This window comes from Thamnophis elegans, chromosome 4 (assembly GCF_009769535.1).
Source record: "Thamnophis elegans isolate rThaEle1 chromosome 4, rThaEle1.pri, whole genome shotgun sequence".
Taxonomy (NCBI): domain Eukaryota; kingdom Metazoa; phylum Chordata; class Lepidosauria; order Squamata; family Colubridae; genus Thamnophis; species Thamnophis elegans.
Genome location: NC_045544.1, coordinates 67,835,241 through 67,907,329, shown reverse-complemented (window position 1 = coordinate 67,907,329; position 72,089 = coordinate 67,835,241). Strand labels below are relative to the sequence as shown.

The following is a 72,089-nucleotide window of genomic DNA, read 5'->3' as shown; positions in this document are numbered from 1 at the left end:
ATGGGCCATATGGAGACTCCTGGGAGGGGTGGGATTTGGAGGTTCTCCAAACAGGCCATAACGTTAGCTACGGGTTCTCCTGAACCCGGGCGAACCCATAGAAGCTCACCCCTGAGGAGACTCTTCTCTACTGAGAAATGTGAGGAGAGAGAAAAAGGGATGCAACAACATTGTTGAGAAGGAACACCAGAACAATCACACAGAATGTACTGTGATTTGGAAGGATGCTCCAGTCACAATATTTGGGCTATAAGCCTCATTCTCAAGACTCTGTAATCACTGCTGTCAGGCTTAGGGCACCATTCAAAATAATTGGTGTCCGTACCCTGCACTTTCACATTCCTATCCATAAAAGGAGGGGATTAAACATTTTTATTCTGTACAATGTTACTGCTATGCCTTAGATGTTATAGCCTTAAAAAAATAAAACAAAACTGAAAAACACATTCATTCATTCATACACACAAACACAAACACACCGCCACCAGGCTTGCCTCTGAGTAAAGCATTTCAACTGGCTGATGTTATAAATCAGCTCAGCTTGTTTTGGAAGTAGGTGGTTTTATCACATAGTACAGGGAAAAAACCAAACAGCTCATTTACATGCAGCTGATTCTCTCCTCATAATAGCTACAGATGACTATTTTAAATTTCTTTTAGCATTGTCTCAATGAGTTGCACATGTCTGCACTACAGGCCATTACCTCACTGATCGTGCTTATAACAGGAATAGGATATGCCTGCTGAAGAGCAAAGGGGTATATGGGGAACCTGAAAGCAAGCCAATTCATTTCTCCCCATGATAAAGAACTGGCCAAATTCCTAGCACAGGAGCAGAAGGTTTTCAAGGAAATTCCAGAATGCTGTGGAAAGAGGTGAGATGTATTGTTTTTAAAAGGAAGGGCTATTGCAGTGATGGGGAACCTTTTTTGGCTCACGTGCCAAAAGCAGGGGGAGCGCAGGGGGGGGTCATGCGTGGGCATGCCACACCCAGAATGCTATGCACACTACCCCAGCGTGCATGTGCGCATGACCGGTACACCCCCATTTTTGGTGTGCTTTTTTCCTCCTCCCCAGGCTCCAGAGGCTTTATAGGAGCATGGGGAGGGCAAAAACAGTCTCCCGCCCTTTAGAAGCTTCCCTGAAGCCTCCGGAGCATGAAAAACCAGCCCCATGGGCAAACCGAAACGGACTTCCGGTTTCCTCATAGGGCTTATTTTAGCCCTCCAGAGCCTTCATGAGGCTTCCCTAAATGCTCCGGAGGGCAAAAACCGACCCTACGAGAAAACTGGAAGTGACTTCCGGTTTGTCCGTAGGGCTGTTTTTCGTCCTCCGGAGCCTTCAGGGGCCTTCAGGAGGCTTCCATAGGACGTGTGTCATAGGTTCGCCATCATGGGGCTATTGTATCTAGACTGCAAAAACATGAACCATAGCTACAGAGATAAAATAAATTTTGATTCTTTGCTGCCATCTAGTCTTCACATGGATTTTTGCAGGACAGTTATGGCAGCCCTAATACAAATATAATTCAAGTCAGTTCTGGAGTCAAACACAATAAACAATTTGCAAATTGGCCTGTTATAGGCTAAGCAGGAAAAGGTGTCCAAGTTTTTCTTCTTGCTCAACTCTAACCTCTTGCTCAATTTTTTTTAAAAGAGCCCACCCTTTGAGACAGTGAAAAATGTCCACACGGTGGTGCTGAAGCAATGTGACTGAACAGGTGCATGGCATGATGGGTAGAAGATATCTATTATGTTGAACTGGCAAATTTGTGATCTTCAGCCCATTTTTTTTCAGAAGTGATGTTTTTCCAGGGGAGGATCAGTGGGCAAGAGAGAACTTAATCCCTTCTCAAACCTGCAGATTGTGTCCTGAAAAATGCAATTCTTCTTTATTGGACTCAACACCCGAGTAGGGAAAAATACTGCTTTTATTGGGCTAAGAGCTGAGTAGAAAAAGCAAGCAAGGAAAGGATAAAGAACCTCCTGCTTGATGTTTCTCGGCTGCTAATGTTCTGCAGTCCCACCTTCCCATTGTAAAACAAAGTTCAGATTAACAGGGATTTGCTTTCTTCCCAGTGCCTTTGTTTTTTTGCCCTGAGTGAGCCTGTTTTTAGGAAGGAAAGAAATTGATGCATATGTGGATTACTGAGCATGAAAAAAAGAAGCAAAATTAGAGAGTGGTTGTTACTGCAATCTCTTTTTTACTTAACAAAAATGAAATTTGGTATATAATTTTGAAATTTTAAATAAAAAGTGTTGCGAGTGCAAGTGGCTGTGGGCCGCTTTTCCCCTTAGCATGATACTTTGGGCATGTCACATAAAAGACAGGCCAGAGCATGTAAAATTTCTGACTGGTGAAAGCCTTCAAACATACAACTAAGTATGTGCAGATTTCCAGTCGAAGAACCATTCTATGCTATTCCTATCAATCTTTAATGATGTTTAGTGGCGAGTGTTTTATAATGGGTAAAAAGGTAAAATGGGAGACAGATACCCACCCACCCTCAGCCATAGAAACTTATTATGTGGGTGATTTGAGGTCAGCCGCTCACTTTATGGCCAACTTCATAGGGTTACTGTGAAGACAACAATATATAATATAAGGTAAACCCTTCCCTCACCCCCACATGATCTATCTTGAATTCCTAGAAGAAAGGCATAATATAAATCTAGCCAAAAATAAAACAGTTCCATCTCAAGGACAAACATGTTTTGCAACAGCAGATAAAGTCCAAACATTTCTCCCTTCAACGATACAGATTCCTACGGTCTGGCTACACAAATGCTCATACTGGCATTACTTCAACCTAATGAAGGAACCGTTAAATCTCGAATGCATTCTTGGCAGTGAAATAAAACAGCAAAAAGCAAAGCCAGTAGAAACATGAAATAATGTTTCGGTACCAACATCCCCACTGAGCGCATTACAGTTTGGTTACAACACATCGTTTACCGTGCTGCACATCAACATTGCTACGATCCCCATGCTCGGTTAAATCAATCACCACACCCAGAAACACAGCCTCTCTGCATGGCAATCACAGAGCCAGAGACTCTGGGAGAGGCCTCCGTTCAGCAGAGGCAGGAGGTAATAGAAGAACCCGTCCATTCATAAACTCCAGGATTCTTCTCAGACTGCAGGCTGCATGTGACCCAGAACATTGGCAGCACGTAATTTATTCTTCCAGTTCAGCTGATATGTCCCTTTGGGTGGAACTGAAGCTTCAAAGTGGCCTCTATAAGGCTTAAAGCAACCATTCTATTCTTTTAAATTTCCACTGATGCTCCAAAATCTGAAGAGCAGACTTGGAAGTTTTGCCCTTCCCAGTTCATTCCTTGCAGCTTTAGAAGCAGGGGGAAAAAATATTACAAAGCAAGCAGCCATCAGAGCATAGATCAGTCTAGCTGTAATAAAAAAGAAAGATAAGATAAAAATAATTTTTTCCTACCCCCAGAGCATAGCCAGATAAATAATGGGAGGGAACCACCGAAGTAGATAAAACAAAAATACTGTGCTTTGAAGACTTTTTATGTGCTATATTGAGTTATCCCCCCCCCCCAATCTGTAGATAGATTCTGCTGCTATTAATTGATTGTTAGATTACATTGTTGAATGTTATTTGCAAATTTTATTGTATATCATTCTGCGGGCTATTACCCATGGAAGAGCAATAAATACACAGACCTACTTGTCTGTAGGTTATAAAACAGAATTAGCAGAGCTAAGGTCCCAAGTGCAGCCTTTGAATGTGGTCTGGCACAGATGAGATACTGCCCAAAACGATGTCATTCACAAAGAAGTCAAGAGAATGTAAAAACTTCCCTTCCGGACTGATTATTCTTCTGTTTTTCTTTTCCTTCTGTTGTTTCTCACCAAGCCGCTTTTGTGTGATGCCAGTGTTGTTTGCTCCTTCTTGGATCAACAGTTCAAATGTATGTGTGTATGTACATAGATAAGGAGAGGGAGAAAAGGACTTGCTAAGTAACCTGAATCACACATTTACATTCAATATGCCTATAGTTAAGATTGTATGCGCTCAGCTACGTGACCAGATTTATCTGAACTTGGCTGATCTTGAAAAGCTGAGCAAAGTTGAGCCTGGTAACGATTTAAAAGGGGGGAGGGGCACCAGGATTGTGCGGTGAACTGCGCGAGTGATCGTGGGTGCACCTCGGTTCGCCCACATAACACCTATCCTCCGCGAGCTGCACTGGCTACCTGTTGACCTCCGTGTGCGCTTCAAGGTGCTTCTTACTACCTATAAAGCCCTTCATGGTAGTGGATCTGCGTACTTGGGAGACCGCCTCCTGCCAATTACCTCCTCTCGACCCATAAGATCCCACAGATTAGGCCTCCTCCGAGTGCCATCTGCCAGCCAGTGCCGGCTGGCAACTACGCGGAGGAGAGCCTTTTCTGTAGCAGCTCCGACCCTCTGGAACGATCTCCCCGTGGAGATTCGTACCCTCACCACCCTTCAGACCTTCCGCACAGCCCTCAAGATCTGGCTATCCCGCCAGGCCTGGGGGTAAAGACCATAGTTTGCCCCTGCCCGAATGTTGAATGAATGTTGTTTGATCTTAACAACATACTGTATTTTTATGTTATTGTACGTCTTCCCCTCCCATAAGTTGTTAGCCGCCCTGAGTCCCCTCAGGGAAAAGGGCGGCCTATAAATAAACGCAACTACAACTACAACTACAACTGAAAAGTTGAAAAAAAAAATCCAGAAGGTAGCAGTGGCAAACCTCTTCTCTATCGCTGACAAGAATTACATCAATGTGTCAGTGAAGTCCACCAATCTTGAAGGTGATGTTACCTTAGGGTTGAGCATGCATGTTTCACCTTACACCGAATCTCACATTCAAGAAAAAAAGAAGACATTTGAGGGTCAAAATAAATGCCTCGATTTACCATTAAAAAAATGAAGTGTTTGCTCATGTTGAGTCATCAGTTTTAACCAACTGAGTCAAGAACTGAAAGAAGGAACTCCTTGTACCACAAAAGCTGGACTTTTTCCAACTGCTGAAAATCCCCTCTTCTTTTGGGATTTCATCACAGCCATACAGAATTGGATGTTATTCTTTTTAAGCTGAGTTCCCATATGTACATCAGAGTATTTTTCAGCAATCGCCTTTTACACGTACACAGATTGATAGCCAACACATGTCTCACCTTAAACATCTGGGAAAAAAAAATAGGCTGGGTTGTAAGAGTTGATTTGATTATGTTAAGATATAAGGCCTTAAGGGAAGTAAGCACTGCGGAGTGATGGAAGGCGTTCACACTCACCTGATCACAGCAGAAACTCTATCCAGCCTCTCCTTGGGCTTTCCATTTCCTTGTGCAGTATGATTTAAAGCGTTTGCTTAACCCATGAGTTGCTAAAGCGTGTGAACAGACCTGCAAACTGGAGCTGTAAGATTTTTAGAGTAGGAATAGCAATAGCACTTAGACTTATACACTGCTTTACAGTATTTCACAGTGCTTTACAGCCCTCTGTAAGCAGTTTACAGAGTCGGTAGAATTCTGAGGATCCGGGGGCAGAACAAGGTGCCAGACACAGAAGTCCTCTGGAGAGCAGGCCTTCCATCAGTTCACACCCTGCTGATGAAAGTCCAGACACACTGGGCAGGCCATGTTGCAAGGATGCCAGACCATCACATCCCTAAATAGCTCCTCTATGGTGAGCTGTCTCAAGGAAAGCAGTCGCACGGGGGACAAAGGAAGCGATACAAAGACATGTTGAAAGCTTCCTTCAAGTCCCTGGAAATTGACGCCACCTCCTGGGAAACCCTGGCACAAGATCGATCAACATGGCACATGCTGATCCACCAAGGCTGCCAGACATCTGAGGGCAGAAGAACAACCACAGCACAAGAGAAGTGAGCCCTCCACAAAGCCAGAGCTGCAAATGCTGCAACAATGGTGCCCACACATGTCTACTCAACACGTGGCAGAACATTTCATGCCAGCATAGGTCTCAACAGCCACCTGTGGAGACATCGTGGACAGCCACAACCTGTTAGATGTCAAGGTCCTCTTCGAACATGATGGACGAACATCATAGCCTTCTGTAAGCAGCTTACAGGGTCAGCATTATTGCCCCCAACAATATGGGTCCTCATTTTACCAACCTTGGAAGGATGGAAGGCTGAGTCAACCTTGGGCCTGGTGAGACTTGAACTGCCAAACTGCTGGCAGCCAGTGATCAACAGAAGTAACCTGCAGTACTGCATTCTAACCGTTGCGCCACAGGGATGGGGCTGAACTAAAAAACAACAGCAAATCAAAACACAGCCTTCCCAGTAGTACCCATCCAGCAAGGGGATATCTTGAGGGTTATATGGAGATGTAAAAAATGTATCAGTAATTGCAGGGCAATGGTTTCTTATCAGCCACTTGAATTTAGCTGTGTGTATATGTGTCTATCTACTGGTAGTTTGCATTTTTCTGCCTTTGTAACTCATAGATGTTATTGTTCCAAAAATACTTAAGAGAGTTTGCCAGGAGTAGAAGAATGCTAGATATACTATCTTTTGTACCTGTTCCAATATCATTATTTTAGATACAACTCGAGGCTGCTCAAAGCAGTTTTGGTTCATTCTGTAGAACTGAGAATTTTAATTTCTGCCTATCTTGTACTGTTGGCAGCAATATCATCAAGGATGGATGTATCTCCTGGTATCTTGACTGCCTTTTGACCTTTTAAAATAGATTGTGTTTTGCTTATCTGCAACAGGAGGAAATGGAAAAGAAATATGGAGAGGCAATTAGACAGTAGAATTTGAGGAGTGGGTTAAGGAGGAGTTTAAAATACTGTAATGTTGTGTTACAGAACATCTGGTTTTAAAATTAGAAACAGTAGTAAAATCAGAATAAAACATCCTGATATTTACTCTCTGGCCCCATTTTTTCATCTACCGGTATATATAGGAGTTTGTAACTGGCTGACCAACTGTACTCAATGTGTAATTCTCAATGGAACTGCATCGACATGGAGGAAAGTATGTAGTGTGGGGTACCACAGGGCTCTGTTTGAGGCCCAGCACATCTTCATCAATGATTTGGATGAGGGGATAGATAGGGAACTCATCAAATTTGCAGACAACAGCAAGCTGGCAGGAATAGCCTACACTCCAGAAGATAGGTTTAAGATACAGAAGGATCTTGACAGATTTGAACATTGGGTGCTATCTAACAAAATGAAATTCAGTGGTGAAAAAAGTAAGGTTCTACATTTAGGCAAGAAAAAGTAGATGCACAGGTATTGTACAGTATAGGTGGTACTTGACTCAATAATAGTAACTGTGAAAGTGATCTTAGAGTCCTAGTGGACTCCAAATATGAGCTTAAATATGAGTTAGCAGTCTGCTGCAGCTACCAAAAAAGCCAACACAGTTCTAGGATGCATTAACAGGAGGATAGACTCAAGATCACATGAAGTGTTAATACCACATTGGAGACTCTAGAAAGAGTGCAGAGAAGAGCAACAAAGATGATTAGGAGACTGGAGGCTAAAACATATAAAGAGCGGTTGCTGGAATTGGGTGCGTCTGGTTTAATGAAAAGAAGGACTAGCGGTGACATGATAGTGGTGTTCCACTATCTCAGGGGTTGCCACAAAGAAGAGGGAATCAAGCTATTCTTCAGAGCACCTGAAGCCCGGACAAGAACCAATGGATGGCAACTAATCAAGGACAGAAGCAACCTAGAACTAAGGAGAAATTTCCTGACAGTTAGAATCAGTGGAATAACTTGCCTCCAGAAGTTGTGAATGCCCCAACACTGGAAGTTATTAAGAAGAGATTGGACAACCATGTGTCTGAAACAGCATAAAGTTTCCTGCTTGAGCAGGGGGGCTGAACTAGAAGACCTCCAAGGTCCCTTCCAACTCTGTTGTTCTGTTATCCTCACAATAATCCTTGAGGCAGGACAGGAAGTTGGAAGACCTATTTCCATTTTTTTCAAGTAAAATGATTTCCTGAGAGTGTATGTACTGAAGCACAAATGGGCAAATCATTCAAAGATTATTTCTTGCCATAAAAGCTATACAAAAATATATAACCATGGAAACAGCTTACAAAAATGTACATATTTGAGAAAGCTTTGTGTGTTTCTGTGTGTGTGTTTTTGTGTTTATTATATACAGTACAAAAACAGGGTGTCTTTTTTGCAGGGTGATACATATTTTTGATTGAATATGCTGACAATTGGGGAACACTGATATTAATTAGATATCCAAATTATGATTTATAACTGTTGCATTCTCCTGTAAAATATATGTGGTAGTAAATTAAATGAAAAAGAAATTTGGGGAAGAAAATTTGGGGATTTCATGTCTTCCATAGAATTTTTCTGGTGGTATAAAATCATTATCTGCAGCTGATAAAAGTGTTTAGTTGAGGTTTTGTACCATTTAGCTATACATTCTTGACCCCTTTGGCTATGGCTATCTTAACTTACCCTGAAGATTCTCATATAGAGTCCTTGTCTGCACAGTCCTGAGACTACAGCTGTTTTTATATTTGGCATGTTTTGATTCACTTGGTGGTCGTTTATGTACAGAGAAAAATGATTCAACAGGCTTTGAAAATGGCATCAGTCCCTTTGCAGAGAAATTCAAAGAAAGCCAGCAGAAACAAAACAAAGCTGGAAGAGATTACACGTTTGAGAGGAAGAGAAACATTCAGCTAGACATAATTGCTGGTTAGCTATATGTTAAATGTAAGGCCTGTAAGGCAATACTGCAGGAAGTGGTCCTAGTGCATTCAATAATGTAGTTTTCAGTAAATGAGTCACTGCTGACACATAGATTCCCCCAAACAAAAGATTGTGTTGTTCACTGGATTGTGTTGTTTTGTGCTTGGCCCAATCTCATAAATGAATTACCAAGGAATAACTAAATGCAGCACTAAACAGAGGTGAAAGGGAAGATGAAAACGGGAAGGTGGGCAATTGCTACAACGGCTGAGCACATGCCTGCTTTGTAATCCCTTATCAAGTGGTACAGTCTGTATTGTGTTAATTAATTACACAAAGATAATTCCTAGATCTCTTTCCTTTGTTATCCTACTGCAATGTTTAAAGATGCAACTTGGGCATTACCAATATGGCAACGTTTGCAAATGTTGGTTGCAGAAATATTGTACAGTTGCACAAGTTCCCTCTTTGTGCATTAAATTAGATCAGTGAAAAGAGGAAGTGTGACTCATTCATGGTGAAAAGTCCCAATAATTTGGGCAGGGGTAAAAGAACAAAACAAGGGTACATGTGTTTATTGATGATAAACATTTGAGTTGCAAGGCTATATTTATCTAGGTGAATGCAGCCCCTTGGAACATACTGTGGTTACACCTAAATAAATGAAGATAGGTTGTAAAGCAATATTGAACCAGGCACAGCAGTTGAACCACAATAATTCTTCCATTTGAAACAAGTAGTGATATTATAGAAATCCTGACTTTGTGTCATTGCACACATGCACACATGTATCTCATAAATTAGATACGTTATATTGTGCATAATGAAGTGCCCGGGTTGAATCTCTGCTTAAACTGATTGACAGGATGCATACAAATATTTAATGATGGAATTATTAATTTAATGATGGAACTGTTTACGTTTTTACACTTTTACAAAAATGTAATGAAGGATAAATAATGTGACAATGATGAGAAAGTTCCCCTACCACAATTCTTTCTCAGTATGTTAGGAAACATACCTATTTATTTATTTATTTACTTCTTATTTATTTATTTATTTATTTATTTATTTATTTATTTATTTATTTCATGTGGTATTTTGGAATATGCAGAAAAATGCAGGCAGCTGAATGCTACTCTGTCAGACCTTAAAACTAAAAAGAAAGCTCCCTGGTGTGAATGCAACTTTAAAGATGACATATATACAGGACCATAAACAATACCCAATATACAGAATGTTTCCTATTCAGATCCTTGGAACAAACTGTGGACTATGCTGATACAGGATTAGTTACAGTATTTATTCCAGCACCATAGGCACAAGAGAAAGTTGTTGAAATCCCCACTGAAGTTTCTGCAACAAACCTTCCAACTACCCAGGGTAATTCATTTGAGAGTTTAAGTCTATTTTTAAGATTAAGGCAAATTTTGGAAAACTCTCAAGCTTGCAAGGCAGAGAAAGTCCACTGATGGAAGTGCACTGTAACTCAGGAACTAACAGATGTCTGGACTTCATGTTTAACTTGAAAGAGATACAAGAGAAGGAACTAGTTTAGATTTGGTGCACAGCTGCAGAGATCAGATGACAGTGTCAGCTGAATTTTCCTCCTCACTGGCTCTGTATGATTTATAACAGGCAAAACTCTGACCTTTGTTTGGTCACAAAAGATTCCATCTTAGGAACTCTTAAAAAAAAAAGCTGATGGAGTCAAAGCTGACAGCGATGGTGACAATAAATCACAAAGTAGAGAAGACACAGTGGTGGGTGTAGATCATCGGAAGATTTTCAGAAATGAAACCTAGGCAGCTGAACTATTTATGGTCTGATCTCATTTTAGATTCCAGGCATGCAGGATCAAAAAAAAGGGGGCCAGGGAAGGAATAGGGCCATATCATCATGACCCATGTAGCATGCTTTCATGTTCAAAAACAAAAAGTTCACAGAAGCCAAAGCCCCATGCAAAATGGAAGAGTCATCCCTAAGACACTCAATGTCATCCGTCAACAGGAAGTAGAAGACGGTCCACCCACCATCGCACAAATACTGTGCTGAAGATGGGGAAAGGCTTTTACTCAGTATATCTCCTGGCAGAGAGTTCTAGAGCCTGTTCCAAGGCTTTAAAGAACTCCATGTGGACCTGTAAGAACAGCCTGAGTATAAGATGACTTCACGCTTTTCTCAATGTTGAATAGTGTCTGCATAAGAAAAATATAGGGACACGATGGCTCAGTGGCTAAGATTCTGAACTTGTCGATCACAAAGGTTGGCAATTCGGCAATTCAAATCCCTAGTGCCGCGTAACGGAGTGAGTGCCCATTACTTGTCCCAGCTTCTGCCAACCTAGCAGTTCGAAAGCACGTAAAAAATGCAAGTCAAAAAATAGGGACTACCTTTGGTGGGAAAATAACAGCGTTCCGTGCACCTTTGGCCTTTAGTCATGGCGGCCACATGACCATGGAGACGTTTTTCAGACAGTGCTAGCTCTTCGGCTTTGAAACGGAGATGAGCACTGCCCCCTAGAGTTGGGAACGACTACCACATATGTGCAAGGGGAACCTTTACCTTTACCTAAGAAAATTATAATGCAAAAAGAGGCTACAGACCATTGTAGCCTTTTTTTGGCATTATTTTTGACATTGTTGATGTATGACATTTTGTAATGCGTGGGAAGAGCTCACATAGCATCAAACTATATATGTTTCTATGTTTAAAATGATAGGAAATTTATATAAAACATGGAAGCAACCATTCAACAACTTATCCTGTTATAAAGATATTGTAGTTCAATTCAGTATTATTATTTGTATTTAACTATTACATTAAAATATTATAGTCTTTTTATATACATACTAATTCCTGAACAGAGAGGAATATGTATACTTCTGGCTAAATGTTTCTTTTCACACTGAATTGACTCAGCTCAATTCATTTCGTCTTCCCAACTGTACTTTGGTGGGAAAAGAGCAGGCATGATTGTTGATAGAAATAATCATTTCAGCAAAATAAAGTCATGCTTCTTCCAAGTCACTGGATGCCTAGGGTTTGCATGGACACATCTATGGAATTTCTTGGCAATAGGCCGAAGCAATTTGTGATGGCTTTTTTCTGGAATTCCTAGCTTACAGCCTTGGTATTCTTTGATGACATCCTACCAGCTGACTGCAGTTCTGCAGGCTCAGGGTTGACTCAGCCTTCCATCCTTCCGAGGTGGGTAAAATGAGGACCCGGATTGTTGTTGGGGGCAATATGCTGACTCTGTAAACTGCTTAGAGAGGGCTGAAAGCCCTATGAAGCGGTATATAAGTCTAACTGCTATTGCTACAGGTCTGACCATGCTTTGTTCTTCCAGATTAATCAAGGACATTTCAGCAAAGCAGTGCCTAAAATGTAATCCAGAGTTTCTCAACCTTGACAATTTTTAAGATGTACAGATTTCAATTCCCAGAATTCCTCAGACAGGCTATAATTTATAATCCTAGTATAGACTCACCAAGGGCTCATAAACTCCCCCTACTTCTGGAATGGAAAGCACTAAGATTTAACTGAGAATGTTCAAGATGCGATCTTTGTTCTCTTCACACCTCTAAAAGATACACTCAGAAGAACTTAATCTCTTTGATATCATCTCTTTAGTGTTGCCTTTTGATACAAATGCAACTTTTTCTTAGAAAAGATGAGCATGTGTCTTCTTCGAAGAGGTTTGCTCATCTCTTGTAGCTGTTACTCAATTTTTCTTTTCTTTTCTGTTAATCACTGTGGTTACTATACTATCATCTTCCTCATTGTGACCACTAAAGGCTGTTTATGCTGCTAAAACCGCATGTGAGATGGACAGCTGAAAAACTAAGCAAAATGAATCTTCTAGGTAAAAAGCACAACTCTTCTTTATGTTGTCCAGCCACTTGCAGGAGCTCTGAATCCAGAGTATGGATTTGTATTTTCTGAGCTTAAGGCCACCGTCTCATTTCTTATTGATGCCATACTTTAGAAGTGTAGGAAGTTAGCACCTACCCCTCTCCTAGAAGAATGAAATATTCCAGGAAATATACAAAGGGCAGAATATTATATTTCCTTGGATGAGAAATGGAGAAACATATTTTTAGGCAGGAAGCAGACTCACTCTTAACAGTCCCCACCCTCCGCAATAGCCCACAGCAGATGTCAGCACTTAAGAGATAAAGAGATCGATAGGTCTACTCATAAGCAAATACCCTCACCCAAAATCCAGCAAAGGTAGAATTAGCCCTCTACCAACAACAGAACCCACCACATGGCACCTGGGGAGATTACATCACCCAGCAAGATTCAACCAAGCTTGGGACTCAAGACACTACAAAGTTATTCCTGCATGGCCCCATGGGAGTCTGACAACCAATCAGAATACATTTCTTACACAGGAACAGGAATCTCCAAAGTGGGGTCCAAGAGGGTATAAATCTATCTCCCTCTCTCACCCATGTGCTCTTTTTGCCCAGGAACTCCCCCCCCCCAAATGTGGTCCTGTCCACCATTAAAAACCACCTTTCCAAGCAGTCTCCATTTTCCAGTGTCTTTCTTCCCCCTTGGAACTGAACCCAGATGGACATTTCTTCCAATAGAAGCAATCAGTTTGCTGCATCCCTGTTCCTCCAGGAAGACTTGAGCTGATAGACAACCGAAGACTTGATCTAGACCAGTGGATTTTTAAAAAAAGTTTCATATGGAATTGCACGTCTGTATGTCATATTATGGAATCCTGGAATTGAAAGGGCCTATTTTGGTTATAGAATTCGACCACCCATTCAATGAAAGAATCCTAGTAAAGCATCCCAAACAGATGGTTATATAATCACCCCTTGAATATATTCAAAAATGGGAGCCTGCCACTTCTTTAGTTAATTGGTTTCACAGTCAAGCTTTTCTTATTGTTGGGAGGTTTTTCTAATATTTAACCACGTACTATGTTTTTGTAATGCCTTTCAATTTAAAACTGAGCCTGCAAACCACTTGGATATCTTGGAACTTTTTCAACAGCCCATTGGATTTTATTCCACATTTCATAGGTTTACTAGATCAGGAGTGTAAGAACTTTAACCCTTTGCAGCTGCCTAGTGATCATCCAGATTTCTGCAGCTCAAAGTTGGTAGCTGGTCCAAACATTTGCTGTCCAATAGCAAAAGTTCTTTAAAAGGATTGCTAGACCTAAAGGGAACCAACATTCTCAACCAGTAAGCCAAGACAAACTTGCTCCAAATCTTTTTGCCAAAAGAGTTATAGGCAAGGGAGGAGTCTCTTATAAACTAAAAATGGAGCTACATCTAAGTACTGTATGAGGTTATCTTGGCCACAGGAAAAAGTACTTTCTTAGTCATAACATTAATCACTTCACTGGCAAAAATATATGTACTGTTAATTCCAAAAGTTTCCAGCTGATTCCCACCCACCTCTGCCTTCCATGACTGTTGGAAAAAATGCTTCTTAAAAGATGTAAATCACATTATGATAACCTGTAGGCTCTTTTAAAAACAGAGGCTGTCTCCATCATAAGTGGCTGAAACTAAACCTTAAACTTTTAAAAGACTGGAAGAATGAGGCGTCCTTAGCGATATCAGTAAAAAAGCTATGTTGCGCTGACTCTGCCTTCTAGCTCCTCCATTTTGCTAGCAATTGCAGGAGATTTCAGTTCCCTTCCACCACAGAAACTTTAAATCAATAGCAGCTTAAAAGCTACCAGATTCCTTCTTTGCAAAAGTTGAAACAGAAGGGGGATTTCCATGAGTTCCTTGCCCGTGCAGGACACTATAGGCAAGAGTAAATTGATCCAGCTGCTTGCAAGGCTGGATGGAAAAATGCCCAAGGGGATCCAGGAATACATCAACAGATGGAAGAGGATTGTGTTGTCATCACGTGCTCACCCTGGTGAGCTGAGTGTGTTCCAGCTTGATCTTCCCCAGTCAGTTAGGAGCTTTTAGCTTCCCTGTCTGTGCTGACTTGCAGGATGAGGCAAAATTACCAGTAATGTTGCAACCTCTTCTCATAAACATAAAACGGATAAGTTTAGAGTAGCTGAAACTGCCTTGATGTTTCTCCCCCTCCTCCCTTTAACTCTGCTCCTTCCCCAAACATCCTGGCAACAATAACCTACTTAGCTGAATTAGACTTCCCAAAAAGCTCCCAGTGACAAAGTCTGAGAGAGAAACAGGCTATCTACGCAAATAACCTGATTTAGAAGGTTAACTTGTAACCCAAGGCTATGAAAACACTGAATCCCTTCTCCAGATGGCAAAGTTCAAAGTCCCCGTGATTTCCTAACTGCATGTGCTTAATTAATTGCTTTTCCAGCTAAAATGAGGGTAAAGGTAGAATTATAGTAACACAGGATTTGTTACATTATGTTCCTATTACTAGTCAAATTTATAGCACTATTATCCATGTTGCTTTCAATACCAAAATTTAAGCACATTATTAGAGACATGTTTTTCATTTCATAACCCTTCCTCTTTTAAGATGAATGTGAATTTATATCTGGCCTTCAAGAAAATTTTGATAAATTAGGATATATTCTGCATCCTAGAGCTACACATTTCCATTCTGGGGCCTGTTATTTTTAAAAACCAAATTCTAGTTGTCACAGAAGCAGGAGGAAGTTAGAAAATGTGATGTTGTTTATTTCATGCCTTTTCACTGCTGGGGTAAGCCTGCTTTTATATTTTCAGCATGGAGATATATCATTAGCCTCAGTTATATTTTCCCTGTCCTTTATATCTGCCTTTCTTTTTGGTTGTAACACAAAGACAAAAGGAAGTCCATTACTATAAGCCAGTGTTTCTCAACCTTGGCAACTTGAAGATGTCCGGACTTCAACTCCCAAAATTCTCCAGCCAGCATTCGCTTTCCAGCCTCCAAATGACCTCCGGAGCCTGGGGAGGCCATTTTCGCCCTCCTGGAGGCTCGAGGAAAGCCTCCGAAGGCTGGGAGGGCAAAAATGCACACCCCCCCCCCCACTGTGGTGCAGGAGGCCAACTAGGCCATGCCAACCATAGTCACGCCCACCCAGCAACCGCTTGATAAAATTTTTGAAGCCCACCCCTGCTATAGGTGGATACAGCAGAACAAACTCCCTCCAGATGTAAAGGCTGGATGAGGGTTGAAGACTGAGTTAAATAGATATTGATTATACATTTATATTTAATTTCCTCCATACAACTCCCCCTCCATTTTTTAAAAAAAATATCTATAAATTACAAATTGGGACTTTGGGAATGAAACTAGTAAGACTATTTCTCCCCCTCACCGCTAGGAACTGTAGAAAAAAGTTAGGTCAAAAGTTTGCCTGCAAGCCATTGGCAGAACCTCATGTGAGGCATCAAGACAAGTACTAACTGAAATGCAAGAGGCTGCTTTTGTTTGAACAAAATATGAATAATTTGTTCCTGTCTCTACTGTGCCCTATTTTACAGTTGCTAATGTGATCGAAACAGAGATAAACGGACGCAGAAACAGAGAAACACACACACACACATACACACACACACAAAACACACACACATTTTAAAGCATATTTGTTTGGAATTAAATAGGGATCTTTCCCTTTCTCTTTATTCTGCACTTCAGTGTATTTATAAAATAGCAAGTTCATCAAGCAGAACAGACTGGTTTCAGTTGGCGTTACCCAAACGTCATAAAAATAATGTTAAAACACAAGAGCAAATGACAACTTTAAGTCTGGCTGGTGGGCAAAGAAAGGGGAAAAACACTTTTTAATAACAATTCTTTTTAAAGAACACATGTTCTTTCCTTTCTGAGCTAAGTGTTAATTTTGCCAAAAAAAAAAAGGCTGTAAAAGTGTGAAATTTAGCTATCTGCTGTTAACTCTTGCCAAGGTTTCTTTTTTCTTTTCTTTTTTTTTTTAAAGCAAAGCGGGAGAATAAGAATAAACTGCATTTATTCAGATGTGCTTTGCCCTTATAGCCAGGGTCACGGAGGAAAACAGCCTCTAGAAAAAACAATGCTGGCAGAAAACTATGGATTGATGAACCCTCCAGGAAAACTGCAGTCTGAATCCCAACCAGTGAGTTTATGATTAATTTTGCAGGCATTTATTGTGCAATGTAAAATGGATAGTAGCCAGCTCAGGAGTTAAGCCAGGAGATGACTATCAAACAAAGCTGTTATATTTGGCAGCTTTTTCTAAAGCTGCTGTGCGAAACAGACATATTGAAACCACTTTTTGGATTTTACTAAGCACATACTTTTATTCTTGGGATTCCACCCCCACCCCCCACCCCCATTCTTCCCCTTTTCCCTCTTCTAAAGGGAGGAAAATATGACCTGAGGTGCTGATTGGTCAGTACTGTATGTGGTTTGCAAGGTCAAAATTTGAACCCAGAGAACTTTGTATCTGTAGAGGGGTTTATCAGAAGCCATCTTAACTCCCATCTCCTTACTCAAGCCTGGTGACTTTAAATGGAGTTGTATATTTCTGAAAATAAAACACTGCTCCTGTGAAGAGTGTAGCTATAGCTCTCTAAGAAAGATGAGAAGAAGCACCCAAAAGCAACTGTTTGGCCTAACAAGGAGAAATGGTGTCCTTTTCAGCTTTTCTTGGCTTAAGGCGAACAGAAAAGCATGTTTAGAAAGGGTCTGGCTGCAGTGGCAGGCTTTAGCAATAGAACTTAATGTGTAACCAGGTCTTATGTTTTCTCTATGTCAGCAGTTGGCAAGAGAGTACTGTAAATATGGGTTCCCGTGAGTAAATAGAGATACGTATGGAAAGGAAAGAGGACAACTCAAGTAGGCAGTTCTGAAATTCATGCCCTTGTTATTTTAAGCGATAAGATTTGAGTAACTAGTCAACCGTGCAGATGGTATGATTTCAAAAACAGGAAAGAGCCTTTCACTCACCCTCTTTGGTTTTTTTTTTTTTAAAGCCAACTTCTGAGGCAACAGTAAGCACTTGGAAAGAGAAACTGACTTCGTGGTTAAGCGAGTTTACTTCCTTGCTTGTATAATGATTGAAATGCTGCAAAGCACGATGGGACAGCTGCGCTGATAACCACAAACTCCAACAGTTATGATGAAAACGTTCTGAAACAAACCACGGAACTGTCGGAAGAGATGAGAAATTCCCCACCCCCTGAGCTTCAATGTGTGTGTTTATGTGTGTAGTTTAGTGATTCAGTGCAGAAGACAAGTTCTTGGAAATTTGAACTTTAAAAGATTTCAAAAACCATTTGTTCTCCCCAAGTTTTCAGGACATCTTAAATGTCTAGCAGTTAAAATTAAAATCTACATAAAAAGGCTAAGAGAAGTTCTTGCACTCTAAAGGCTAATTTTTTCCCTCCTGAGAAATGAAGCTATCTTGATAATATTGGTTTTTTTTTAAAAAAAAAAAACCTTCTGGTTATTTATTCTCTAATAGCTTTTTTAAAAGTGTTGATTGATTTTTCTTACTTTGACCAGGAACTTTTTAAATCTCTATCAGTGATTACAAGCTGCCAAAGTTTCAAGTTTTCTTGGAGATGATCCATTTTTGAGCCAAATCCTCAGGGGAAAAATGTTTGAAAACTTCCCTTGACTATTTTGTTGGGGGTTTCTTTTTCTGGAATTCACAGCTGCTGAAACTAGTCTCAGGGTTTCACGTGCTACCCTAACAGAGGGCCTTCCACATGACTGCTGACTTTCAAAAGACAAGAGAAATTTTATGCTACAGTGCACCCTTCTTGGGCTTTCGAAAAGTTTTTTTTAAAGCAGTGTTTGTCCAGGAAGTAATTAAAAACAACAACAACTTGGCAGCCACAATAGTCCTCAATTTATAACCACAATTGACCCCAAAATTTCTGTTGCTAAATGAGACAGTTGTAAAGTGAACTTTGTCCCATTTTACGGACTTTCTTGCCACAGTTGTTAAGTGAATCACTGCAGTCGTTAAGTTAATAACATGATAGTTAAGTGAATGTGACTTCCCCATTGGCTGTTTGTCAGAAGGTCACAAATGTTAATCACATGACCCGAGGACACTGCAACTGTCACAAATAAGAGTCAGTTGCCAAGTATTTTAATCACATGACCATGGGGAGGCTGCAACGGTGGTAAGTGTGCAAAATGGTCACCAGTCTTTTTTTCCCCAGTGCCATTGTAACATGGAACAGTCACTAAATGAACTGCAAGTTGTAAGTTGAGGACTACCTGTATTGTAGTGAATACAATTCTGTCCTGTCCAGAATAAAATGTCAGAATGTGGCAGGCCAACATGGTCCCTTGACTTCAGGAACTTGAAGGAGAGGAGACAAGGAAGGTGTTCCTGCCAGTGAAAAATGCAGACCCTTTTTAGGAAGTCCAGTGCAATCCCATTTTGAAGGAGTAGTTCAGCAATGAGAGTTTTGATATGGAGCTGCCTAATATGCTGCAAATTGAACATGTCTAAAACATAGATTAGCGGGACAGAGTCCCCACCCCCATTATAATTTAAGTCATGACATTTTTGGATGAATTATAGTAATCATGTAGGTATAAAATTAACATGATTGCCTTCAAGGCAAATGCATAACTTCCCTTTTGGTGATGGTCTAATGGTTCTTTGTAAGCACTGCCAAGAGGAAGAAGGAGGAGGAGGAGGAGGAGGAAGAAGAAGAGGAAAAGGTCATTGGAAGCAGCTATCTTAGAGGCCACTTGATATTGATGCAGGAACGAGAAAGTTGACTTGGCACAGCATAGGTTCAGAGGGGTTGAGAAACAATTTTTTGCAGATAGAAAAAGCATATTTCATACTGTTCCCAGAGAGCCCATACAATGCTTCCTGATTACATAAACAGGAACTGAGAGTAATGTGTATTCAGTTCAAAAATATGAACAACATTTAAATGACTTGAGAAACATCTGACGTGCATCTTCTTGGGGTGTTTATTGAACAGAGATAGATTATTTTTTCTTTTAGATGTGAATTAAAAAAGTAAAGTCTCTTTCAAATCAAGCTCAATCACCAGATTTTATGCACTTATCCTTATAATGTTGTTGAAAACAAAACTGAAGCGTTTCCTACTGACCTCTTCAAGTTATTTATTGTTTTAGTAGTTCCTGGTCTACCCCACATATCTTGGCTTTCCTGGTAGTTTCACACCCAAGAATTAATCACATCTAAGCTTGCTTAGCTTCTAAACCCAGACCTACGATTACCTGCTTAGACATTGAAATAAAACTTACATGTTAATTCTCTTTCACAAGTGACCTAGATTTGATTACATCAATGTGATATATTCCCACTATCAATAACTTGATTATTAAGTAATTGAAATCCAGACAATGCTGAAGAATCCTATTATGCCCTATTTCTGCTGCCATAGTTTCAATAACGTCAAAATTGTGCCATTTGTTCATGGACTGAAAATTCTGGAAACATTTATTCATTTTCTTCCAATATATTTTAACAAGGACTCACCAAACTGACAAAAACAATTGGCCAATCAATTCAACCATCTCTCAATCGATTGTTTTGTTCCAGCTGCTCATTGGAAGTGAGGTGGGACTGAGGTATGTGTGTGGGGTAGGGGGGTGGGGATTGTAGAACAAATTGAGATTGTAATTTGGCATGTGATTCCAATATGCTTTCAGAATTTGGGGATATTCAGAATGGCTACACCATGGAAAAGCTTGATACTTCTTTTCTTTAGAGATCATCCCTAGAGTGACCTCAATTGCTTTTAAAAAACAGTACTTTGTTTTTGCTTTGAGAATAAATAGATAATTCTTCTACAATGTATTATTTGAGAGATGCAGGACAATTACTCTAAGCACATTTCTAAGAAAATATGGTGATGAAACAGACTTGTTAAAACTATGCACTCAGTGAAACCCTATTTTTAAACCTGATCACACCGGAAGGTTTTGTTTTTTGTTTTTTGCACTGTAGTTTTAAGGAGCTTGTCTTCCGTATGTAAACACATTTGCCATTATTGCTGACCTGATACCTGGCTGGCCAATAACAGGGAAATAGTGGCCTTTTAGAAATTTGCCCACCTGGGCTTTTGTCTTACAGCAGCCACCCCACCTTGGTGGGGAAGAGGACTGGCTGTGTTCGATTTCCAAGGGTGTTTTTCCTTTCCCAACAATGAAGAAGACGGAAAAAGTAACTAATGTTATCCTTTAAGGGAGGGAAAAGGGCTCAGTTTGTGTGGGATATTTATGGTTACCCATTGGCACATCCGTGCTAGAGAAAAGATGGAATCTGGTAGGTATGTACATGTCACTTTGCTTCAGTTTGTCTCTTTGCTGATGGCTAGTTTGCTTTACTGAAACTAAGGAAGTTGTCCTCTCAAATCAGGGGTGGGATTCACTTAACTTTCCTACTGGTTTGTAAATGTGAGCATGCATGCGCCTCATCTGTGCATGCACACCATCTTCTGCGCATGCGCAGTGCTCGTGCATTACCGGTACATTGGGGTGGGTGGGCGGAGCCTCCCGCAGCCGCTGCTACCGGTTTGCCCGAACTGGAGAGAACTGACTGAATACCACCACTGTCTCAGATTCTTTGCCTAAATACTTTCTTTAAATTCTTTGAGTGAGCAGAATGCAATATTGCTGAATATTGACCTACTACAGTCTGTTTCATACAATCAGAAATGGTGCTGTGACCTCTTTTCTGGACCTATGTTATATTATATTCTTAATATGACAGTAATACACTTTTTAAGAGTATATTATTACAATACTCTTAAATGTGAATGAAGTGGAATGTACGCAGTGTTGGGTTTCAATTTTTTTTAGAACCTCTTCTGTAGGTGTGCCCTGCTTTGTGGGAGTGGCTTTCCAGCCATGTGACCAGGTGGGAGTGGCTTGCTGGCCATGTGACCAGGTGGGAGTGGCTTGCCAGCCATGTGACTGGGTGGACGTGGCCAACTTGTAAAATGTGGTGAAACTCACTTAACAATGTTCTTGCTTAGCAACCAAAATGTTGGCTCAGAAACTCTGGCATTTTAAGCACAGAAGTCTTAAAGCTGTCAAGTTACGAAGACCCTTGTACCCCTAACCCTTTAGAAAAAAACCCCAGGGGTGTTCAAAGTTGACAGCTTTAAGACTTGTGGACTTCAACTCCCAGAATTCCTCCTCCAGTCATGTTGCATCAGGAACTCTGGCATTGAAGTGCGCAAGTCTTAAAGCTGTCAAGTTACTAGACCCTTGCACCTCTAACCTTTTAGAAAAAAAACCAGTGGTGTTCAAACTTGACAGCTTTAAGACTTGTGGACTTCAACTCCCAGAATTCCTCCTCTGGCTCTTCATCTTGATGATGTGTGGACGGGCAGGGGGAGGGAGCTAGAACCAGTTCTAAACGGCACTGTAGATTTGTGAAACCTCTTCTATAGAAGAGGTTAGAACTGGCAGGAACCTACCCCTGAATGTAAGGCACCAATTTTTAAAAACTAAATCTGAAAAATCTTTTGGTCAGAGTTAAGTTCCTTTAGGCTATGAATGTTTCCTTGCACTGATGCTTAACATAGCTAGGCAATCCATTGCGTGACAATAAAAAACTGTAACACAAGCCAGACTCATCTCTGAGTGGTGTTGGCTATTTCCAGGTTTAGACGCCTCTATAAATAATAATACTGCAAATTCTGTTTTCTGTGAATGAGGCCATTGCTTACTGAACTTATTTCATCCAAGAATGGATGCTTGGATTCAGTTATTCTAACCTAACTTTTGTTTTCTAGTACTAACTTCCTGCCCAAATGCTAAAAAAATAAGAATCTTTTGGAGAATCAAAACTCTTGAACAGCCTTTTATTGTCTGGTGACCTCTAGATAGGTTGGATTACAAGTCCCAGGATTCCCAACTGAAATAGCCATCTAGAGAGTTGGGGAAGATTGGAATATAGTTGTAAATCTTCCAATCTTAAGAGAGTCAAAATCCAAATTAACATATATTATAGTTTAGAGAACTAAGTAGTCATTTCCAGAAGAGAAATGAAGTTTACATCATCATCTTGAGTGCCAATTGTGTGTCTTCTGCATGGCTCTGCAGAATGACCCAGATGAGATCATGACTCAGTCTAGGCTTGTGAACATTCAAATGTTTTGTAGTAATTCCAACATTCTTTCATCAACATCCCACATAACATTCAGAGGCAGTTATAATAGTTTTGTTTTTCTTCCAACTTTGTGTCTGTTTGGTAGGAAAGCAGGGATAAAAAATCTGTTTTGCAGATTGCTGGAAAGCCGTTGTAAATATTGTTTGCATAAATCACTTCTTCTTCCCAGAAGTTAGCAACCTTATACGGCTGAGATGGTCACTGGATTGTAGACAAAATGATTATATAGGAAAAAAGGACCATGCTATCCTAAAAGAGTCACATAACAATGAAGAAACTTATTCTTCCTCTGGAGAAGCCAACTCTGTTATTCCATTCCATCCACCTACCTTCAGAAGAACCTTCACCAATATATATGGGGATAATTTCACCATTATCTTGAACTAATTGAAAGACTGCACTAAGAAAGCTGAAGTATAGCAGCCAGTTCTCCACCTAGATCAGGGGTGTCAAACTCGCGCCATCATGGCATCATCACGTGACATATCACAACTCCCGCCCCCCTTTGCTAAACCGGGCATGGGTGTTGCCAGCATGTGACACATCTGGTGCACGGGATGCAAGTTTGACAGCTCTGACCTTAGATCTATTTGAATAACCAAGACAACATAAATAAATGAATACTTTAATTGACAGAGTCCATGTTACTGTATTTAGAAATATTTGAATATACTAGCAGGATAGCCCAGGACAGGGGATTACCTACACAGGCTTCAGGTGCCTTGTTTCTTTTGTTCTTCAAATCATGAAGAAGGCACAAATCCACCTTGTGATTGCCGTGCATAGTAACAGCCTTGCCCAATCTGGTACATTTGTCTACTGCTGAGGATATTTTTATTTATTTATTTATTTTTATTTATTTATTTTTGTCAACATGAACAGGGTGACAGGTATTAGGATAGACATGGACATTTTTGCATGAGATTGGTACAAATAGATGAATATAAATAAGTATAACATGGCCATGAACACATAAAATGACTACATATCAATAGGGACAGTAGGATAGGGATGGTAGGCATGTTGGTGCACTTATTCATGCCCCCTTAGGGACCTCTTAGGCAGTGGTTCTCAACCTTCCCAGTGCCGCAACCCTTTAATACAGTTCTTCATGTTGTGGTGACCCCCAACCATAAAATTGGTGTCTCGGTTCCTAAGACCATCGAAAATATGTTTTCCGATGGTCTTAGGCGACCCCTGTAAAAGGGTCATTCAACTCCCAAAGGGGCCCCAACCCACAGGTTGAGAACCACTGCTCTTAGGAAATGTATGAGGTCCATGGTGGACAGTTTAAAGTTAAAGATCTGGGGGATTGAGGAACTAACAATGGAATCAGGTAGAGTGTTCCACTGTATTGCTGAAGTTGTATTTTCTGCAATCCCTCTCTATTGTATTAATGTCTGATATACAGTGTGGATTCCAGGCAGGTGAGCAGTATTCAACACAGGATTGGTCTAGCAATCCTGTGTTTTACTACTGAACTGGTATACTCTTTTTTCCCCAATTGTGAAAGGTATATTGTGTACTGTCACTGTAAGATCCAGAATTCCACATTATTGGCTATACTAGCTCATAATTCCTGGAGGCCACCAAGTCGAAGATTGGTTTGATAAGCAAAGAGTCTAAACACTATATTAGGGCAAGGGATAGGATGTTCAACCAACTCATGCTTTTATTTCACCCATTCCTACTTTCAACAAACTGAAACTGCCCTTGTATTTATTTCACTGTATGAAACCACCCTTTTATGAAATAAAAGTAACAAAGGAAGAATAAGGTCAGTCAGAGCAGAGCTGCTTATGCTAACCAGAGAGACATTTCTTTGAACTAAAGCGTACATTAGCATAATGATGCAGTACTATACCAACTTTTAGAAGTCATTTGGCAGGGTGGGTGGAAATAAAAGAAGATGAATTGTAAACAATACATTCCCAGGCAGGGAGAGGTGGGCTCTTGACACGAAGTGCTGTTCCAAATCCAGATGTTGGACTCTGGTAATAACAATAAAAAATAAGGGCCATTATTGTTCTCGTTAACTGCACAGGCCAGGGCAGGAAATGATGAAATAGAATTAAGGGGTGGAAACATGTATTGAGACAGAGAAAACGAACACCAGGCTAGGTTCAGCTGAAGCTGCCAGCCTTCCCGCCCCCTCCACTCATCCCTAGACAAAGAAAACACCTCAAATAGCCTCTAGAGCTAAACAGCTTTTGCCAAAGAATCCATCAATGAGTCAGGGAAGAAGTGGAAATATCTCTTCTATGTGAACTGTGCCTGATTTGGAGCAGAGTTTTGTATGGATTAGGAAATTAATTCCTCCCTGCTGTAGCTGAAGTTTCTTCATCTTGTTCCTCAGAAAATCAGGCTGCTGCTATCTATTTAGAACAGCAATTAAATCAAGGCTCTTGAATCACAATAGAAAACACACCCCTGCTGATTTCTACTCTCTATGGTTTCTCTATTGTATTATATTTCTTTGGTAAGAAGAGAATAAATCATTCCTTTAAAAAAAGTTCATTTTTAAAAAAATTAAATCCCTTTCTCTTCTAAGTGTTTAATGGACTTACAGTTCATAAGGTAAAGGTAAAGATTCCCCACACACATATGTGCTAGTCATTCCCAACTCTAGGGGGTGGTGCTCATCTCCATTTCAAAGCTGAAGAGCCAGCGCTGTTCAGAGACGTCTCCAGGGTCATGTGTATAGCATGACTAAAGGCCAAAGATGCACGGAATGCTGTTACCTTCCCACCAAATTGGCTCCTATTTTTCTACTTGGATTTTTTACATGCTTTCGAACTGCAAGGTTGGCAGAAGCTGGGATAAGTAACAGGAGCTCACTCCATTACACAGTGCTACGGATTCGAACTGCTGACCTTTCTGATCGACAAGCTCAGTGTCTTAGCCACTGAACCACCCTTAGTCCCATAGTTAGGACTAAATCATCTTTCTCTAACATGGTGCCCAATTCCCTTAATGGAATACAATTTCTAGGTCTGGGTTCCCAACCTCCAGTCCCTGGACCAACACCGGGCCATGCCAGAGACTGGGCTGTGCAAAGCAAAGCCCCATCCATGAGATGAAAGCAGTACACAAAATCACGCCCCTTCCAGTCCACAGAAAAAACTCTCCACAGAACCGGTCCCTGATCCCCAAAAGGTTGGCAGGGAGGGGTTCGTTGTTTTAGATATATATAACTCTTTTTATTTGCTAATACATTTTTAAAACCAATATGCTATTTCTCAATGATCTTACTGTTCATAGAACTCAAATGTTTTCAGAATAGCTGTTTACTAGCATGTGAGTTTGGAGTTTGCAGAAATCATAAATCATTGCTCAGAGCAAGATGTCCATTAGTAGAGAGTAAAGAATACCAGTCAATCTGTGCTCATTTTCTGTTTCAAATTAGCCAAATGAAAAGTCTACACCTCACAGATTCCTGTTCTCCCTAAATTATAAACAGCCCTTCTCTAAACAAAAAAGAAATAAATTTATAGAATGTGGCCCCCTCCCCCTGCAATACACACAATGTATGCCTGCTTTCACTAAGTATATCTGCCTGCTACTAAGCACAATATTCTTTCAAAAGGTAGCTCTGGAGGGGGTTGGAAGGAAACATTAGTTTTTGAAACCACTAATGATTGATTTGGGAAGCTTCAAAAGCCATCTATTCAACATGGCTCCATATAAGCACTGCAGAGCAAATCCTGGGAAGCCATATCCTACCTAGTGAATCTTGTCAAGTATATTACCCCAGAAGAAAAACCTGAGAATGTTTCACGGCAGCAAAACTTATAAAAGGAACATGCCATCAAAATTGTTATCAATCTGGATGAATGAAATGCCAGGTATGAATTAGGGGTGTGGTAAGCAATGGAGAAAGATAGATTTGTAAACATAAGAAATCAAGAGAGAGAAAACCAAATGGCTTTTCTGAGAATGGTGAGCAGGCGAAGGTTAGAGAAATATATAATACATAAATCTTGGCTTACAGGAAATGTTGCACAATTGGTAAGACCATGTTCAGCCAAGAGAAAGGGGAAAAATCAATATCTGGAAATCTTTATTCTCAAAATGTTAGATCTTATATTTGTAGATTAACTTTCCTTATCCCAGTATTCCCCAGCTAGCATTGGTTTTAGCCATGATTGATGGTAATTCTGATTGTGGATGGTTGATATGGGTTATGATCAGTTCATTAGTGCTTTAGACAGCCTGACTGGTACTTTCTTACTCAAAGTGAACAGACTGAACAATTCTCAGCTGGCTTTCATAAGAAATTTTACATGAATGAAAATGCTTTGTTTATGCACATTGTTATGGATTTAGTTGTCAATCAAGATAAGCAGGATAGACAGTGTTTTAGTAGTTTAGAGCTGTATTCCAGAGTATGAGGGCTATTAGGTAATGACCTGGCTACAGGTAAGACTGATTCTGTTTTCTGGACAGGATTTTTCAAAGTGATTTAAGGCTATTCTATAATTTACATTCAAACTTTTCTTCAATAAAAGCAGTGCTGTTTTTGAATAACCACATCATCAAAATTTGGCAGCACCGTCAGATGAGACCCTGGAGGCCAGAGAAAAGACTTCTGGGTTAGGTTACTCTAGGAAACTCTTGGCATCATTTCTGCAAACTTATGCAGAATTACTGAGAAGCAAACACCATTGAAGGCAATGGGATATGCGTAAAATTTCCCATGAGATTAAAATATTAAAGCATGTGGATGGTTTTCATAACAAATTGAGTGCATTTTCTGGGAGCTGAATTTTTCTTACTTAGAAAACATGGTTGTGTGTTGAGTTTTGTACAGGCATTTTAATATTTATGTATTGCCATGTTTGGCAATTTTGCATGGACCTGGAGAATCTAAGAAAATTAGTAGAAGGAAAATCTGCCATAATAGTTTATATTGATTTATTTATTAAACAAATTTATATGATTGCCCAACTCACTGGGTGGCTTACTATATTGAAATATCACAGTGTAAAAATTCATAACATCCCCCCTCCTGCTCCATTGACAACAACCACACACTCACACCACCCACTCAATTGGCCTGCCAGTGCCCTCCAGCTCCTCTGACAAAGCCTTGTCTTCAGGGCTTTCTCGAAATGTAGCAAGCTGGGGGTCGATCTTAACTCTGGAGTAATGAGAATGCAAAGGGAGGGAGCCATCACAAAGAAGGTCCTTTTGCTTGGTCCTCCAAGAGGTATCTTCCTAATGTATGGGACGTGCAACATACCTTGCCTTCCCTGCTCTGGCAGAATTGGTAGACGTAACTGGGGAGAGGCGATCCTTCAAATAACCTGACCCCAAGCCATGTAGGGCTTTAAAGATGATAACCAACACCTTAAAATGAATTCAGAAGGAGATGAACAATCAATGCAGCAGCAGCTACTACAAAAGTGGTGACACATGCTCAAATCTTGACTTGCACTACAATAGTTTAAAGTGTCTGTAAAAAAAAAGTTTATCTCATGGCGTTAAAATAAAAGTTTCATATTTTGTTACTTGTTTAGTACATTTACAACCCAATTTTCTATCCAGAAACTGGTCATATAGCTCATAACATAAAAGAGAAGTGTGTGTGTGTGTGTGGTATTAAAATGCATGTATAGATTTTGAAATCACATTTGATCATGAAGAATATTTGAAGGAACATTGATGAAAAATATGCATTTGTTGCACCTAAATAAACAAAAACATAATACATCTGAACATAATATACATACAATTTTGACATATACTTTTGACAATCATAACCCAAGCTACCTTTCTGACTTTCTCCAAATGAATTTTACTACAACTTCTGAGGACCCTTCCCAACTCCATCAGTGTAGATTATATTTAACGACCACTTGGATGGTGAAAGTTACTATAACCATAATGTCAGCAATGCTTTACAAATATAGCTTTTGTTTATTACAGATCTGCCAGAATTTTATTCCATCATCATGACCACACTGTTCATAAAAACACAGTTTATAAACCACATCATACTACTAACCACAAATAAAAACACCAAAGCTCATGCACCCTTACTAAAAAAAATATATTCTCAGGCAAATGAGTTAAATTAACACCTGCCAGTGTTTGATTGCTTTCTTTTTCATCCTCAATATATTTCTGTTCTCTTATAGAGGCATAATTAACAGTATTAACATTTTTCAAACTAGTTATATTTCTAAGAAAATATTTTTTAATTAACATCACTCTATGAGTGTCAATCAGAGGTGGGTTCCTACTGGTTCGGAGGGGTTCAGCTGAACCAGTAGTAACTTGGCGGCATAGGTCACTGGAACTGGCAGAAACCCAGGCCTGCCACGCCCCTGAACCAGTTCTCTCAGTTGTACCGTAGGTGCCATCATCTTGTTTTTGCCTTCTGTGCATGCGCATGCAGCGCCCATCTAGCACGCAAACACACATCCCGAGCAAATCGGCAGTAGCGGTAGCCGGAACCCACTCCTGGTGTCAATGCAGGGGAGATTACAAAAGTCAAGAGGACAACCATAACCATGTGATTGAAGTGCTTCCTTTTTTAATGTGTGTAAATTAAAATAAGTGTATAAATTTTTAAAAATGTGAAGTGGTGACTGTCCTATTTTCTTCCTCTGTTCACAGCAGTTACAAAACAAAGATAAAAACAACAGAAACCAATTTCGATACAGGTAGTCCATTAGTTTAGTGACCATTTAAAGGTACAGTGGCATTGTAAAAAAGTGTCACGTGATCAAACCTTGGGTTCTTTGCAACCAGCATGTATTTACGATGGTTGTGGCAACCCACAGTCCTGAGACTGTCATTTGCAACCTTTTTAGGGAGTTTCTGACAAGCAAAGTCAATTGTGTAAGCCAGATTTGTTTAATGACCGCATGAATCACTTAACAACCACACAAAAATGTCGTAAAATAGGACATGATTGAAAACTGCCTTGCTTAGCAATGGAAATTTTGAGCTCAATTGTGGATGTAAGTCGAGGACTGCAGGTAGTGAAAACTAAGAACTCTAAAACGACTCTGCAATGAATGCCTCCAAATGCAGATTTGAGCAATGTGTTAAACCAGAGGTGTCAAATTCAAGGCCCACGGGCTGGATCTGGCCTGCAGGGTGTTTAGATCTGGCCTGTGAGGTTGCCCTGGAAACAGCAAAGGACCGCCCCTTGGTGCTTCTGCCAGTGAAAACAGAGCTCGGGAGGGCCAGACACGTCCCCCCGAGCTCCATTTTCACTGGCAGAGGGCTTCAGGAGACTGTCACAGCTGAAAACTGAGCTTAGGAGCCTGTTTTCACTGGCAGAGAACTCGGGCTACCACAAGCACCCCCTGACACGAGTGACATCAAGCTGGCCACGCCCACCCCAGCCCCCTTGAGGTCAAACACAACTCAGATGCGGTCCTCAATGAAATCAAGTTTGACACTCCTGTGCTAAACTGTCCTAAAAGTCATCTGAGATGCATTTTAGCAAATATCTTTCATTAGGTCTATGAACTACACAATCTTCCACATTCTGAAGAGTACCAGATTCGGTAAGGTGGGTCGATATATATTGAAGAAGACCAGAGGTGTTATTCAGCAGGTTCTGACCAGTTCTGGAGAACTGGTAGCGGAAATTTTGAGTAGTTCGGAGAACCGGTAAATACCACCTCTGACTGGCCCTGCCCCCATCTATTCTCTGCCTCCCGAGTCCCAACTGATCGGGAGGGAATGGAAATTTTGCAGTAACATTCCCCTGGAGTGGGGTGGGAATGGAAATTTTACAGTATCCTTCCCCTGCCATGCCCACCAAGCCATGCCTACAGAACCAGTAATAAAAAAAATTGAATCCCACTACTGAAGAAGACACCACTGAGGAATGGATGAGTATGACTGAAGAGTATAACTGAGGAGATAGAAGCTGCCTCACTGGTGATGTATGTGTGTTTGTCCAAAAATAAGGAAAAAATATTGCAAAAGAAGTTCAGGATCCACCACTGTAAATTATTCAAAGGGTCAAGACAATTCTCAGCCACCATTATGTTTCAGTGATGTTCATTGAAACATCAAACACACCAAAATGCCAGACCTAATATCCCATTTCAGACAATAATCCAGACTGTATAAGCCATCTCTCCCAGCTCTCTGAACGATTGGTAATAGGTTATTTTTTGCCTGCAGCATAGTTGGGCCTTTTTTCCCCCTTTTATGTGCCTTTATCTCAAAAAACAAACACACTTTCAAATAAAGCAAAATAAAGTCAAAGAAAGAGAGAAGAATCCCTATGTAATAATCGCTTCTAAAATATTTTTAGAGTGTTTTCTAAAGCAAACTTAACAGCACTTCAGATTTCATTCATCTACATACTTATGTCTACTTTGACAGTTTGGGTAACCTTGAAAATAATACTTTGGAGGAGTGCTACCTTTTAATTATGGGAAATGAGGAAGCTAATGCTTAGAGCACTCCCATGGCTAGATAGATAGATAGATAGATAGATAGATAGATAGATAGATAGATAGATAGATAGATAGATAGATAGATAGATAGATAGATAGATAGATAGATGATAGATAGATAGATAGATGATAGATATAGATATAGATATAGATATAGATATAGATATAGATATAGATTAGATTAGATATAGATATAGATATAGATATAGATATAGATATAGATATAGATATAGATATAGATATAGATATAGATATAGATATAGATATAGATATAGATATAGATATAGATATAGATATAGATATAGATATAGATATAGATATAGATATAGATATATGTTGTGACTCCGCAGAAGTTTGCTGTGAGTTGAGTCAGGATGCATGAATAACATTGCAGCTGGGGCTCGTTAGTGTGGTCTTCTGGAGATAAAAGGACTGATGGTGCCACACCCTGGTTGCAGAAGTCAACGTTCATTGTTCATTGGTCGTGGTTTGTTTGTGAGAGGCACTTGGATAAGTGGTTTGCTTTCTGTAACCCTGATTCAAGGAGACACTTGGAGAAGTGATTTGCTTTGTAAGAGAACTTTGTTTTGCATTCTGTTATCTTCTTGCCAGAGACTTTATTTATGTTTATTTTGGGCTCGCAGCCAGCGGAAGCCAGAACTGATAAAGTTATTTCCTTTTAAGTCTGTCTGCCTGTCATCTGTTAACGAGCGGAGAAGGGGGGTCGGAACAGATATATAGATATATATAGATATTTTGAGTTAGGATGCATAAGAATTGTATTAAAACCCTTAAAATCTGCTTAGCATAATTATTTTGTTCAAAAAATAAACACACTAAAATTCCTCTCCCAACTACAGACAATCCTGAACCCATTTACTTTTCATCATCATTTTTGAAATGCCCCCTCCCACTGCAAAGATCAGCCCGTATCACCAGCTGTTGCCTGCTTACCAACAAGCAATGTTTAATAAATGCTTACATACCTTGCCCATGAGCAGAGAGGGGATTGCTAAACACTTGGACACATGTTGATCAGGGACTCATTCCCAAATGCTATTGTTTATATGGGATTTGATTACTTATTTAAAAAACGCTTCAGTGAGTGATTACAAATATTTTCAGAGGTTGATAAGAATCCTTGACAAATGAAACAACTCTTGTGTGGTCATGAGGGACCCAATAAGAAAATTACTTGTTCAGGATTGGGTAATTGGAATGACAATGAGAAAAATGCAGAGCACATTATTGAATCTGAATGGAGAATGAAGCTTGAAATGTCCAACTGTTTCATCTCTGCTAGGATGCTTTCTTTTTATGTCACTGGGAAGGAGCGTTGGAAGTTCTGAAAGTGAACTTAGACAGCTTTTAAAAATCTTTGGTTGGTTACACTTTTATGTAGAAAAAGTTTTTTTTAAAAAAAAAATCCTAACAGAAAAGACATGTGAGCTGCATCTCTTTGAAGATTAACAGCAAAAAGAAGAGCTTTCTGTTGTCAAAGAGATGTGCTGTTTCACAATTTCACACCTCATCCATGGTTTCCTGACCCTAGCTGCTGTTTTCTCACATCTTACATGGTCCTGGACTTCTTTATCTCAGCATTTGTTTAAGATCTAAACTTGTCAAGAAATCTGGATTAATCAAACAGGGCAACTGGAATCATTTCCACAACATTAAGGTTTGTTCCCAAAATGTGTCCTAGACTGATTTTGGATATGTTTCTGTGCAGACAGAACCTATCCTATTTACCCCTCAAAGTTCAGCTGCTTGGAATATTTTTACCCCATTACCTACAGTAGAACTGATCTAGTCCTAAATAACCAGAGACTTAAAGTCATCCTACCAATCGCACTAGTGCCTGAACTTCATCTCACCTATCCTATGTCCCCTTTTGACAAATAGCCAGTTAACAACTACTGTTGTTTATTGGGATTTGTTTTCCTAAGGTGAGACCTAAAGCAGAGGAAACATTTGTGATGAAATACTAGGAAATGCTCATTCTAGGTGTGAAGCCAGTAGCTGGTAGATGTGTTTGGGGAGTGGGTGGGTGGACAGGTAGGTGCTTACATGGAAAAAGAAGAGCATTCCCAAAGAATAGATGTGCTATCCTTCTGGGCTAGATTCAGGCTGTGACCAAGAAGATACCCATCCCAGCTCTATAAGATGCATGAAAAGTGGAATGATAATTATCTGGATTCATTATGAGGAAAGTATTCAAGACAAACTAGGCACAATATAATACTCATCTCGAGCCTTGATAGACGGAATGTAGCCAGATTGCAAATATGGCATGAATAAATAACTCTTCAACCTGTCTTTCATGAGGTAATAGGAATTAACCTTGGCTCCTGCTACATGCAACTGAAATAGCCTCCTTCCTTCCATATGGTTGCTCCTTGTGGTGGATAGAAAGCTCCTATTTAGTACCATTAAAGGATTCCTTACTTTTGTGTAAAGTAGTTGGAGACTGCCTTGATTCTCTTTGAATCACAGCAGTGTTTCCTCTTCATTTCGAAATATATATCCTTTTATTGGTACGTACATGTGTACATAAGTATATACATAAGTATATACATATGTATGTATGTTTGTGCAATCTTAGATGTACAATTAAAATCCAGTTAAGGTGGAAGTGTTTTGCATACAGTCAGGGTGTTTCTGCAGTTTATAAAAGAGCAGATTTTTTTAAAATGGAGCAATCATGCTTCAGCTGAAGATCTGATTTGGCTGGGAAATGATCTTTGCTTTATGCGTGCCTATTAATGATAAGCATATACTCACATGTGCTTTTCCCCTCTGTGTCTGCAATGCTGATAGTAAGAATAATCCAAAACACTAAATGTAGTCTAAGCCTCATTTCCTCCCTTGAGTGCTAAACTGCAACAAGCTGAAATGATTAAAGTGGAATAAGGGGAAAGAAAAGCCCTTTTGGCTTTGTCTGAGCCCGCCTGTCAAGTCAGTCTACTGACTCTATGTTAGATGGAAACTATTTTCTTTCCACAAACTCTAAACTTGCAGACAAGGTTTCCTGCTTTCCTGTTAGTGCCTCCACCTAACCAGACAGCTTTGACATTTTTGAGTTAGTTATTTTCTACCACAGCTCTTCCAAAAACGTTTGTGTGCCATCATAACAGCTGACTAAGCAGCATAACCTGCCTTGTAAGTAAAGGAAACAAATGCAGAGGCCATCCTCTTGACAATTGACAACTGTTCTTCATCTCAAATGTTTCAAGGGTTACAGTTACATGTGCCAACTCTGCCAGATGGATGGGCCTCTGTTTCACCATATTTTTCATCTATCCTTGGTCTCACAACTGGATAAGAGGAACATGTGGGATACTAAGAGATTATAGTTCATATCCTCAGCAGTGCTTTTGCAGTGATTACGTCTGCTGTATATGGTCTACTCAGTGGCACAACTGAAATGCTCCAGTATGTAGTCAGACAAGGATCAGACAACCTATGGTTCTCCAGAGTTGAACCATTATTCCCAATAGACCCCATTAACATGACCAATGGTGAAGAAGGCTAGAAGATGTAATTCAGTAACAGTCAGAGGTGGTGTTCAGCAGGTTCGGACTAGTTCAGGAGAACCAGTAGCGGAAATTTTGAGTAGTTTGGAGAACTGGTAAATACCATCTCTGCTTGGCCCCATCCCAATTTATTCTCTGCCTCCTCAGGCCCAGCTGATTGGGGGGAAATGGGGATTTTACCGTATACTATCCTCTGCCATGCCGACCAAGCCATGCCCACCAAGCCATGTCACGTCCACCAAGCCATGTCCACAGAACCGGTAGTAAAAATTTTGAATCCCGCCACTGGTAACAGTTGTCCCTCATACATCATGGTTTAGCAGGACTACTGGAGAGTCTATGGCCTAGTTTCTGCCTCTCTCATATGTGAAGTGATATAAAAATGGATCAAATAAATGAATGAATGAAACTTTTATTCTCCAAAGTGTATTGGATTTGGGAAAGCATATGAGTGGACTGTTTCTTCAATTTTGAAGATACAGCATAAAGCATGCCGACAGAATAGTAATGGAAAATGCTATTCAGAATAGAGTACAGACTTTACTTGTTGAGGATTGAAGTCTTGATCCAAGCTATCTTCAGATAAGGGGCTTGTAGGGCTGGGAAGATCTGCTTTTGAAATCTCTGTCAGAAATATATGGGGAGGAATATCAGCCACTCATTCTGGATGGAGCCTGAGATTGGAACGGTCAGGTTTCTGCCTTTATTTAGACCGGAACAAATTAATCCAAAGGAAAAAGTATCTCTGATTAAGAGTATTAACTAGAAGGGAAAGTTAAAATTATAGCACAACAATTTTAGCAAATAGATTTATTTTTGACTACCAGGGAAGAAATTGTGAACTTTTTTTATTCTTCAAGTATGGTTGTTTTTCACTATCCCATTTTTTACTATTTTACTTTTAGCTGCTGCTCAAATATTATTCTGGCTTTATAGAGCAAATGGGAATACAATGTCTAAGAACCATTTCATTAATCTCTACAGTTTATGCTTGAACAGGTCATAATTTCCATCAAGCTGTACTGATGAAAACAAGCTGAAATGTGTTTATTTTAATTTTGGCAGGTTCATGCTGTTACCTATTTTTATCTGCGATAAATCTAGGGTAGGATTTTAGCAGTATCAATTAGAAGGAAAATTAAGGTTACAATACGTGAAAGTAACCTTCCCCGTCTCCCCCCATTTCTATTAACTGTGAACAAAACATTTATCCCTAAATAATGTTTGCTCTTATAACTGTGGAATCACTCAGGCATTTAATATATGAATATTGGCATACACTTGAATTTATTAATATGCTCACCTAGAATTGTCAGTCTGAAAAATATTCTGTCACAAAAGTTGGTTTTCTTAAGACAATATTCTTTATACATTAGGGATACTACTCCCAGAATACCAGTGAGCAAAGTCAACAGAAATGGTCAGCTCTGTAGCTCAGCATACGTGGAGGAAATTGATTATGGATGGCATATTAAAGATTCAATACAATTTGCATCTTTACTCCCTCTATAAAATATAGCAACATGGTGGATAAGGGAAGGAAACGTGCAGGTATCAACTTTCCACTCCTTAAATTGGTAGACTTAAAGAGACAGAGTCATTTTTTGGATTATGACCTAGCAGTTAGGAATTTAATCCAGCCCTTTTCCATTCAAGTTAGAAGCCATTATAGTAGTGTCAACAAAAGTAGGTCTCAGTTAAATGAAACCTTTGACGTTAATGCAACAAATATGTTCTGGGATAAGTATTCCAAGAGTTCTATGCCCTTTCATGTCTGGTTGGAGTGTGTCAGCCTGACCAGGTTGTAACTGAGATGTACAAATGACCCTCATATTCGAGGGTGCATAGTTAATGTCACTGTACTGGAGTAATCTGAATGTTACTGCTTCATATTTCAGTGTATGCCAAGTTATTTGAGTATCTGGTGAATTGACAAGTTCCTACAAAGGTTACTTGGCTATCATCTTCTGTGAGCAAAATGAGATCAATGCAAAGAGAAAGACAGTCCATGCAACATTCGGCTGCTATGAACTAATTACACCAGGACAAGCTATATCTTTTAATTTGTTTGTTGACCTTACTGCCTTCTGTTTGGTTTTCAGTAGAACAGGTCTCTGATACTATCTGTGAAAAAGTTTGGTACTAAAGAATATTCTTTTGCCTTAAATGAAATGTTCCTTATTGCACAGTAAATTCTGGATATAAGCAAATTCTTTGAACAACACATAACTGACATACTAAAATCCTACGCATGAACCATGAAAAGCTCTTCTTAGCTCTTCTGCTTGCTACTCATGTAAGGAATCCTAGTATAGTCACTCCTAATGTCCCTGATCTCTTAGCACCTTTTGATTCTACTCTCTATTACCTGAAGGTCCAATGGGGCTGATCATCATATTGAATACTTTATAGTTTCCCCATGATTCCTGCCAGACCGTAGGAAAATCTCCTAATTATTTCATCAAGAACTCTTCATATTTCCCATTCAAGATCAGGAATAGACTGCAAGAACATTAGGATTGATGGACAAACTCAACCCTACATATCATCTACACTAATTGAAGCAGGGTTTGATTAGGAGGCTTCAAAGAGGATTAGACAAATACCGGGAGGAGACTCCTGCCAATATCAAGATGAACTTGATGGCATTGATATGTTTAGAGGTGGTAGACATATGATTATCTAAGATTACTTGTTGCTGGAGATAAAGAAAACGAGATTACTCATCTTTTAAGCCTTGCTTGCGAATACCGAAAACAGAAAGGTGGATTGTGCAGACCTTGATTTAATTCTCCAAGGCAATTATCCCCCCCCCCCCCCCAAGTTCCTTGTTCTTTGGAGCACTTTCCTGTCCTGATTCTATGACTTCTCTGGAAACAGCTTCAGGTCAAAACAGCTAACTTTACTGAACACCCAGTTTTACGTGGCAGACACTGCAGAGACAGCAACTAAGCCTGCCTATCTAGGTCATGACAGGGTGAAGACAAACCTAGACAAAGCAGAAGTACATGCTGTCAGCTTTGCTGCTGTGTTATTTATGGGCATCTCAAACAGAAGGGGCATTCTCACACAGGAGGATTAAATAGATTGCAGTATGAATGCAAAACTTGCTTGGTCGGGCACATTCCATTTTAGAAATAGCTCTTCGCATTCATACATGTCACAACGTAGCAAGAGTCTTCAAGGTATTTTTAGTATTACAAGTATATTTCATTCCATGAGAAGAAAACATTCTTCCCCAGTATAAATAGCTACTATGAAAAATGTGCGCAAGTGTGTGTACGCATGAGAGAAGGAGAGAATGAATGCCGTGTGCACATTTTCTTGACATCTGAACTCTGAAATCTCTGAATCTGAATTCCTGTCGAAAGAGGGAGAAAACTCTTGTAATAACATTTATGAATTTGGTCATTTTCAGATGCCAACAATCTGTTTTTCAATTAGAACTAGCATTCAGGGTGCCTAATTAAATAAGAAAACACAGATAGAAAACCAACAAGAATGTAAAAAACCCAGTGATTGAGAACATGTAGAAAAATACTATGCTGAATAAAAAAATAAAATCACTCCCAAAGAGTAAGAACCATAGGGGAACAAGATTTTAAGCTGATTCAGTTCTCCCTCTCCATCACTCCCTAAAACTAAAATATTGTCATAAAGTGATGAGAAGCAAGACGTGAGAGGCTGGAAAACCTATCTTCCTTAAGTACTTGCATCCATTAAGCACCACAGCAGAGGGTAGAGGGGAAACAGAATTAGATTTGCTACAGCCATTTTGAAATGTTTACCCAGATTTTAAATATTTTTTCCCTTGACTGTCTACAAAACAAGTGTATCTCACCTAAAGGGTAGGCTCCAGACTTCCTGAGGTATGAATAGTAATAAAATATATGCGTGGTTATGAATTAAACAAGGATTCTGTTTTCTTTTTCTTGTCTTTAAAAAGGTTAGTACTATTAAAGTGATCTAACATCCTGTTGCACTGAATGATCTCAGGACTTCCAGGAAATGAGGCTAAGAGTGGGAAAAACAGTGGAAAGAACTTCACAGTGGTGGAAGCAAAATGGGATCTTTAAAAAGCAGCAAGAAAAGGAGGAAGCACCTTGCTAAAGTCCCAGAAGTCTATCAGAGAAGTCTCACCACCACCAAAAGAGCACTACATTGAGGGGTGATATTTGGGGGGTGAGGCGATGAAGATTGCAACCTATCAGTAGTAACTGTGGTGTAGCCTTCCCCATTCGCTCAAAAGTAGCTCTGGCTGGGCTGGTTTCCAGTTAAGTATAGAATTGCACCAAAGGCTTAAAGTTTATTTTTTCCTGCTCTGACGTTACTCTGGCTGTGAGTAAAAAAAAAAAAAGTTAAATGACATTTAATACAGGGATACACAACCTTTTGGTTCCTGGAAAGGGTGAGGGGTGAAAATCTTTGTGAGTAGGGTACAGATGCAAAATAGGCAGGGAGCATTACACGTATATCAGTAGATTGACATTTTCTGAAATCCTTTTTTCTTACTGGGAGAACTGTCACACAACAAGCCTATTTTAAGACTCACACTACGTACTTTCAGATTCAAAAGGCTGGAAAAAATGTACAATTTTGGTACTCTTGGTTATTCGGGGATCTGAATATCCACAAGGAAGTATAGATTGCCTACTTGTGCTTGAAATGGCCGGATCACTCTCAAAGGTTTGTTATTTTCTTGAAAAAGCAGCTGTGACAGTTTAAGTATAATGACATATTGCTTATTGTTACACACAGTGATTTTTGGGGGAACTATTTAAGCCAAAATAGCAATTCCTCCAAGGGCCTTTTTCCACACCATGGCTATCTTGCTTTGCAAATTGCAGAACCATTTTCAGTCTGACCTTGAAATGCAAAGAGCACCAAATAAGGGTGACCTCAAATCTGCACACCCTTTGGCTGACCAGTAGGAGCGTGCCGTGCCTTGCTCTGTCCCATACATGGTCTGTTTAGCTTGGCATTTAAAACATCTGGGCCTTTGCAATCAGGGAGCTGTAAACCACCAAGGTTTCTTTGTGTGATTTATGAAAACCACAGAGACATGAGAATGTGGAGTTGTAGCAGGGGGAGGCAACTTAGGAAGCCCTTGCTAATAGGAAAACAGCCTGCCTCTAAATTCCGTAGCTATCACATTGAGTCACTTAAGTAGAATCATGTGAGTACAGAGCTGTCAGGAAGCTGCATGCTTTGCTGAGGTCCCATAATAGTTTACATCTTCTTTCAAAAGCTATTTGCCATTCCAAAACATTTGAGCAAAATAAGATTAGATTCTCAGCCAGAATGTAATCAACAACTGAAAGCAAGAATTCTCTGTTACCGTGTTTCTCAACCTTGGCAACTTTAAGATAGGTGGACTTCAACTCCCAGAATTCCCCAGCCAGCATAGAATTCTGGGAGTTGAAGTTTGCCTATCTTAAAGTTGCCATGGTTGAGAAATGCTTCTTTGGTAAAGCCTTTACTAACTTAATGCTCATAGATGTCTTCACTAAGCACAGTTTTCGAACATAGGGACTTTAGCTCTAAGCCTTCTGAGGATGAAAAATCGATTCTAATCTGAAGCTGTGAATACTTATCTGAACAGAAAAGAGAGAATAAGAGAAGTTTATTGAAAACAGTATGAGCTCAGTTGGCTCTTTATTACTATTTCTCCTTTTAAAGGAAAAAATAGAGTTGGAAAAGAAATATTTAACCCAAGGCGGCAAAAATGTAAAGGCAATCCATTTCCATGCAAGATTTGACTGATTCTGGAATGGGGAAGCCTGATAAAAGGGGACAGATAAGTTTGAATTGGTAGGAGAAGGGTTGTGATGAATGCATGTAATGAAGTCTAGGGGAGACATTTTTGTTATTTTAAATGAAAAACGATTTTAGGTGGAAAGAGGATAGAAAGAAATGTTTCTTTTTCCTCCCATTTTGTTCAAAATTACGCTCCTTTCCCCAGGGACTTCACAAGCGGCTTTCCAGTTATGTTTAAGCATTGCCTTGAGATCCCAGGGGAAGAGGGGCCTTGACATTTTATACATTATAACTTAAAACAATAGTGCAAACAGTGCTTATTAGAAAGCAAATGGGAGATTTGTATTTCCCCTATAAAGCAAACAATTGATACTCCTACAGCCCTGCAGTTTAGGCATTCCTTTAAGCTGGTAAAAAAAACCTACCACAAAAGCAATGAGAGGGTTTTCCTTGAAGAAAAAAAATGATCATGCAACAACTAAAGCAGTGGAATGATTCTGTCGTTGCTCTCTTTTGATCATACTTTGCTAATTATCTCATTCCACAGAAGAAAAAGGAAAGAAAGAAATAGCCCATGAGAGTAATACTGTAGAATTCCTTGCACCTAGGCCAATGATGGTGAATCTTTTCCAGACCCAGTGGCCAAAGCACACACATGTGCCCCCAAACCCCTAAAATGCAATGCTTGCACATCCCTCCCAAATATGCCCCCCCCAAAATGCATGTGCAACCCCTGCATATGCCCACTCTCCATGTGCATGTGCTTCCCACATGCCCCCTGTTCCCCCCCCACATGTGCAGCAGAGACCTGTAGACCAGCTGGCTGGTGGGAAGCATGCACGCATGCGTGGTGGAGCTCAGCTAGGGCGACGGTTCACGTGCCTACAGAGAGGGTGCTGCATGCCATCTCTGGCATGCGTGCTATAGGTTTGCCATCATGGTTCTAGGCAAAGATGATTAACCAGCATCCCAATGTAGATTAGGTTTCATACTAGTATCCCAGCTTTGTCATTCAAGTTTGTAAGTATTCTTAGCTTGTGCTGTATATGTAGTTTGTGCTGAACATACATTGCTTCCTCCTGGAGACACCCATGGTTTTTGCTGGTTTTGTAAGAGTTCTCAGAGTTTAAGGCAAATATACAGTAAAATAACATCCAGAGAAAACAAAAAATGGCAGCCAATGCAACCCTTTTTAATATATACGTACAATGCTGTTTTTTGGAAAGAAAAAACAACAACCAGCAACTTCTCTCCAAGATAATCAAAATTGTCCCATAAAGCAATACTCAGAATGATACTCATTTTAGAGGAAGTACAGTGTGATATTTGGATTGCAAAGAAAATCCAAGGAAAATAGTAACCGTTGTTTTCCTGCCAAAAATGAACAAGACCGAAGGAAATGAAGAACGTGCATACTCTGAATGACAAAGCCTTGGACTGCATTCCAGAAGAGTTTGTAAACCTTCAGTAAGGTTCATGTAAAATAGAAATGGTCTCTTGAAACTGAATCCCACGGTAGAAGAATTGTATGCTAAGGGTGGTTTGAAGAATCAACTAGCATGTTTTTTATAGTACCAAGTATTGTTTGTGTGCAGAACCATGCCAGGGCAAAAACCGGCTGTTTCCAGATGCTACTGAACCCGTAATCTGCCTACCCACACAATACAGGAGAATTGTGGTGTTTGATTTCTTTAATTTAAAATAAGAACTAGTCACAATGTATTTTAGCTATAACTAAACATTCCATTTTAAAAAGTGGAGCTATGACACCTATCCCTTCATGAAAGGCTATAATGAGTATGTTCTTAGCTGTACTAAGCGTAATGTCCTGATACATGAACACTTACATAAAATTACATAAAATCCCACCCAATATATTGTATCCTGCCCAGGCCCCTTCTCTCAGGGAGATGGGTGGTTAAGAAATAAGAAATATAAACAAACAAACAAATAAATGAAACTAAAGAGAAGAAAGGGAACTAAAGAGTTCTGTTGTTGTTAGTTGCGAAGTCGTGTCTGACCCATCGCGTCCCCATGGACAACGTTCCTCCAGGCCTTCCTACCACCCCCCAGAGTCCATTTAGCTCACACCTACTGCTTTGGTGACTCCATCCAGCCACCTCATTCTCTGTTGTTCCCTTCTTCTTTTGCCCTCAATCTTTCTCAGCATTAGGCTCTACTCCAGTGAATCCTTTCTTCTCATTAGGTGGCCAAAGTATTTGAATTTCATCTTCAGGATCTGGCCTTCTAAAGAGCAGCCAGGGTTTATCTCCTGTAGGACTGGCCAGTTTGATTGCCTTGCAGTGCAAGGGACTCGTAGAAGTCTCCTCCAGCATCACGGTTCAAAGGCCTCAATTCTTTGGCACTCAGCCTTCCTTATGGTCCAACTTTCACAGCCATACATTGCAACTATACACACTTTTGTTGGTTCTACATCTGTTGAAATTCTACATCTGTTGAAATTGGGCTGATCATCTCTTTTTGCAAGAACACATCTATATTGTTACTGTGATTAAATTGTACACTGTGTCTTTAAATTAACAGGAGGCCTTCCTTTGAGAACAGACTTGGGCAGATATTGATAATACTTTAAATATACCAACAAATATGGCTGCCAAACATGTCATAAATGAAACAGAAGTTCTTGGAAACTTAGCAGGCAGAAGTCAGCCAGAGGTGGGCTGCTAAAATCAATGTATGTATTTTGTGCCAAGGTTTATACTGACACAGTATACTGATGCTACACCCCTGAAAATGTATGACCATCTGCTATACATAACCTTCTGTCAGCAGTATTTTTAAAAAAATTCAGTGGAATATAGAAGCTCTGATACTCTTATACACCAGTTTATGCGGATCTTTCAGACACCTGCAAGGAAATAAAATAATTGAATTTATCCAATTACATTGTAGGCTATTTAAAAATGTGTGGGTTAACAGAAGGAAGAAGAATTTTTAAAAGACATCAAGACCATTTTTTAAAAGTGCAATACAGTTATGTTCCACATCTCTGTTCTTTTACTTTTGATGTGAAATTGTGTGTGTGTTTTTAACTGGATAACCCAAATGGTGAAGTAATTGAATAATGCTATAGTGAATATTATGTCTGCATAAGCAAGGATTATTAACTAGGCACTCCCTATTATAATTTTTGGAGAAGATATACTTTATGTGTATTAAAAATGTTCTCTATCTGTACCTCCAGTAACTGAAACAAGACCAAACAACAAACAGAAGGTGAGATGATATTGATTGATTAGCGTTTTTTTTAAATGATTATTAGTAGGACAGAATGGAGATAGTGCAATTTTTCTGACTCTTCTTGATATTTTGGTAGCTTTGGCATTATGGCATTACCATCCATTATGGTATTCTTCTGGAACATCTGTGGAGATCAAGAATGCCATGAGCGATGTTGCAGTGGTTTTTCTCTTCCTGACCAGGCCATCTCTAATTGATAACCATAGAGTAGAAGAGATTTAGATAAAGCCCCCTGGTTCCCAAGTGTTTCTGATAGTCATCTTCCACTTTGCAATCGCCCCTTGATACGTTGGATTTCAGATCTTAGAAGTTTGTCTATGCAAATATGCTTTGTAAAATAAAGTGAAAACAGTGAGAAATATAAACATTTGCATAAAAAAGAAGGAATGTTGATGAAACAGACTTCTTATTTGTGATTCTATGAAGTGCCATCTGCTCTTTCATGTCTCGTCTTTGTTTTTTTTATGTATGAAAGTTGTAATTTGTGCAAATAGAAAATATACTAAAGTGATGGCAATTTTTCTTAATGGGTAAACATCAAATTATGGTTGAAGAAAATATGTTAAATGTTCACACTTACCTTGACTGCAACCCAATTTTTGCTGGAAAATTTATTTTCTCAGAAGCATATCTCTCATACAAAGTTAAACCAACTTCTTATTTGGTTTCTTACAAAGTCGCTGTTCATAGTAGAAGTATGCTGAGAAAATGTTAGAGCTTTTACATTATGCCTCCCAGACTTCTCTAGCACAGTGGTTCCCAAACTTGGCAACTTTAAGACTTGTGGACTTCAACTCCCAGAAGCAGAGCTGGCTGGAGAATTCTGGGAGTTGAAGTCCACAAGTCTTAAAGTTGCCAAGTTTGGGAACCACTGCTCTAGCATAATACTTTGAAGAGTAAACAATTCAAATTGTTTTAAATGTGCAGTATCTATGTACCGTCTGGGCTGCTTATCATCTCATTCTTGAAATAGTTACCTATTATTTTTCCTAATGACAGATAAACATGAGATCTTCCTCATGAAAAGTAAGCAGGGCCACATCATTTCAAGAATAGATTTAGGCAGGGTGAATATGGGTGCATAAAGAAACAAAAACAATAGAAGTCAGTAGCCCCCATCTATTGGGCACCAGTGACTGGTTCCATGGAGAAAGGTTTTTCCGTGGACCAGAAGTGGGTGTGGTTTCATGTGCTGCCTGTAGCCCATGGATGGGACTTCACTTGTTTGCATGGACCAGTTTCTGGCATGTGGTAGACCAATGCCAGTCCATAGACCAGGGGTTGGGGATCCCTGGAGTAAATCACCTTTATGTAAATTAGTGCTGACCTTTTAAAAAAGAAAAGAAGCTTATAATAGGAAGTTATATTAAGAAAAGGAATCTGATTTAGATATATTCTGAGTAAAAGAGTAAAACAAGGGAGAAAAATATGAATGATTGATAGAAATATCAAAAGTGAAAGACTGTAGTGCTCAAGGAAAAATGAAGTTCTCTATCTGCATTGTTTATTAACTAAATAAGTTTTCTTGACAATGTAGATTAAGGTTGCTCCAGAAGATTGTCAATGCTAATACTTGATAGTTCAGTTGACTGAAGTTTATGTTAAAAACTAACTATGACTATGAATTTCATCATATCCGGTTCAATGAAGATATGATTAGGTATTCTAAGTTGACTGCCAAATCCAAAAACCTGATCCCCCTCCAACTTATGCTAGTATTTTTGTAGTATTTTGTTCTGCAAAGTCTGTGGTTTGTAACCTCCTAATTGAAGAGTACAGCTATTTCAAATCAAAAGTTTAGAGGAAACACCTTTTAAAACCTGGCTATCTTTTTCAGTTTTATGTACAGCTTTATTCTATCAAGTCTCCAAAAGTAGATAACTGAAACTGTACTGAATTGTGTAGCACACACACACACCGCAAACAACAAACCTCAAGGTTGGTTCTACATTGTACCATTTTCCGCACTACCCCTGTTGTTTTCAGAGTCATACAATCTCTTTACACCATCCTAGAAGTAATTTGATGCTGAGTAAATGAAATTACTTCTTGTAATTTTGTTTCTTTTGCAAATCGTAGTGCCTACCTTCTGGAATGAGGTTCTTTCTGAGATTCAGATGGCATCATCCTGGTATTTCAAAGGTCCCTGAAGATTCTGGCTCTTCAACTAGGCCTTTTTCCCCCCTTTTCCTTGTTCTCATTAGGGTTTGTTTCCTACAGTAGAAAGGTAAAGTAACAAATTAATCATAATAATTAAAAAATACTGTGCTTGGCAACCAAACTTTCAAAATTTAGAACAAAAAAAGTTATTCATTTTGAGCTAATCTTATATATTGATCATTTAGTAATGGGCAATTGTTTTCATTTATCAGTACTGATTTTGTAAAATGTTCTTAATTACCATTTCATTCCACTGTTTCACATTCATGTAGGAATAAACTCTATTGAACTTAGTGGGGCTCATTTTGAGTAAACATTCATATATTTGAGAAGGACAGCTATACAAATTGAGAAAGAAAGAAAGAAAGAAAGAAAGAAAGAAAGAAAGAAAGAAAGAAAGAAAAACATATCTGATAGGAAAAACCTGGCTGCCCTTAGCAGTTAAGATGTAAAATTTGGATCTTCCTAAAAATAACTTCAGTCTGTCATTAAATTGCTCATGTCTGAGAATTTCATCATCTTGTCACAAATTTCCAAACAGGCAGGAAGGACACTTGCTTGTGTGTAATGTGCTAGAACAGGGTCAGCTCCAGACCCCAGAGACTGCCTTTCAAAAACATTAAATAAATTGTCCATATCCCACTGACAGGCCTCGTAAGTGGCAGAGCAGCAATTTTGCTCAAGATTGGTTGACAAAATAAGTATCACTTTATGACTACCAGATGCCGGAAATAGCCAAGTTAGATTTTGTGAATAGCTTTGACACTTCATCTTTCCCAGTGAAACTGGATTCGGAAACATGCATTTAAAAAACAGTTACAGGTGAAATAATCTTGTGCATTAATATGTAAGATTGTGATTGGTTTTGCATTTATTTATTTATTTATTTATTTATTTATTTATTTATTTATTATTTTAGAAAATCGGTAAGCAAAATTCTTTAATGCAGAGAAGGCTGGAGAGGAAAATCACAGTTTCTTCTATTTTAAGATATTAAATGTATTTATGCTTTGAAACAAAAACAAAAAAAAACCCCACCAGACTGCTTGTGCTAATAGTGGATTTTTGTTAAGCTTTAAGCTGGCTTTTATGATAGCAGCAGTTGTGGCATTTTGCAAGACCTTATCTAGCTCTGTGAAGATACATGTAAAATAAGAGGCTGGTCACTTGACCTTTTGGGCTCTTGACTGAGCTTGTCGGTGCATTTGCTTGTTGTTGACAGATTTGTCTTTCTTCATCTGCCAGCTATATCAGCTGTGTGTCGGGCTTTTCTTTGCATATGTTAACATATATCAGTTGGGAGAGGAACCTATTTCTGGAATGACTTTGCAAGCTTACACTATCAGGGAAGGGCATCTGGGAAAGTACTAGCTACACACTTTTAAAGGGACACACTGGTTATCCATTAGCTACACGTTTTTAATGGAACACACTGTTTACTCTTTAGCTACACACTTTTATTGCGACAAGGGCCCCCTGGGATGTGCTGTATTTTGAAGGCCAGATCATTGGCCAAAGTTGATTACAGAGATTATGGAGTTTCCTTGTTAAAACCATACCTCTATTGCTCCATATGCTCTTGGGCCAGGCAGTCTGAAAGCTGAATTCTGCCTTATGAGTTTGCCCATGTCTCTTGACTGAATTATTTTTCTGCTCCTTCTTTCTCAAAGGGACATCTGGTGAAAAGACAGGAGAGAATTTCTTCATTACTCTTCACAGAATATCTATCTATCTATCTATCTATCTATCTATCTATCTATCTATCTATCTATCTATCTATCTATCTATCTATCTATCACCCATTTAATCTATTCAGATACCAACTAAATCCAACATTTGTTAGTTCCCAAGCTGGGTGAGATCACTACCTAAACTAGATAGCATGATGATGTTATCTAGTTTGGGTAATGAAATGTCTACAAGAAAACAACTAAACCCAAGAGTGCACCAAGAAACCCTCATTTTAACCTTGAGCTACAAATATTCTCCTTTATTAGATAAAATCGGTGAGGCATTGACCTGTTAACATACTTGTTTATATCAAGTCGTGGAAGCTACCAATGAGTTATTTTCTGCAAAAGGTCAGAACTAATCAGAGTGGTCAGAAAATTCTCTTGACCTAGCCTCATATTCAATGCAGCCTTTGACTTTGATCCTGGCCTTTTGGATTTTTAAAAGACTATTCAAATCATGGTGTATCATTTTGGGGGGGAGGGGTGGCTTGTTTATTTGGAATTGGAATTTAATAAAATTTGTATGCCGCCCACTCCCATTGGGACTCTGGGCGCCTCTGGGTTTAGTTTTCCAGTGACATCATTTTAACTAGGGTGTCCTCAAACTTGGGAATTGCCAAGGTCTTTGTACACTTCTGGGAGGTCTGTTTAAAGTAAACAAACAATTGCCTGTAATAATCAATACGCAACCATTTCTCATCGTATTCCTTTAGATAGTCATGTTAGCTGTTGTAGTACAAAATATCATATTCCCATTATGAATGTATGATGGTTTATACCATTGAATTACAGTTTATTCCAACATTTATATCTGAGGGCCCATTTCACAGGGTTGTTGTCATGGGAAAAATGGGAGGAGAAAAGTGTGTTGGACCTGTTCTCTACCTTTCATTATTTGTATAAATACTACAGGTGGGATACAAACAAATGAAAATATTAAAAAAACAATTCTTGTTTATTTCAGCCATGTCAGATATTTCATCCAAATCAATCTGAGGAATATCCACCAATATTCCCCCTAACGTATATTCAGTTATCACAATAAGGAAATTATTAATGACATAAGAGGAAAAAAATCTGGTGAGCCCTATGAGGCTTAAAAAGTAACCTGGGTGACTTAGTAAGAGGTGATCTGAAAGCAATTTAACTGCTTTCCTCTTTCTGATCACGACCTCATAATCATGTGCATAATGTACATTAAACTTCTGGTTTACTGCATCTTGAATCCTGGAAATTATTCTGTGTTTTTTAAATAAAGGAAACCTATATTGTATGTTCTCCTCTATTCTATGACCAAACTTAAAAAGAGAGAGAGAGAGAGAGAGAGAGAGAGAGAGAGAGAGAGAGAGAGAGAGAGAGAGAGAGAGAGGGGGAGAGGGGGAGAGGAGGAGAGGGGGAGAGGGGGAGAGGGAGAGAGAGAGAGAGAGAGAGAGAGAGAGAGAGAGAGAGAGAGAGAGAGAGAGAGGGGTTTGATGCCTTCTGCAATAATTATAATAGAAAATTCCTAACTACAAGCACCTCCACCAGTGTGACTCCCATGTTACAGAAGAGGGGAAACTGAGTTTAATCAATTGGTCCATTAAATCTATGAATCTTTAGATACAAACAATCTGGGCGGGGGGGGGGATTCTCCTTTGCTGTGTGTATGTTCATTTACTGGGTTGATTTAAGTTTTTTCCCCAAGTCTCAGTCAGAAGCCCCAAAGTGACAGATATAACACTCCCTCTTCCTGGGCAGGTAAGTGTACTGCAAGAGAGGAAATGGCCCTAATGAGCTTCCATGCAAGACAAGGACTTAAAGCCGGGTCTGCACTATGCCAGTTCAAAACCTTAATCACTACAATCCACTGGCAAGTTTTAAAAGATGAATGTAATATGTTCATTAATGTACTTGAAGAGTATTTGGAATGCATGAGCAGTTATAAGGGTGCCACTTACTTGGAACATGTGAAACCTCCACTCTGTGAGCTGCAATAGCAATAGCAATAGCAGTTAGACTTATATACTGCTTCATAGGGCTTTCAGCCCTCTCTAAGCGGTTTACAGAGTCAGCATATCGCCCCCACAGTCTGGGTCCTCATTTCACCCACCTCGGAAGGATGGAAGGCTGAGTCAACCTTGAGCCGGTGAGATTTGAACCGCTGAACTGCAGATAACAGTCAGCTGAAGTGGCTGCAGTACTGCACCCTAACCACTGCGCCACCTCGCCATTGGCTAAGGATGTGCATCTGGGTGCATTTCAGGGTGCTGATGTTTACCTTTAAAGCCTTTTGTGGCTTGAAGCTAGATTAGCTACAGCGGAAGTCCCCAACTCCCGGTCTATCCGCGGCATGCCAGAAACCAGGTCGCGCAAACAAACGAAACCCCATCTGTGGGATGCAGGCAGCATGCAAAACTACGCCCCCTCTTCTCTGTGGAAAAAACTCCCTCCATGGAACTGATCTCTGATGCCCAAAAGATTGGGGGCTACAGGACCATCTTTTCCCAGTGGTACCTGCCCATCCCATGAGATGGCAGAAGAGGTATGCTCTGGCTCCTTCCTGCAAGAGAGCACCATCTGGTGGCAGCCAGGAAGAGTACTTTTTCTGCTTCCCTTCTAAAACATCATTCTCCCAGAAAGCAGATTTGCCTTGATTCTGCTGGCCTTTCTCAAAGTATTAAAACCCAAGTTTTACCATTAAGTTGGGGCCTGATATGCCTTTGAGCCCATTTCTTTGTCATCATTATACTAAAGGTGTGATGTCAGAAATGTTCTTGGCTGCTATTTCATGGGTTTTTTTTCTTGTTCAAATTTTGTTTATTTTTTCCTGTTTGTATTCTATTTTAACTGAGCCACCCAAGGCCAAATATATGCAAGCCATATAAAAGTAATTAATTAATTAATTAATTAATTAATTAAAATGATTGAATAAATATGTTTTCAACTTACATAGCTCTTCAGAGAAATTATTCTTGTACTTCTATTTGGTTGAAAATGTTCTGAGAAATTTCCTTAGTCTCTGAAGATCAGGAACAGTGACATACTGGGTACAGGAAAATATGCTAGATTGGTGCTGAAAACTGACCCCAAGCCACAAAGTTCAAATTCATCTTAAAACTCTATTAAAGTTCATGACTTTTATGGTTTGGATAGAACTATTTTCCACAAAGAACCACAATAGCCCTTATTTTCACTTTTTATCAAACCCGTTCATTATCATCTATTGAGCAAAGAAAACCATCACTATTCCATGAAACTTCAGTCTGAAAGAATAGCAAAATCCTCCCCAGCTGCATCAACATTTTCTGTAAAAAAAAAAAAAAAAAATGACATGACACAACTTGAAGCATTGGCAATACAGCCCAATTCTGAAGCCAGCCGAGTTCTGGAAGGAGGCTATTTCCGAATTCTCATGTCAAATGTTGCTGCCATCTTGCTTACTTTCCACTGAGGTTGGCCACAAATTAACAGCTGTACCAGAGCCTTGGAAAACACGAGCTCTTTCCAAGCCTTTTTTCTTTCAAGTATGTGTTTTTCTTAATTTCACTTTGTTCCATATGGAGAAGAAGAAGGAAAATTAAATTGAACCATACATGAGAAAGAGAATCTGGGAAAAAAAAGATTGGGAACAAATTTCATGTCTGCTTCTATGTTGGAAGGAAGGAAGGAAAGTCAATGAATGCACATACAGGAAAATTGGTCTTTTTAGCATTATTGGTTAAGGCACCAGGCTAGAAAGAAGGAGACAATAAGTTTTAGTCTTGTCTTAGCCTTGAAAGCCGGTTCACAGACCTTGATCCAATTAGTTCTCTCAATCCATTCCAACTCACAGGGTTGTTGTGGGGAAAAGAGGAGGAGGAAGGTGTGTTGGACATGTTCGCTGCTTTGAATTATTTGTAGAAATAACAAAGGCTGAATGCAAATAAATATAACAAACAAACAATTTTTTAAGTTGAAAACATTGAAGAAATGATTTTGAAAAAGTGCTTCAAACCTCATGTGAATGCATTTCCTTTGCCTTTTTTAATACATAGAGGTAGTGATGCCCATGAGCTTCCATCTTACCATCGATAAATATGAAGTGCTGCTAGTATTAAAGTTCACCCAATATTATTTTTGAGGTAGCCCTTGAGGATAAGACAGGGAGTAATTCTGTTTGCTCAGGAGGACTGCCTGGAGTAATTCTAAAGCAAGGTTGGAGCCATTTTGGAAGAATTGTGTCTCAAAACATCTAAGAAAACAAAACATCATGTTTCTCAACCTTGGTCACTTTAAGATCTGTGGACTTCAAAAGCTGGCTGAGGAATTCTGGGAGTTGAAGTTCTCAGGTCTTAAAGTAGCCAAGGTTGAGAAACATTAAACTGAACAACCAAGGAAGGAGAAATTGCAGACTAGGATTAATTCTCCAGCCAGTCACAACCTTCTCAGTAGCTCACTAGGAGTCTAGCAAGACTCTTGTCAAGGTGTGCAATATGGGGCCATATTGATAGAGACACTGCTGAAAAGCAGTTTCACAGAGAAGAAGAAGAAATTATTTAAAATTATTCTTATTTGAAGAAATAAATAAAGCTAACAACAAAAGTTCATATAAATGGGCCTTTGTTAATCTCATGTCTGTTGCACAGGGATGCTTGTAGAGTGGGAAACACTGCAATGTCTCTGAGGCTCATACTGCCCTTTGTTTTAGAGGGATTTAGAGTTGTGGACTATGGTGCATATCTTATGTCAGCATAATTGTGGTCTGGCAGCTGCTGGCAGTGCAGTAGGGCCTGAATGGAATGTAAAGAATGCAATCCCAGCACATTTGGACTTTTCTAGTTTCCCCACCAATGTAACTAGGGATGAGGAGATCACCACACAAATGAGAAGCAACCTCATTCTGAAACCAGTGGGAGGACGAGAGCAAGTTAGATAAAGTACTGGTATTCTCCCTTCTTCTTTGCAATGAGGAGAATCTCTGTAAAACTTATTTTTGAGAAAATCCTCTACTAAATCCTATGCTTTTTCCCCAGCCCCTTTTAATGATGTCACTCCCGTATTTTCAGTTCAATGAGGAGCAGATTTGGGGAATGTTTACAAGATTCGTTTTCTGAGATCATATCATATCATATCGTATTGCTGTTGAAAATTAACTGAAGATTTTGGCAGTGTGTTGCTTGACAGAGCACTGGATCAAAACATCAGTGCTATCTGCATTTCAATGTATTATGTCACCCTCTATGGAATAGGCTGTACAATGTGCTCACATCCTTTCCAACAGTCCTCCTGGGAAATAACTTAATCTATAACGTTACACATCTGGTGTGTGACTACATGAAGCTCACTGATCTAAACTTGGATGCTGGCTTTGGTTCCCATGCTAGTGCATTAATTATCTGTGTCATTTGAAGACATTATGGATAAGACATATTGGAAGGCAACAATCTCATCATTCTATAATTATTAGCTAATGAGAAATTCAAAACACATAACTGACGGAGCCACTGATCGTCCCTGGTATGTAGACAGATATAAGCTACAAATTGGAATCCCAATACCTGAACCTATTAAGAACAGGAAAATGGCTGTCAAGCAACCTTGTCTCTCCTGGATCACTGGTATATTTTAGGCCCGAACTTGCTGACTGCTTTAGGCACCATTTCTGGGCTCCAAAACTCTGGACTGCCACTAGGTAACAGCAAAGTGTTACTGAAAACATGCTGCCATGTGGTGGCTGACTGGATGTTTTGCAGCCCACATACAAATGTATCTCCCTTTTCACCCACTGCATCACTGGCAGAGTAAATAGGAAGAGAAGCAATCAAGCCAACCACACTATCCAACAGAAGCTGCATTTTCATCATGTTGCTTAGTTCAAGTAGTGTTCACTGGCAGCACCATCACAAGTTTGCAATGTTTGTTTGATTTGGTAGCAAATATATATGCCTGGCAGCAGGGAAGTATTGGAAGACAGCTGAGTGTAGACAGTGTTCCCTCCCTAAACAAGCCATTATCCACAGGTGCTGTAAAGAACCTTGTCTGGTTGCCAGCTCTGAAGTCATACTTAATTTCCCATCTGGTGAACTTCAGTTCATGGAACTAAAATGGAAGCATAATTTGGTTACTGAAAGCGATATACACCTGAGCTAGCCCTGATTTGAAATTCAAGACAGCTCTCTTCTGGTTTGCCGAAATTTGCTGCTGTTTGGTGACCAATGATAATTTCTATGATGATTGATGTGAATGGATATGGAGACAATTGATTACATACACAAAAAATATCTAAGAAACTAATGTCTGAAATATTGGCTGAGTTCAGTGGGAGAGTGTGTATCAGTGGTGGGATTCAAAAATATTTACTACTGGTTCTGCGGGCGTGGCTTGATGGGTGTGGCTTGGTGGGTGTGGCAGGGGAAGGATACTGTAAAATCTCCATTCCCTTCCTATCAGCTGGGACTCGAGAGGCAGAGAATAGATGGGGGCGGGGCAGGCAGAGGTGGTATTTACCAGTTCTTTGAACTACTCAAAATTTCCGCTACCGGTTCTCCAGAACTGGTCAGAACCAACTGAATACCACCTCTGGTGTGTATGTTGAATAACAGCAGGGAATTTTCCAGGCTTTGAGTAAATATATACTAGTCTACCAGTGGATCAGGAAAACTGACACAATAAAGAAAAAAAACCTATGTAAGTGGTAAAAAATGTGTTTGTGTACAGCAAAGAAAACAAATCAATATATGAAAGCTGGGTAGGGTTGGTTTTTCTTTCTACATTTCTCCACTTCTGCCCAAATTCTACCATTAGAATTTGAAAGAGGAATTTCTTTCTCAGGGCTTCTTAAAAACTGAGTTCAGGTAATCCTTGACTTATGACCACAGTTAAGCCCAAAATTTTATATTGTTAAGCAAGACAGAATGTGCCCCATTTTACGACCCATTTTTCCACGGTAAGTTAATCACATGCTGTCGTTAAGTGAATCAGGCTTCCTCTGTTGACTTTGCTTGTTGGAAGCCAACTGGAAAAGTTATAAATGGTGATCACGGTCTCACAGGACAGTCATAAATGCATCCCAGTGGTCAAATGCCCAAATTTTGATCATGTGACCATGGGAATGGTGCAACAGTAGTAAATGTGAAAACTGGTCATAATTCACTTTTGTCAGCACCACTGTAACTTTCAAGATATTGTGAAGAAAAATTAAAATAGGCATATTAAGTAGCCTTTTTAATCCTAAGGGAGATTATATTTATCTATCTATCTATCATCGATCTACCTGTCATCTCCATATCTCTCTATCTCTTTATCTATCATCTGTCTGCCTGTCTGTCTGCCTGTCTGTCTATGTATCTATCTATCCTTTTTTATCATGATTTATATGCCACTTACTCAAAATCCAGTGGAGTAAATCTATTAATTAAAAACAGGCAACAGAAGAACAAAAATTTAAGAAACAGTAATAAGGCTGTCTGTAAAAAATTAAAGAGCATATGCAGCTTCAGGAATATGAATTTTACCTTACATTGTCTTTTAAAAAGATGGCATTCTCAGCCCATTCTTCTAGAGTCCAAATAAGAAGTAAAATGAGGTGGGCATTGTTTGAATTGATCTGTAGCTTTATTCTTCTAGAATCTAGATTATAATTGAATGCATTGCATCAGATCTGAAGGAGGCAGTGACAGACAGAGGGTCATGGAGAATTCTGATCCATGGAGTGGCCAAGGGTCAGACATGACTGAATGGCTGACGACAGCAATGCATTGCAGCATCGCTTTGGGCCCAAACCAAGAGTTAACAACCCTGATCAAAAGCAGATTATGTTTTTTTTTCCCTCTAGGTGTGCTTCAGAGCATTTACAAAACATTAATGATCTTTCCAATTACCTTAACAGCTTTGCAATAAAACTGGTTCCCAAAATACTCTGGCATTCTTCCCCTTCCTTCAGTGCATCCAGAATGGCGTGATTTATGCCTGACCTACTATCTTATTCTTTCCGGCTGAACTCTGAAGTTAAAGTTTGCCATGAGGACTTTGAACATCCATTAGTCATTAGCAGATAGCAGGGAAGAAACTTAATTTCCCTTCAAACATGATTCAAGATCAACCCCGCTCTAGTTGTCCAAAAGGGGAGGGCTCTGTCTGACAAAACAGAAACAAAAGGAAACTTTTTGTAATTTGATGTGTTGAAATTTTGTTTGTGGGAGGGTGCTGGATAAGGCATACTCCTTAAATAAAATAGCTTAGCTACCGAGGATCATTCAAAGTTATGATATAGAAAAATAGACTTGCAATCAATGCTCGCATTTTATAAATGTCCATGATTGTTATTTGGGCCTTTTGCAACTGGCAGGCATTTGCATTCATTGCTGTATCCCATAGCCACATAATCATCACATTTGTGCTTTGCAATTGGTTTATGACAGAGGTAATAGAGAAGGTGGAAATAAAATTGTAAATTGCAGTCATATGTTTTGCTTAATGACCACAGCAATTCGCTTAATGACTGAAGAGCTGGTAAAGTCATAAACCAATCATGGTCACATCCCCCCCCCCCAAGTGACTGTAGAACTGAATGATAAGAGTTGCTGATTTCTATTATGATTGTTAAGCAAGGACTACTTAACATCTAAAATATTGTTTCTCAGCCTTGGCAACTTTGACCCTCTGAAAAATATACTTGTTAATTCTAGCCACAAGGAGCCCCTCTACAAGAAGATTTCCATTTTGCAGGCTAAAATGACCGTACAGTTAAGAGCCAAAGTCTGTTTTCTCCTAGCTGTTCACTTCAGTCCAGCTGTTTTGTCTCGTGATTTCTCAAGCCGTGTTGGAATTCAGCAAACTATACAGCAAGAGCCAGCAATAACTGCCTTGTATGTTTGATCAGACTTCAAATGTTTGGCCGTGATTGCTCAGCAGAAACAAGTCATACATTGATTCTCATGGTTTTATGACAGGCAAATATTTTTTCTGCCTACAGAGACATTTTAGAGCCCAGCAATTAACCAGCTGTTAAGTTAGACTTAACACCCACAAAACCATATGGGCTACACTTTACTGTACTTCACCTTATCAGCATAAAATTTGAATAAGAATCCAACCATTGTTAGACATCATAGGTTATTTCTCACTCAGTTAACAGAGGCCATTTTTATTACTGGTACCGTAATTCCACCACCATCTAAAATTCTCTACTTTGTATTTCAGACATTCCGGGGAAAGATAGGGTAGAGGCAGAGGTGGCATTCAGCAGGTTCTGACCAGTTCTGGAGAATTGGTAGCGGACATTTTGAGTAGTTCGGACAACCAGTAAATACCACCTCTGACCGGCCCCGCACCAACTATTCTCTGCCTCTTGAGTCCCAGCTGATAGGGAGGGAATGGGAATTTTGCAGTAACCTTCCCCTGGAATGGGAAGGGAATGGAGATTTTACAGTATCCTTCCCCTGTCACGCCCACAAAGCCAGGCCACGTCCACCAAGCCATGGCCATGGAACTGGTAGTAAAAATTTTTGAATCTCACCACTGAGTAGAGGGAAAGGAGATGCAGATAAAGCAAGTTTTCTGACTACTTGAGAAAGTTAGAAATCAATAAACCACAGCTTTTTATCACATATCTTGGGCTGGTTTCTACAGGGCCTTTTCAAATCTCTCAATATTGGTGTGTCCTGTATGGAGAGTCTATGAATTGAAAATCCAGATCACTTTGTGTTGAATGCACAATTTCCTTACCTCTTCTTGGCTTTCATTGTCAGTGCTGAGGGGTCAGGGACTGAAAATGTGCTATGAACTAAAAACTTCACTTACATTTCATTATAAATAATATTCCCATTTCCTTCCTCTTTCCCCACAACAACCACAAACCTGTCAGATGGGTTGAGCTCAGAGACGGTGCAATCTGGGTGACTTTGGACCACTGTCTATCAGTGCAACCCAAATACTGTAAGAGAGTATTTTGTTAATAACTATCTATTCTCTAAATTATTGGGTGGGGTGGGGTGAGAAATGCTTTTGGCATGGTTTGATTTTTGAGGGATTATGCTTGGTGGAAATTTCTGTAGAAGACTACCCAGCGATAAACTCTCTTTAATATATCTGTTACAAACAGATTAAGAAAATAACATTATGTTCCTCTCCAAGGGACCCCTTTTGGGGAGCAGCTGAAATCCTTGTGAATATCCCCTAATTACTGAAGAATGAGTGCCTTGTGGTGGAGCATCTTACTTTGTTGACAACACAACCTATTAGTTTCTGCCAAAAATTCTGGGGGATTTTTTTCCCCTTGAAAATTATGAAAAACACCTTTAATTCTATTTAAACCAGTGGTTCCCAACGTGGGGCCCATGCCCCACGGGGGGGCAATTTGATTTTTAATGGGGGCAATTTGAACCTTGTTTAAACCAAGTTAATGGCCTTTTAGGCTTCCTCCATGTGAGTAGAGTTCACTTTTTGAGTAAAGCAAGAATTATATCTCACAAAGGGGGCATCAGGATTTTAAAGATGCTTAGGTGGGGCATGGCCAAAAAAAGATTGGAGACCACTGATTTAAACTGAATATTATTAGTAGGGACTCTTGTTAGCTCTTGGCTCCTGGAATTTGGTAGCTTCTTCTCCCTCTTTACATTACTAGGCATTTAGCTAGCTCTGCAGTCATTAATCTACGGCTAAGGAAGATGCAATAAAAAGGATGGGTTCTAAGCTAGTTGAATAAAAAGAACATTTTCAGTACCCTCCTCCCTTTTGCAGCCCACTGTGTTCCCAAAACACTGTGATCCTCCTGAGTGATGTGAGATAAAATGTGAAGGGCTGCTGAAATAGATAAATTTCTGGATCCTTTATTAGCCTACCACATCTAAATTGCATTGGATCATTGTTAGATGATAACATGGAAATAGGGGGAAAAAAACACCTGAATCTCTTTGCTGTTTTCTAGTGGTAATCTGGCATTTATATTTCAACCAAGATTTAGTAGTCCTAACCTTTTCCCTCCCAACACCCCACCCTATCACAAAGAGGCTTTTCAGCAGGGACCATATGTTACAGGGATGAGATGGACAGGAGGCTTCCCATCTGTGACCTTCTTTAAGTTAGATTAGGAATCAAGTGTTTGCCTATATTTGTGTCCTTTATTAATGAATTAAAAGTACATAAATCTGCTCTTCTGGCATCTGACAGTATACATAATATGTATGAACAGTGAATGTTTAGTATCAGAATCTACCGCCCCCAAGAGTTATGTAGGTCGGTATGAAAGTGGAGTTCTGGTCTTAGGGCTGCACTTTATAAGGAATAATAATACTTGTATGAGGGACATGGAAGTATTGGGGAGGATCCTGTGATTCCTGAATAGCTGAGAAAAACTAAGTTTGCTTTGTGGGGACCTGGAATGAATTATTCTTCCTCTGTATCCTTTACGCATATCTGTAATTATAAATTAAAAGAGACTAAATTCAGGACATTCCTACCTTCTATATATACTATGTGATAAGACTGAATACCTTTTGATTAATTGATGGTGTTGCTGGGGGCTTAGAATCATAGGGCTAGAATGAACCTTGGTGTCCTGACCTAAGCTTCTGGATGAGGACTTGGCAGCACAAAGCTGCCTCTCCAGCAAAGTCCCAGCCCACAGTCTTTCAAGATAGTTCACAATGACTGACTTTTGGCAGACTTGGAGAGCGACCAGGTCGATATCTTTCAGATCTCGCAATACTTGGCAAGAATGCAGGAATGAACTAATTGTCTCCTGCAAACACCTCTCCCCTTTCGCTCCTCTTATTCACTTTGGGAATTAACCGTCCACCTGTGGCCTTACTCCAAAGTCGACCCTTATTCCTTAGCTGTTCCTTTGTCTGGCAACTCTCTGCATTCAAAAACTGGGCACAGGCTCCAGCTGTTTGTCTGCCTCACTGATGTCTGACTCCGAAGGAAGCTGATAACTGTCAGAAAGCCCTGGCTCCATCTCTGTCTCTGACCCAGAACCCTCTTTAGAGCCTTCCCCAGACTCCAGGACTGGCCCATGTTCCTCTCCAACCTCCTCATTGTCCGAGTCAGTTGCCAGTTCTGCTGGCCGCTGGTGGGCCACAACACTTGGAGCTCTTCTAATCCAACCCCCTGCCCAAGGCAGAAGACCTAATACTATTCCAGACAAAAGATTGTCCACTCTTTTCTGAAAAATTCCAGCAATGGAACACCCACAACTCCAGAAGTTTCCCTTGATTATTTGTTCTCACTGTCAGGAAATTCCTTCTTACTTCTAGTCTGATCTCCTTCTGATGAGCTTTCACTTATTGCTTCTTGTCCTGCCTCAGGTGCTATAGAGAATAAATCGACTCCTTCTTCCCTGTGTCAGCCCTTCAAGTACTGGAAGACCGCTGTCATACCTTCTAAGCCTTCTCTTTGTTAGGTAAAACATAGCTAGTTTCTTTAGCTGTTCATTGTAAGGTTTAGACTCCAGATCCTTTATCATCTCTGTTGCTCTTCTCTGCACTCTTTCAAGGATCCTCAGCATCTTTTTGGTATCCTATGTTACGATTGTATGCTACTCTCCCAGCATCATCCTACTGCAATAGCAGGGATTTGTGTAAACAGGAGAGACAGTGAAAAGTGCCCAGGATGCCATCAGGTTGACTGATCAAGATAAAAGAGACAAGAGGAAAGACCATATAGGCATCTTGAAGCCCTTTGGGTAAGATAAAAATGTAATAAGTAAATAATGTTTCTGCAGCTTGTTCATGAAATGGGATCAGTACCCCACTATGAAAAGATACTTTTTACCCGTTTATCTATATTTTTATCATTGAATGTCAAAGTTTATAGTATGCTATTCATCTCCATTTTTTTACTGATTACCTGATAACATTTTGCTTTTGTTTTAAAACTGAAGTAGTTTTCTGGTGCCTAGAATATTCCAGCTTGTTGGACATTAATCTTTCAATCTAGCTAAGGTGAAGAAGAAATAGAGATAGTTCCCAAAACTTAAGCAGGATAACAGAATTTTTCTTTCAGTGGAATATGGAGACTAATATTGCTGAACAACAAATCCCTTAGAATGACTGTGAGTGTGGGTAAAAAAAAAAATCATTGTGTCCCTAGACAAACTATTACTCAGACTGCTAATTACTAGACATCCCACATCACGTTGTATGCTTAAGCTTTGGCTCCTTTCCACTTCATCTAGTTACATATTTGTCAACTAAATTGAAGAGGAATCTACTATCAGAAATCCATGGGAGGCATTTGTGGTTCCTCATTAAACATCTCCTTTAACTTATGAGAAAATCTAAATGAGATGAGTTTTCCATCTGTTGCTATAGGAAAGTTTTATATTTTTCTTTAAAAAATCCCTTGAACTACCTCGGGGGTTTCATTTTATGAATATCTATAAAATGCATTTTGCAGAAAATGGCAAATATATTCTAAACCTGTATTTGTATAGAATTTACATAATGCTCCATTTTAAGTCTCCAAGCAACATTTAAAAGTCTTGCTGATTTTTATTGTTGCAAATATTATTGTAGTATATGCCAGTCATGATGATTATGACATGTCAGTGTAACTGTCTGGAGTTTTACAGCACAGGAAAATGGCATCTGTCTTAAGAAATTTGCAATCTAAAGTATAGCATTAGCAGGAAGGATAAGAGTGAAAAATGAGACTGAAATAATTGCTTTGGTTTGTTATGTTTCACATTTCCCACTGTATCTTTCCTGCATAGACAAAAAAAGTATCTTTCTTCTTATGGACCTGGATTAATAGATGACACTTAATTGTGTTTTTATTTGCTGGTTCTCCAATAAGACCATTTTTGTGTGCATGTCTGCATGCATTACAAGCCTTCTATAAAATTCACAAGCTGTTATTACTCATTACTTTCCCTCCCTAAATTCTGCATTGTTTAATGGAATCTTATTGAGTTCAAACCTTTTATGGTATGTTGAGAGTTGACTATATTATCAAGGAACAGGGAAGATCATATATATTTTTGGTTTTTCAGTCCACAGGTTCATTTCATTCTTCATGGACAAAATGTCATTGTTTGAGCTTTCTTAATGAGTTTTTCCAGATAGCATTATTATGCAGTGTTTGTTTTGACTCATTATACATTTTTACAAGGTCCAGAAGTCGCATCTTCCATCTGGAACCTTTCCATATTTCCCCACCATTTCTTTCATCTTGTTAGTGACCACAGATCAGCCAAGGATTACAAAAATGGAATACATTCAACTTACGTGTTATAAACTTTGGCACTAAACATGCATTGATTCCAACAGGAACACAGAAATGCAGTGAATAAATGGAGTTATTATATTGCAAAAGGTAAAATAATCTGTAAATCAAGCCTGACTACATAGATATGCCCAGGGTATTTTAGTCTTTTTCACTTTTCCTGGTTATGTCTCTTCCCAAGTACCAAGTTGGTCCTTTCCTCTTTCTTTTCAATCAAAATTATTTAGCCCCTTCCATAAATTGTAACTTTAACTTGACTGAGTTGTAGCATAAGAAAAGACATGTCACTGATGTGCAATTACAGCTCTGTTTACAAAATGTCTTCCTGCTTGCTCTTCAATCCCCATCCTTCTCTGAAAACCCAGAGCTCCTCTCTTGGCCCCCTGCTGTGGTACTTACTAAAGAGCCATTTCCAGTTTCAATTATGTACATACATTTGCATTCTTAATTTTGAAGAAAAAACACAAGTGCTAGTGGACCACAAATGTATACCCTTTCCCCATTCCGTATTAGCATATAGATGGCAATTCCATTACACCAAGCACAGGAGGTGTAATGGTATGTGGGAATGACCTTGGGAGAAAGAAGGAAGAGTCACACCCTAGACAATTGCCTGATAGACAAAACCTGAGTCCAAAGGAGGAAGGATGGCAAAAGCGTCTCAGAAGGGACTGTAGGAAGTTAAAACCCACCCCTCTTCTAGAAAAATGAAATATCCTGGGAAATATTGAAAAGGCAGAAAATTATGTTGCCCTGGATAAGAAATGGAGAAACATGTTTTTAGGCAGGAAACAGAATCACTCTTAATAGACGCCACCTTTGTCAATGGGCCATTAAAAGACCTGAGCCAGTGTATTCTACATAACAAAGATTTTACCCTTCAGCTTCAGGGTGATGGGATTAAGGCATGATAGTATTAGCCCTTTACCCATCTCACCACAGGGCACCTAAGAAGAAGCAATGCTCAACCAAACCTGGGCTCAAAACACAGCCTACAAAGTTGCACACTCAGGTTCAAAGTCCAGAGAGAGCATAAAACCAGGGATTTTCAGCATCTCTGTCCCTTTTTCTTCTTCACTCAACATCATGAAGCATGTGATCCCCCTTTTCTGCTCAGGAGCTCAAGCCATGTGATTCTGTTCAGGAACTCAAGCCATGTGATCCTATCCACCATTAAACCATATTTCCAAGCAGCCTCCATGTTTCCAGTGTCTTTTTCCCCACTTGGAAATGAACCCAGATGGACATCTCTTCCAACAGGACCTCCCTGGTTTTGGGGAGAATAAAGGTGCAGGGCAGGAGGGGTTCTTTTAGATGTGCAAGTGTCTGTTAATATCACCTGACAATAAAGACAGAACTAGTATGCCTGGTTGTGCTTCTTGCCTGGACTTTGCAAGGTTGACAGAGGAAGAGAGGGGCAAAATAACAAAGGGAAAGAAAGTAAGAAGCAATACTTATAATACTTCAAGACAGGGAGGACCACATAAAATCCAAGCAAACAAACTCACCGAGTTTCATTAGCCATGTAAGACATGTGCAAAACTCACATGGAGTTTTGCTTATGTTTTCCCTATAGTGATAGCAACTCCTTCTGAATTTATCTCCCAGGATCATGCTGCATTTGCCCCATATTCAACTATAGAACTGTTGTAGCTATTTATACTCCACTCACTGCCAGGGTAGAGCTGATTCTGTGTGTTGATTTGTAGGCAAAAGCTACTTAACTCCTTTGGATTGATTCATCCAGATTTACTTCTCATATCTCAATCCAGGGTCAAGTAAGCCAACTGCTTCAGCATTTGTTCATTTACGGTATGGCTTTGTTTCTTTATTTAGATGACTTATATAATTGCCTTCTTTACATATGACTCAAGGTGATCCACAATTAAAACAACAATAATGTTATAAAAAGGAAACAATTATAACATATAGTAAGAATAATCATGTGTTTATTTGTTCCATGAAAGGCATCTTGCAGACTAAGTCAACATTACCTTTCTGCAACAGAGGGTTGTGTGCCAAACTAACTTTTGTCAAGGTTGTTTAATGTCATGATTGCCAAATAAGCACAAAAATACCCCGTGCCCCAATCTGATAGGCTTATTGCTATTTATCTCTAGCTGTTTTGAAATGACTTCTTACTGGGAAGTAAGAAGCACAAAATCAGGTTACCTTAAATGTTGTGTCTGTTATCTGAGCTTTCCCCTTTTGGGGGGGGGGAGGAATTGCGGTAAGGTACTTTGCATAGATGAAGGGTGACAAGAAGGACATAATGGTGATGATGATATAGTTCTGAAACCTGACTTCTAAATTATTTGGCTCTTATCTGTGCTAGATGGCTTCTCTTCTAAGGGATACTGGGTCTTTATAGACCAACTAATGAGGCACGGCAAATCTGGATGGACTGGGACAAATTTTTTGGTGGATGCATCCTGAGCTATAAAAGTTATCAGGAGAAGGGTAGTTAATAATGCCTTTTCATTTGCTATATGTAAATGTTCTCTGTCCTTAATGCTCTTCCTTGCCTTGCTGAAGATCACCATTAGACATTGCATCCTACCGGTAGATCCTTAAACAAATTCTATTTAGCTGTCTAGGAATGGACTTCTCTATTCCCCATAACAAAATAGTAGCCAAATGATTATTCTTTGCTGTACTTTAGCATTGCTACGTGTTGTTACAATTGATTTATTTGTTTTGTACTGTCCTAGTTGATGCAGTTGTCAGATGGAATGATATTCAAGAGTCAAACAGGGTTATCTTGTCACTGTTTGACTAGGAGCATATCCCTAAAGGACTTTGGATCTGAGATCTGTCATCTGGCTATCTTCTTGTTATGAGCATGACCCTATGCTATCTGGTGGCAATGGTAGGATGAGTCAGATTGTCCATATTACTATTCCATTTAATCCTAGAAAAAGTTGGATTTTTCTGAGCAGTGGGTTACAGAATTATTAGTTCCTGTTTGGTACTTCTAATTAAGTGAAGTTGCAATGCATAACATTATGACTATTTAAATCCAGTTCCACGTGGCTCCTGGCTTCCCTTTGCTTTCTTCCATGGATGTAAGGAAGTAATATTTGCTAAGTAGATGGTCCTCTTTTCAACTGATGGGAGGAAAAGGCAGGGGAAAAAGAAGGATGAATAATTCTGTTCATAAATAGGGGTGTCTCTTGGTACTTTTCCAGAAGGCAAGTCCATTGTTTTTCAAAAAGAAGAAAGCTAAGAGCAAAATACAGCATTTTCTTCCTCAATATCAACATATTGTAGGGTCAGTGTAGCCCAGTTGAGTGGTCTGTACCATTGAGCATTGTGTCACCATAGCTACAATGGTATGGGCTTCGTCGTCCATTTCAGAGGGGGTTGCTGCCAGTTTGAACCAGATCAAGCAAGTTGGTAGTAGCGGTGGTGGGAGGCTCCTCCCACCCACCCGGATGCATGCACAGAAACGTTGCACCCGAACCAGTAGTAAAAAAAATTAGCAACCCACCTTTGGTCCATTTGTCTAAAAACTAGCCAATGAGCAAACTGATTAAGAGGCTGGTTTTGCTTCCAGATCCCACTTTTGGCCTTCTAAGCATTCAGTTAGCCATAGGGAAATAAAAATGCAGAGCCTGAATTGGCCTTTACTTTGATTCACTCTTTACGTATTTAAAAGATGAGGGAGCCCCTTGCAGAGGAGTTGACTGCCCAACCTGCTGTTGAAAAACATCCTACAACATGACTTAAGACAGGATTCAAACTGCAAAGATCCAGCTTGTTCTTTCTAAAAGAAACAAATCCATAGTAATAAAATTTAAAGAAGTGTGCAGCTAACTTGATTCTTCAAAAATAACCCCTTTGCTCTTAGTGAACTCATGATCTCTTTCAATCCACCCAGCCCCATTTCTTTGGGAACATTATCTATTGCATTCTATCATATCCATTTGGTTTTTATTTTGCACATCATTCCCAGTGCTTAATAAATAGGTCTTTCCACTTCTACTCTTTTACCGAATGCTTTGAATAACTATTAACTTCTTGGTTAAAAGCAGTTAATTATCAACAGGTAATGTTGCATAAAAACTACTCTTAGTCCCTTTCTCCTAGATGTGGGAGAGACCATAACAGTGACCTTCAGTAACACCTGGTACCTGAAGCTTGCAAAACACCTGACTTGAAATAATATCACGTTGGTTTATCTGCTATCCAAGGTCAGAAACAACGTGAACAAGTTGTGTTTTAGAGGCTTGATGTTTTTCAACACCCAGCTCCCTTTCCAACTGAGATATGGCTCAGGATCTTTGAAAAACATGATTAATAAGCATGTTCCTCCCTTGCCCTGAAAGCTTTGCACACTGAAGCTAATCTGTGGTGTGTTCTGTGTTACTGAGAAACACGATGTAGCAGTACAGCCTGTTCTGCCTTCAGTAGCTAGTGGAAATGTGTTCTGAATAAAGCTGATGCCTATTGTGATTTAGCTTTCCTCTGTTTAGCAGAATGAACCTCTCATTATGAATAAATTGTCATAAAATCAAGAGGTTCCTCAATCCCACTGCTCAAGAAAGATTAGTTGTGTTTCAAGGGCAGAGTAACACAGAACTGGAGCACATGGATGACTCCAAAGCTCTTTCACCTGTAGAGTCACAGGAGAAAAAGACTGGAAGAGAAGTATTCATCATTTTGTCCTCCTTTGTCATCTCAGTCTAGGAAAATAGAAAAATAATTTCAAAAGAATACCTCCTCTTCTCAAAATTTCAATGGTATTAAAGGAGGATAAACCCAGAAGGCCTCAGGCTGTAATAGTGAACCTATGGCACACATGCCAGAAGTGGCAGCAGAGGCCTCTCTGCCGGCATACGCACCATCATCTCACCCCAGGTCAGATCTCTGTAACGTTTCTTTCGTGAGCTTCAATTTCCCTGCAAACGATGAAATAGAACAGTGGTGGCTTTCAAATTTTTTTAGAACCTCTTCTGTAGGTGTGGCCTGCTTTGTGGGAGTGGCTTGCTGGCCATGTGACCGGGTGGGAGTGGGCTTGCCAGCCATGTGACTGGGTGGGCATGGCCAACTTGTAAAATGTGGTGAAACTCACTTAACAACGTTCTTGCTTAGCAACCAAAATGTTGGCTCAGAAACTCTGGCATTTGAAGCACGCAAGTCCTAAAGCTGTCAAGTTATCCTTGCACCCCTAACCCTTTAGAAAAAAACCCAGGGGTGTTCAAACATGACAGCTTTAAGACTTAGATAGGACTCTTAGAGGCGGGCGGGGCGATTGGTGAGCCAGCCAATCAGTGAGTGGTGGGCGGGGCAAGCGTGGTGCGGATGGGTGTGGGGAGGGAGCTGGAACTGGTTCTAAACGACACGGTAGATTTGTGAAACCTCTTCTATAGAAGAGGTTAGAACTGGCAGGAACCCACCCCTGAAATAGAAGTTCATGAAAAGAAAAAACTTACCTCTTACCTGGCTGCAGGTGTTGGGATTCCCCACCTCCCACCAGCCAGATGGTCTTCGGGTCTCTGCTGCGCATGCGCACCTGTCCATGCATGTGCATGCATGATTGTGTACATTCACACGCATGCGTACCTTTCATTTTGAGCATGCGCACACGCACAGCTTACACACTCAGTGTCTAAAAGGTTCGCCATCACTGCCCTAAGGATATCACTACGGTATACAGTCCAAACACACAACAGTGAAGGAAAAGAAACTGCAAAATTAGCAGGGCTCACTTACATGTAATCCAACCATTTCTATATGGATGAATGATGCTAGCATAGTTATAGATAGAACGAAAAGGAGGTACAGTCCCATAACATACACATTCTGAACTATAGGCGTGAGCTGTATCTTGGCTAAAAACAATAGCCTTCATATTAATTTCATTAGAAAGATTATCAACCAATTATTGCTTTCTCATTAGTAATGCTAACACCGTTTTCATACTGAATAAGAAACACAATCCAGAATAAAAACCATTGTTGCCTAAGGGCAAAAATAGATATGCTGGGTAGACGTCTGTTGTTATAGATGTATAACAAAAACCTTGCATGTATATCGGAAGGATTATGCTGTCTGAATATGTAACGTGAGTGCAAGTATCTACATATAATTTGAGGCTGCAGAATTCATTTTTTTAAAAAAAAGAAATAAGCCCATTGATTCCAATAGGAGTTACTATCAGGTAAATATGCATTGGGATTGAAACTCAAACTAAATTAAGTATTGCTGAATCTTGGCATATTCCCAGGAGTTGCTTCTTGGAAAAATCTGGCCATTGTCAAATGTTGAGTTAATAGTTTCAGGATCTGTGTTATAATAAACAATCCTTCTAACTGCTAGAAACCAAATGTAACTTCACACAGTCCTGAATACAAACATGTCTCCATTCAGCATTCTTTTACAAACCCCAGCAAAGAAAGTAGGTCATTGATGCCAGAAGATTTTGGGGGAAGGGAATATGAAATGGAATTTTACATTAAGTTGGTTAGATAGAGGTGATTTGACATGAACCTGCGCCTTTATGGATATAATTTATTGCTGAAAGGAAGTGCTTCTCAACTTATGTATCACCCATATTTTGCTAACTTCAGTAAAGCTATAATTGAAAACCCGACTGGAATTTATTGCATAGACAACCAGTTAGTGCAATTTGATATCGCCCTTTGGTAACAGAAGAGCTACCTAAGTCTTCTTCAAACGAATCAGTCACTAAAACAGGTTCCAAGGCAATTAAGTGTTGCTTTGCAGAGGGATGGGCGGTGAGCAAATTTAATAAATAAGTAAAGGCAACATTAAATCTTTTCAAGCTTCCTATATGAACTAATTATCATAATTTCAGTCAATATATGAAGGACACTGGCAACTCAACATTAGGTATTTGCATATATAAACATATTGAGCCATATGTTTACATAACTCAGCTCTGGAAGCATGAAGAACTCTTGTTTCTGAACAGACCAGCTATTGTGTCCTCCAAGAAAAAGCTTTTCCCTTAGGAAAACAGAAAGTGTGGTCCAAACCCTTTCTTGATTTGGAAATTCAGTGCTCAGCAGCAGTAGCAACATGAAAGAATGGGAACCAACAAAGTCTAGTCCAGGGAATTATATATTGCTTTGTTTGCATAAGCTCTCCAACCAGCTGATCTTCCTAACTGCTTTTTCTTTTTTCTTTTGCTGCTGTTGCTGCAGAAAAGCAAAACTAGATGCAGTGGCCTAATTTTGCTAGTTGGCAGATTCCAGTTGGGATCAGCTGGCTTGTTACACAGCCAATTTATAAAAGCCCTTTGAAGTTGAGAAGAATTTTGGAAATAATAAAGTCCTTGGCTATCCAAGTAAAAAACATTTATTTTTCACATGAATCCTGCTGGCGCTGAGTAAGTGGATGGAATAAAATTTCTGAGGTAAAAAGTGCTCTTTTCCTGAACATTTTAATTCACTGGCTGCTGCTGGACACACAGTTAGTTCTATTGTCAATAAAACCATAGGACCACTTACAAAGATCGACCACACAAGGATACCCTATGGCTAACGTCACCCATTGACAATGCCGTAGTGCCACTGGCTTGTTATAAGCAAACTAAAACTCCTGTTTCTCTGAAAAGGTAGTTTTCCTCTTTGCTTTGGGAGAAACCCACATTTGCATCCTGGGTTTTGACCTTTTGTTTTTCTAATGCTATTTGCAACCCTGGGGCATTAGTGGACTAGGTTCCTTTTGGCTGCAGTGGTTTGTGTCACCCAAAAGTTGTATGGCAAGGCTCACAGTGGGTGGTGCCTTAAACAGTGGATGGTGCCTTGTATCTAGAGAGCTGATCATCTTAACAGGCTTAAGATACAGAAGGATCTTGACAAACTTGAACATTGGGCACTATCTAATAAAACGAAATTCAATGATGAAAAGAGTAAGGTTCTACATTTAGGCAAGAAAAACAAAATGTACAGGTACAGTATAGGTAGTACCTTGCTCAATAGTTCTAACTGTGAGAGGGATCTTGGAGTCCTAGTGGACAACTATTTAAATATGAGCCAGCAATGTGCAGAAGCTGCCAAAAAAGCCAACACAGTTCTAGGCTGCATAAACATAGGGATAGAATCAAGATCACATGAAGTGTTAATACCACTTTATAATGCCACACTTGAAATACTGCATTCAGTTTTGGTCGCCATGATGTAGAAAAGATGTGGAGACTCTAGAAAGAGTGCAGAGAAGAGCAACAAAGATGATTAGGGGACTGGAGACTAAAACATATGAGGAACGGTTGCAGGAACTGGGTATGCCTAGTTTAATGAAAAGAAGGACTAGATAGCAGTGTTCCAATATCTCAGGGGTTGCCACAAAGAAGAGGGAGTCAAACTATTCTCCAAGGCACCTGATGGTAGAGCAAGAAGCAATGGGTGGAAACTAATCAAGGAGAGAAGCAACTTAGAACTGAGGATAAATTTCCTGACAGTTAGAACAATTAATCAGTGGAACAGGTTGCCTCCAGAAGTTGTGAATGCCCTAACACTGGAAGTCTTTAAGAAGATGTTGGATAGCTATTTGTCTGAAACGGTATAGGGTTTCCAGCCTAGGCAGGGGGTTGGACTAGAAGACCTCCAAGGTCCCTTCCAACTCTGCTATTGTATCTGTAGCATGTCTATAAGCCAACTGAACTAAGGTTTAAGAGTGATTTCACCCATATTTCTACTGCTAAAACTCCTGGTTCTGGGGATGGAGGGGCAAAAAAATAAGGGTGGAAAACTGCATTGGGTGAAGCAACTGTGTGAGCCTTTCTGCACAGTAGTCTCAGTCTTGTAACAAGTATCACTATTGGTTCTGGGTTTGTTATTGGAACTGCCACTGGTGATTTGCCTTAAATAGAACCCAAGCAAAACCCTCTCTGTTTGTTTTTCTTGACATGGGACTGAGTGGTGCTTTCCAAGAAACAAGGGGGGAAAAACCTGGATTTACAGTGGTGACATTGACTCTGTTTGGCAAAAACAAATGATGGTTCACTAAGCAAGAAAGGAACAGGCACAAAGTAAATGGGTCATTCCGAGAAGCAGTGTTTTTCTTTGTGGTACACTAGTTTGCAAATAATTAAACCACAGAGAAACCTTTGGTAAACCCATCTCTTTGAGTTTGGACTTTTCTGCTTCCCTTCAATGTTAATCTTCAATATATTTCTCAATGCTTTTTCCAGATAAATCATATTTGCTTATCAAATGTCTTCTAATCAATACTAGTCTACTGCTTTGGCTGTGTGTACACACACACACACGCACACACACACACAAACACACACAGAGTACAGCCAATTTGCCAAAAATGACATGTTTTGTTCTCAGTAGAATCATTTCTATCTACAATATTATGCCCGCAATGCATACCTCATTCTCTTAATCTCCTTATTAAGGTATCCTTTAAGACACTGTAAGCCTAAAAGAGATAACGAACTTCAGTAATGAAGCTGCATACATTGCACAATGCCAATATCAGAGCTGTCATTTGACAGCAAAAGTTGAAGAAATTATTTTCCTACTACAGCATGCTAACTTTTCCCCATGATGCTTCAAATGTACAACTGTGTATCTTGTCAATATTTAAGTTGACCAGCAATAGTTCATTGAGGATAAATAATGAAGTCTTGGGATATCTCAAAGCCTTAACAATTGTTTTTGGGAAAAGCTTTTGGAAGATGTTGCAATATTATAATGGATGGAGACTCTGTCTGTGTATGCCGGCAGATACACATACGTATTCACTCATAGTTGTGTTTAGAAACACAACGGAGAGAAACAAAATGCAAGAAATGCAGAAGTGATACTTGCTGAAAGGTGCCATTCACAAAACAATTATATAATATGACACTGTCTTGCATTGGTGACCTGATTAAAATAGGTAGTATGATAATAGTTCTCCTTACTCTTGGTTTAATCCATGAGAAAATGTTCACCCTCTTAATGAATTCTAGCTGAGCAATTTCCTGATGAATATAGTCTTTGTTATTTCTTCATTCAGTGCAAGTTGTATTGCAAAAGTGTATAATAAAGTATAAAGGCTTCATTGAAACTGACTCCCAGTTAAAACTTTAAAGATTCAAAAATCACCTGAAAAAAGAAGGTATCTTTTCCTGGCGTTTGGAAGAGATTCAAGATTGACCTTTTGGCGAATTTCTACAGGTAGCTTTTAGATGAGAATCTGGTCTTCTAAGCTAGATTCTTGCTGTAGTGCAGGTGTCGGCAACCTTAAACACTCAAAGAGCCATTCGAATCCATTCCCCACAGAAAAGAAAACACTGGGAGCCACAAAA

At 39.5% G+C, this 72,089-nt stretch overlaps 1 long non-coding RNA gene across 2 annotated transcripts; it reads right to left on the bottom strand.

Annotated features, from left to right (window-relative positions):
- Positions 1-42,723: 42,723 nt before the first annotated feature.
- On the bottom strand, positions 42,724-55,538 carry LOC116507002. 2 transcript variants are annotated; one of them, XR_004255123.1, is made up of 5 exons: positions 55,477-55,538; positions 50,567-50,922; positions 47,465-47,581; positions 45,832-45,959; positions 42,724-43,869 (listed from the first exon to the last, which is right to left on the bottom strand). It is a non-coding gene; the product is annotated as an uncharacterized LOC116507002 (long non-coding RNA). The 2 variants fall into 2 exon arrangements; XR_004255124.1 differs by having other exon boundaries at positions 42,724-43,353.
- Positions 55,539-72,089: the final 16,551 nt, after the last annotated feature.